General features: G+C 46.5%; 2 protein-coding genes and 1 long non-coding RNA gene across 3 annotated transcripts; 1 reads left to right on the top strand and 2 right to left on the bottom strand.

Moving 5' to 3' along the window:
- The first annotated feature begins 27,276 nt into the window (after window positions 1-27,276).
- Window positions 27,277-38,915, top strand: LOC120933670 (beta-1,3-galactosyltransferase 5-like). Its single transcript, XM_040347004.1, has 2 exons — window positions 27,277-30,113; window positions 37,935-38,915. The coding sequence occupies exons 1-2, from the start codon at window positions 29,558-29,560 to the stop codon at window positions 38,459-38,461; spliced, it is 1,083 nt and encodes a 360-aa protein (XP_040202938.1). The 5' UTR covers window positions 27,277-29,557; the 3' UTR covers window positions 38,462-38,915.
- A 5,426-nt stretch (window positions 38,916-44,341) lies between these two features.
- Window positions 44,342-45,652, bottom strand: LOC120931027. The gene is made up of 2 exons (XR_005747802.1): window positions 44,482-45,652; window positions 44,342-44,439 (listed from the first exon to the last, which is right to left on the bottom strand). It is a non-coding gene; the product is annotated as an uncharacterized LOC120931027 (long non-coding RNA).
- Window positions 45,653-49,199: 3,547 nt separating this feature from the next.
- On the bottom strand, window positions 49,200-53,790 carry LOC120931028 (beta-1,3-galactosyltransferase 5-like). The gene is made up of 2 exons (XM_040342151.1): window positions 53,205-53,790; window positions 49,200-50,574 (listed from the first exon to the last, which is right to left on the bottom strand). Exons 1-2 carry the CDS (start codon window positions 53,785-53,787, stop codon window positions 50,117-50,119), a joined length of 1,041 nt encoding a protein of 346 aa, XP_040198085.1. The 5' UTR covers window positions 53,788-53,790; the 3' UTR covers window positions 49,200-50,116.
- Window positions 53,791-72,089: the final 18,299 nt, after the last annotated feature.

Raw genomic sequence — 72,089 nt, forward strand, 5'->3', positions numbered from 1 at the left:
AGCCGCGCCGTCGTCCCGGATCGCTCCCCGCGGGAATCCCGATCGGACCCCCGACCCACGTCTAGGCAGGGACGTACAGGTACGCCAATGTGCCTGTACGTGCCATTCTGCCGACGTATATCTACATGCGGCGGTCTGGAAGTGGATAGGCACCGCTGTGTGTTGTATTTTGCACGTTGTACACCCTATTGTGTATCAGTACATTTGGTACCATTATATTTCAATTTATGACACTTGCACTGTCACTCTGTACTACTTCACAATTTGGCAGCTAGCCTTGGCTGCACTGTAGCCAGGGCCGGATTCCAGACAAGGCCAAACAAGGCCAGGCCTCGGGGCGGCACTGCGGCTGAGAGTAGAGGACACTTTCATATCAGAGTTCCCCCCTGTCATGTGGATGGTGAGAGGAAGAGGGAAGAGGAGGTGAGATAGTTCTTGGCACCAGCAGCCCCCCTCCCGGTTCTCAATGTAATTTTGTCATTTTCGGCAGTAGCATCCCCCCCCCCCGCTTCTCAGTGTCCTGCCGAAAAAGTCCTCCAGCATTGAAGGACCCGGCGGCCTTGGGGCGGCAAAGGGAGTAAATCCGGGCCTGACTGTAGCACATTTATTTTGATGATATTTACTTGTTATGGTATATTATTATCATTCTTTACTATTGTGATTACCAGTCAGACTATTTTTTCCATATTTAAGGATTTGCCATACTTTCTTTGCACTTTACCTCGTTCCCTATTCACAGCGCAGCACTACCTCTTTATTCTTTATTTGCTCTTGGTTTGATACACCACCCAGTGCAGCAGCTGTACCCCTCTCCCTTCCCTATCCCCCCACTCTTGTGGTAAGCGCGGTAATACTCACCCCATCAATTATAGAGACAGTGTTGGGGTAGACCAGTGGTCTCCAAACTGCGGCCCTTTGCTTGCCTTTATGTGGCCCTTGGTTATATGTCACCAACGAAGTGGCACAGTTCCTCCCTATAACACCGATCATGAGGCAAAATTCCTACCAGTGACACCAACAATGAGGCCCAATGACACCAACGTTGGGGCACAACTCCTCCCAATGACACCAACGATAGGGCCCAAATGCCACCAATGATGGGGCACAGTTCCTCCCAATGAAACCAACAATGGGAACCAATGACCTCAAGGGTGGGTCAATTCCTCCCAATGACACCAACGATAGGGCCCAATGCCACCAATGATGGGGCATAGTTTCTCCCAATGACACCAACGATGGGGCACAATTCCTTCCAATGACACCAACGATAGGGTTCAAATGCCACCAATGATGAGGCATAGTTCCCCCCAATGACACCAATGATGGGGCATAGTTCCTTCCAATAACACCAATGATAGGGCCCAAATGCCACCAATGATGGGGCACAGTTCCTCCCAATGACACCAACGATGGGAACCAATGACCTCAAGGGTGGGTCAATTCCTCCCAATGACACCAACGATGGGATCCAATGACCTCAAGGGTGGGTCAATTCCTCCCAATGACACCAACGATAGGGCCCAATGCCACCAATGATGGGGCATAGTTCCCCCCAATGACACCAATGATGGGGCATTGTTCCTTCCAATAACACCAATGATAGGGCCCAAATGCCACCAATGATGGGGCACAATTCCTCCCAATGACACCAACGATGGGATCCAATGACCTCAAGGGTGGGTCAATTCCTCCCAATGACACCAATGATAGGGCCCAATGCCACCAATGATGGGGCATAGTTTCTCCCAATGACACCAATGATGGGGCATAGTTCCTTCCAACGACACCAACGATAGGGCTCAAATGCCACCAATGATGAGGCACAATTCCTACCAATGACACCAATGATGGGATCCAATGACCCCAAGGGTGGGTTAATTCCTCCTAATGTCACCAATGATGGGGCACAATTCCTCCCAATGACACCAATAATTGGGCCCAATGATGAGGCATAATTCCTACCAAAGACATCAACTATGGGGTGCAATTATTCTCATTGACGCAAAAGAAGGGGCATTGTTTACTCCAACTGATGCTGGAAATTTTTCTACTCCCGATGGCCACAGTCCGGCCCCCCTAAAACCTGAAGGACAGTAAACTGTCCCTTTGCTTAGAAAGTTTGGAGACCCCTGGGGTAGACCATTCGACACGAACGACGAAGATTCGACGCAGCAGAGAAAAACATACACAGTCGAATCTGTCATTGAAGGCTTTTGGTGTCTGTCGAAAGTTCAAAGAAGATTCGACAAGCAGCTAAACTGTACGATTGTTGTACGATGATACAAATTTTTGGTCAAATGCTCGGCCCATCGGCTATAGAAGAATTCTAATGTTAGTTGACTAGTAATAATAATTCATAAATATAATTATTACTGGTGTCATACAACATTAGAATTCTACTATAGCTTGTAGGCAGAACATTCGATCGGAAATGTATGATTTCGGCGTCCTACAGTTTAGCTGCTCCGTCGAATCTTCTTAGAACATTCGACAGACACCATAAGCCTTCAATGACAGATTCGACCTTAATTCATTCGGATTTTCGGATGAATGCATTTAACCACCTAAGGACCCCTTCACGCCGATATACGCTGGCAGAATGGCACGACTGGGCACAATCACATACCTGTACGTGTCTCTTTAAGGCCCAGCCGCGCCACGCTGATCACGGCCATTAGTAGTAAAAAAAAATATTAATAAAAATGCCATAAAACTATCTCCTATTTTGTAAACGCAATACATTTTGCGCAAACCAATCGATAAACGCTTATTGAGAAAAAAAATTTACCAAAAATATGTAGAAGAATACGTATCGGCCTAAACTGAGGAAAAAAAATTTTTTTTTATATATTTTTTGGGGATATTTATTATAGCAAAATGTAAAAAATATAGGCCCAGATTCAGGTAGCAATTGCGTCTGCGTAACCATAGTTACGCAGCGCAATTGCTTACTTGCGCCGGCGTTACGAATGTTCCTGATTCAGGAACCTCGTTACGCCGACGGCAGCCTAAGATCTGACTAGCATAAGGCTCTTATGCCCTCATATTTTAGGCTGCATTCTTACGATGGCCGCTAGGGGGCGTTCCCGTTGTGGTCAGCGTATAGTATGCAAATTGCATACTAACGCCGATTCACAACCCTACACGAGCCCTGCGTACGCAGTTTACGTCGTTTGCGTACGTCGGTTTTTGCGTAAGGCTGCCCATGCTATTAGCCAATGCTACCTATACCCGTCGTTCCTGCGTCGCGTTTTTGAAAAATTATGTCGTTTGCGTAAGTGAATCATGAATGGCGCTGGACGCCATTCACGTTCACTTTGAAGCAAATGACGTCCTTGCGACGTCATTTACCGCAATGCACGTCGGGAAAGTTTCCCGACGGAGCATGCGCACTACGCTCGGCGCGGGAACACGCCTAATTTAAATGATCCACGCCCCCTACGGGATCATTTAAATTACGCGCCCTTACGCCGGGCAGTTTTCCGGAGCGCACACGCAATTTACGGAGCTGCTGCCGTGAATCCAGCGTAGCGCAGGAAATTTACGGAGGCGCAGTGTTAAAACGGTACGCTGCGCCTCCGTAAGAAAGGGGCAAGTCGTACCTGAATCTGGGCCATAGAATTTTTTTCAAAATTGTCGCTCTATTTTTGTTTATAGCGCAAAAAATAAAAACCGCAGAGGTGATCAAATACCACCAAAAGAAAGCTCTATTTGTGGGAAAAAAAGGACGCCAATTTTGTTTGGGAGCCACGTCGCACGACCGCGCAATTGTCAGTTAAAGCGACGCAGTGCCGAATCGCAAAAAGGGGCAAGGTCCTTAACCTGCATAATGGTCCGGGGCTTAAGTGGTTAATAACGAAACGAAATAAAAAAATAATAATTTCGGGAGTAACTAAATGTATTTGTCGAACGAAAACAAAATTCTGAAACAACATATTTCAGTGTGCACATGTCTAATAACCAATGCCATGTCTAAACAAATGGAACGGAATGAGTTAATACGTAATAAATATAGAAAGTGCAGCGCTAAACACAGAAATATACATTACTTAAAGCACCCACTGATTGACTTACAAAGGACAAGAAAGACTTACACATACTAGGGCCGATTTAGACATTTAACCTACCAGCATGTCTTTGGAGTGTGGGAGGAGACCGGAATATCCAGAGGAAACCCACGCAGGCACGTGAACATGAGAACATTCAAACTGGGATTCGAACCAATGACTCTGGTATTTGTTAGACATGTGCAATTTGCTTTGTTCCGTTCTGAATTTGTTTTTTAACGAATTTCGACAAGCTCATTAAAGTGGAGGCCCAGCTGTAAAAAAATTTTTTAAAGTCAGCAGCTAAAAAACACTGTAGCTGCTGACTTTTAATAAGCACACTTACCCGTCCAGGGTGCTCGCGATGTCGGCCGCCCGAGACCGATCCATTCAGTGTGGATTTTTGGGGGAACTCCATGCCATTTTTTTTATACAAAATTGGGGTGGAGTTCCCCTTAAAATCCACACCAGACCTGAAGGGTCTGGAATGGATATTTAGGGGGAACCCTACGTAATTTTTTTTTAAAATTGACGGCGGAGTTCCCCTTAATATCCATTCCAGACCTAAAGGGCCTGGTAATGGAATTTGGGGGGACCCGCATGCTTTTTTTTAATTTTTTTTTATGAATGAATTCTCTCTGAATTGCCGGGAGCCGACAATTCATTATAGCCGCAAGTCCGGTTTTAAATGATTTTTTTTCTTTCAGAAATGACACTTTGTGCAGGGACAGTTCTATGTACAGGAACAATGCGCTATTTCACATGTATACTTTACACCCCCCCCTAGGTACGAAATTTAAAGGAATATTTTACTTTTATTGTTTCACTTTTAGCATTATTAAAGGGTTTGTAAAGGTAAAAGTTTTTTTTACCTTAATGCATCCTATGCATTAAGGTAAAAAAACATCTGACAGCACCGCCCCCCCCCCCCCCGAGCCCCCGTTTTACTTACCTCACCGTTCGAAAGTCCCGTGCGCGTGCTTGTCATCCTGCTCGGTTCCCAGCCTGGCCGTTGATTGGCTAGGCTGGGCGGATTGATAGCAGCGCAGCCATTGGCTGGCGCTGCTGTCAATCACAGCGGATGACGCGGCGCGCCGGGGCCGAGTGATACAGTCGGCGGCTATGGCCGCTGCTGTATCACGGGAGCGCGCTCGCAAAAGCTTTCCACCATGCGAGGGAGCTCGCATGAACGTGGAAAGCTTTTGCGAGGAGGAGCCGAGACAGCCGCCGAGGGACCCCAGAAGACACGGATCCGGGTCACTCTGTGCAAAACGATCTGCACAGTGGAGGTAAGTATAACATGTATGTTATTTAAAAAAAAAAAAAATTGTACCTTTAGTGTTCCTTTAAATTCATTGCTCCCGAAAAAACGACCGTTTTTAAAACTTTTTTTGCATTGATACATGTTTCCTGGGACAGGACCCCGGTCCCCAAACACTTTTTAGGACAATAACTTGCATATTAGCCTTTAAAATTAACACTTTAGATTTCAAATGTTCGAGTCCCATAGACTTTAACGGGGGTTCTAAAGTTCACACGAACATTTGGTGTGTTCGCAAGTTCTGGTGCGAACCAAACGGGGGGGTGTTCGGCTCATCCTTATTGAGGATGAGGTGTGTCAGTCTGGGAGGGGGTTCTTTAAGTAATGACACATCCCCCCCAGGCTTCTTTAGAAGGTGTTTTACATAACGTCTCTGTCTGTGAGTGTTGGCGGGCAGGACAGGTGCCATGGAGGGCGGTGTGTGTTTGTTGTGCCTGTCCTGACATGAGAGAACACTCCTCACACAGCAGCGCGTCTCACTCTTATCTGACTTACTGAAGTCCTGTAACTTACAGGAAATAAAATGACATATTCTTTGTCTGGCTTTACTTTCCTATATAATCTGGATTAGATTTTCCTTTTAGGACTATTTGTGTTTTATGATGCTTGTCAGGCTGCCATGGTGAGGGTGACCACAGTGTACCCGGCCTACAAACAGCATATATTGGTGATGAGTGATTGTTATAGGATTTCATTATTCATATAAAAGTGTAACGATGTCCCAGAACATGGCTCAGTGTCTTCTACAGAGCAGGACGGACAGGTAGGAACACACTTAGATTTCTTACAATGCTTTGTAGAATTTTTACTTTACTGATTGGTGGTCTTCAGGACACACCGTATTTATTGGCGTATAACGCGCACATTTTCCCCCTTAAAATCAGGGAAAAATCGTGGGTGCGCCTTATACGCCGATCCTCGCTGTCTCAGAGCGCCGCCGACAAAGACCGACAAAGACAGAGCCGAGTGTACTGGGCACTCGGCTAGGCTCGGCCACGCTCGGCTCCGCCCGCAGCCACGCAAGAGGAGCTGAGAGAAGCCGAACACACCGGAAATCCGGCACTGCACAGCTCGACCAAGGCGCCAAACTAAAACACACAACGTTGCAACCCCCGGCAGACGGACGCCGGACAAGGCCGCCGATGGACGCGACGCCGGGCAAGACAGCAGATGGGTAAAGAAAAAATATTGCGCTTATTTTGATATCAAGACAGCAGATGGACATCGACAAGGCTGGACGGACCCCGCGCAAGGCCGCAGACGGACGCCGGACAAGGCCGCCGATGGACGCCGGGCAAGACAGCAGACGGATACCGACAAGGCTGGACGGACCCCGCGCAAGGCCGCAGACGGACGCCAGACAAGGCTGCCGACGGACGCCGGGCAAGACATCCAAAATGTAAGTTTTTTCCTTAAACTTCCCTTCTAAGCTTGGGGTGCGCGTTATACGTCGGCGCGTGGTATACGGCGATAAATACCGTAATTCAGGAGAGATAAAAAGGAATTCATTATCATTACCATAGATCTTTTTGATTTTCCTGAAAGACAATTGTTGAAGAATGCATTCCAGCAGTGTTCCACCCAGGACAGATATTTTAAGGTTCCCCGGGTCTGTACACCTGCTGTGCCCATTATGAGGGGTTCCTACCATCCCTGTGCTGAGTTTCTGGGTCTCTACAACTGCTGTGCCCATTATGAGGAGCTCCAACCATCCCTGAGCTGGGTTCCCAGGTCAGTACTCCTGCTGTGTCCATTATGCGTGGTGGGTTCCCACTATCCCTGTGTAGAGTTACCCCCACAACATTACATAGAAACATTAGTCAGTGATTTCCAACGAGCAAAACATATAAAATTGTAAGCCTGTGTGGCTAAACTTTAACATAAAAAGGTTAATAAAAAAGAAAAAAAATGGCCTTTAAATAAGGCTGAGGGGTCATTGTCAGCATTCCAATAATACAAGGATTTCAACAATGAGTGTAAAAGCACAATCAGGGTAGTTTAACCGCTTTTGGTGGTCAAAGACCAGGCCACTTTTTGCGATTCGGCACTGCGTCACTTTAACTGACAATTGCGCAGCCGTGCGACGTGGCTCCCAAACAAAATGTACGTCCTTTTTTCCCCACAAATAGAGCTTTCTTTTGGTGGCATTCTAGCATACCTGGAGTAGATTCTAACATACCTGGAGGCTGTGCATGATAATCGGAAAACACTGGGTGACAGTACTGTAAAAATGGTCACCAACAGTACTGCTCCGAAAATTAGTGCAAGGATGCCCTGGATGCAGGGACACTTCATAAGCGATTTGAATCGTCATGGGTAATGTGCCGTCCATACGTTGGAGGAAAAAAATAGGCCCCATACCAGTCAGACAACTGCACCACACATGAGGTCTGGGTTTGGGGCTCCGGATATGTGACCCCTTAAAGAATGACATATATGTTCAGAGGGTGCAGTAGGGTGTATTCCTTTGGAAGGTACTTTTGATGTCTGGAGGTACGAGACCTCAGAATAAAAATACCTTGGAAGTAGTCCAGCTGTGGGTTCAGAAATCTGTAGGGTTGATGGATATGTAGTACAAGCTTTTGTGGTTAAAAATCTCATGCCTGTTTTTAATCTTTGTATGACTGGTCCATTGTCATGGTCTTACCTCTCTCCTGTCTCCTTCGTTTGACATGTGCTGGCGGCCATCTTGGTTTCTAGGTCTCTTGTAGCCTCCCACCCTGCGGCTCCTCCTTCCCACTGGGAGGAGCTGGATACCTGGCTCACATATATAGGAGGTCTGTGACTTCAGTTCCTTGCTTGGTCCCCCTGTGTGCACATGCTTCTAAGACTGCTGCTGCTTCTGGTTCTGATCCTGGCTTCGTCTGACTTCTCTGCTGGTTCCTGATCCTGGCCTCGTCTGACTTCCCTGCTGGTTCCTGATCCTGGCTTCGTCTGACTTCCCTGCTGGTTCCTGATCCTGGCTTCGTCTGACTACTCTTCTGGTTCCTGACCTCTGGTTTCACCATCCGTTGGACTTTTGCTTTACAGCTTGATTTTCAATAAAGCCTTCTTATTTTCACTTATCTCTTGTTGTACGTCTGGTTCATGGTTCCGTAACATTAGGACCAAGCCATGAATTTTGACGGTACAGAGCCATCCTCGCTACCCACGCTGGTTGCCAGACTTGATCAGCTGGAGTCCCTGTTGGGTCAGTTCGCCGTGGCGTTGCAAACCCTGCTTGAACGCACGGCTCATGTCGCTCCCGTTGCCGATGGGTCGGTTGTCGCTCCTGGGCCCGCTCCTACTGCCGCTCCGGTTGTTGCGCCAGAGTCTACCCCGACACCTGTTGTTGCGCCTGCGGTGTTTCGGGGTATGTCCGGTTCTGCCCCCCTTCCACAACGATTTGGGGGAGAGCCAACTCAGTGCCGAGGTTTCCTTAACCAAGTGGGCATTTATTTCGAGTTGCTGCCACATGCCTTTCCCACTGAGAGATCAAAGGTGGGGTTCTTGATCTCGCTGCTCTCTGACAAGGCCTTGGCCTGGGCCAGTCCTTTATGGGAGAACAACAATCCGGTGGTTGCCGAGTTTTCCGGTTTTGTTGCTTCTCTTCGGAAGGTATTCGATGTGCCGGCTCGCGCCGCCTCTGCTGCGAAGCTCCTTATGTCCGTCAGACAGGGTTCACGATCCGTAGCCGAATACGCCATTGAGTTTCGTACCCTGGCAGCAGAGGTAGGTTGGAATAATGAGGCCCTGGTCGCTGCTTTCTCTCATGGTCTCTCGGATGCCTTGAAGGATGAGGTTGCAGCTAAGGACCTACCAGTGGAGCTCGAGGCTCTTATTTCTTTCCTGATTTTGATTGACACCAGACTCAGGGAGAGACCTTCCTTTAAGGTGAGCCTGCGGAGGCCTCCTAACAGTTTGGCGCCTACGTTTGCTGTCCCACCCGTGCCTCCCTCTCCTCCCACGCCTCCTGGTGTTGACTTGTCTGGGGGTGAACCCTCGCAGCTGGGGTTTGCTCGCTTGTCCGAGGGGGAGAGGGTACTCCGGAGACGCGAGGGCCGATGCATGTACTGTGGTCTCGATGGGCATTTTCGGTTGGCATGTCCGAACCGTCCGGGAAACGCTCGCACCTGAGATCCTGTCGGGGGCAGATCTTGGGTGGAGTCTCCTCGTCCCCGGTTTCCCGTGTTGATAAACCACTGATCACTGTTGTCCTCTCCTGGGTCGGGGGCTCGGTGACGACCCAGGCGTTGGTGGACTCTGGTGCTGGTGGTTTTTTCATTGATAGTGAGTTCGCTGCCGCCAATTCCATTCCTCTACAGGCTCGAGGTTCCCCGCTGGCTCTAGAGGCGATAGACGGCAGACCCCTCCAACCGTCACACGTGACTCATGAGACCCTTCCAGTGGGGGTAGCCATTGGTGCCGCTCACAGAGAGTCGGTCTGCTTCCAAGTTATTTCGTCTCCACACTACTCGGTGGTCTTGGGGTACCCCTGGCTCCAGAAGCATAATCCGACTTTTGACTGGAGATCGGCCGAGATCCTCTCATGGTCACCACAGTGTGGGGCTAAGTGCATCCATGGGCCTGTCAAGTTGCTGTGTACTTCCTCGGACTCTCTGTTGCCTCCTGAATACGAGGAGTACCGGGATGTATTCGATAAGGTACGCGCAGTTGCCCTACCTCCGCACCGCCCATATGATTGTGCCATTGAGTTACAACCTGGTGCCGTTCCTCCTCGCGGCAAGGTCTATCCACTGTCGGTTGCGGAGAATGAGGCCATGGAGGAGTACGTGATGGAGGCGCTGTCCCGTGGTCACATTCGCAAATCCTCGTCCCCGGCAGGGGCTGGATTTTTCTTTGTGAAAAAGAAGGGCGGTGAGTTGAGGCCTTGCATCGATTACAGGGGTCTCAATCGCATCACGATCAAGAACGCTTACCCGATACCCTTGATTTCCGAGCTGTTCGATCGCCTTAAAGGGGCCACGGTCTTTACCAAACTCGACCTGAGGGCGGCATATAACCTGGTAAGGATCAAGGCGGGCGATGAGTGGAAGACCGCCTTTAACACCAGGACCGGTCATTATGAATCCTTGGTTATGCCCTTTGGGTTGTGCAATGCGCCCGCAGTCTTTCAGGAATTCATCAACGATGTTTTCCGTGACCTGTTGCAGCAGTGTGTGGTGGTCTATTTGGATGACATCTTGGTATATTCTGAATCCAGGGAGGCCCACATTCTGGATGTCAAACGAGTGTTGCAACGGTTACGAGAGAACAAGCTGTTCGGTAAGCTTGAGAAATGCGAATTTCACCGATCCCAGGTAACCTTCCTAGGTTACATCATTTCCGCTGAGGGGTTCTCCATGGATCCTGAGAAGGTTTCGGCTGTCTTACAGTGGCCTCAGCCCAGTGGTCTTCGTTCCTTGCAGCGTTTTTTGGGCTTCGCCAATTATTATCGGAAGTTCATCAGGGACTTCTCCATGCTGGCCAAGCCTCTCACGGATCTGACCAGGAAGGGCAGTAATTCCCAGGTCTGGCCGCTCGAGGCCATCCGGGCTTTTGAGGCCCTAAAATCCGCCTTTGTGTCAGCTCCGATTCTGTCTCATCCCAACCCTGGGTTGCCCTTTGTCCTCGAGGTGGACGCGTCCGAGACGGGAGTAGGCGCCCTTCTGTCTCAGCGTAGGACACCAGAGGGTCCGCTGCTTCCTTGTGGGTTTTACTCCCGAAAACTGTCATCCGCGGAGTGCAACTATCAGATTGGTGGACAGGGAGTTATTGGCCATAGTGCAGGCTCTCAAAGAGTGGAGGCACTTGCTCGAGGGCTCGGTGGTTCCGGTTCTCATCCTGACGGACCACAAGAATCTGACCTACCTTTCTGAGGCCAAGAGATTGACACCACGTCAGGCCAGATGGGCTCTGTTCTTGTCACATTTTAATTACGTGGTCTCCTACCTACCTGGTTCCAAGAACATCAGGGCGGATGCCTTATCACGGCAGTACTCCGAGCTGTCCAGGGAGGAATCTATACCGACTTCGGTCATACCTCCGAATCAGATCCTGGCCGCCATTCGCACCAGCCTGACCTCTCCCCTTGGTGAGCAGATTTTGGCGGCTCAGTCTGGTGCTCCCTCTGGGACACCCAACGGCAGATGTTTTGTGCCTGAGGAGTTGCGCACTCGGTTGTTGCGAACCTACCATAACTCCAAGACCGCGGGGCATCCTGGTAAGAATCAGCTGTCCTGGGCTGTTTCACGTCTGTTCTGGTGGCCTTCCCTACGTTCCGACATCGCCGCATATGTAGCGGCATGCTCCGTTTGTGCCCAAAGTAAGTCCCCTCGGCACCTTCCGTTGGGCCTGCTGCAACCTATAGCCACCGGGGAGCGCCCATGGTCACACCTGGGGATGGATTTCATTGTGGACCTCCCTGCATCCCGAGGCCATACGGTCATTCTCATGATTGTGGATCGGTTTTCCAAAATGTGCCACTGTGTTCCTCTCAAGAAGTTACCCTCTGCACAAGAGTTGGCCACGATTTTTGCCCGGGAGGTCTTCCGGTTGCACGGTTTGCCCAAAGAGATAGTGTCGGATCGGGGGAGTCAGTTTGTGTCCAGGTTCTGGCGCGCCTTTTGCTCCCAGTTGGGGATTCATCTCTCCTTCTCCTCGGCCTACCACCCTCAGTCCAATGGGGCCGCAGAACGATCCAATCAGGCCTTGGAGCAATTCCTTCGTTGCTATGTCTCCGATCACCAGGACAATTGGGTTGACCTCCTGCCTTGGGCTGAGTTTGCCAGGAACACGGCTGTGAACTCTTCCTCTGGGACGTCTCCCTTCATGGCCAATTATGGGTTCCAACCTGCCGTGTTACCGGAGGCATTCTCTCCCCAGGATATTCCGGCTGTGGAGGATCACCTTTCTGCTCTACGTGCTTCTTGGGTACAGATCCAGAGGTCCCTTGAGGTCTCTGCGCAGCGCCAGAAACTCCAGGCTGATCGCAGACGAGCGCCTGCTCCTTCCTACCAGGTCGGAGACCGTGTATGGTTGTCCACCCGCAACCTCAACCTTCGAGTGCCCACTCCCAAGCTGGCTCCTCGCTTTGTTGGTCCCTTCCGAGTGCTTCGCAGGGTAAACCCGGTAGCCTATGCCCTTGCGCTTCCACCTGGCATGCGGATCTCCAACGTGTTTCATGTCTCCCTGTTGAAGCCACTGGTGTGCAATCGCTTCACTTCCTCGGTTCCTCGGCCTCGTCCGGTCCAAGTGGGCAATCACGAGGAGTATGAGGTGAGCAATATCCTGGACTCACGCCTGGTTCGCGGTCGGGTGCAGTTTTTGGTCCACTGGCGTGGTTATGGTCCTGAGGAGCGTTCCTGGGTTCCCTCCGCAGATGTCCATGCTCCTGCCTTGCTCCGAGCCTTCCACGCACGCTTCCCTCAGAAACCGTTTTTTGCACCGCGGAGGAGGGGCCCTTGAGGGGGAGGTACTGTCATGGTCTTACCTCTCTCCTGTCTCCTTCGTTTGACATGTGCTGGCGGCCATCTTGGTTTCTAGGTCTCTTGTAGCCTCCCACCCTGCGGCTCCTCCTTCCCACTGGGAGGAGCTGGATACCTGGCTCACATATATAGGAGGTCTGTGACTTCAGTTCCTTGCTTGGTCCCCCTGTGTGCACATGCTTCTAAGACTGCTGCTGCTTCTGGTTCTGATCCTGGCTTCGTCTGACTTCTCTGCTGGTTCCTGATCCTGGCCTCGTCTGACTTCCCTGCTGGTTCCTGATCCTGGCTTCGTCTGACTTCCCTGCTGGTTCCTGATCCTGGCTTCGTCTGACTACTCTTCTGGTTCCTGACCTCTGGTTTCACCATCCGTTGGACTTTTGCTTTACAGCTTGATTTTCAATAAAGCCTTCTTATTTTCACTTATCTCTTGTTGTACGTCTGGTTCATGGTTCCGTAACATCCATGCAAGGTTTTCAAGATGCGCTCATGTTTTTCCCTATTGTATTTTTTTCTATTGCTAAAAGAATGAAGACAGCATTCTGGCTGTTTGTTTTGTTTTTTCATTTTTGTTTTGGAAGCTATGAAGTATCTCCCCCAGATTTGTATCTGAATGTTTGTATGTAGTAACATGATAATGTTCAAACTTACCGCAGCGACTCGCCTACGCGTTGCGACTGTTGTATTTTTGGAGAAACGGGAAAGTAAGGCCTCGTACACACGACAGAGATTCTCGGCAGAATTCGCCGAGAAACTCGGTCAAAACCCGGATTCTGCCGAGAATCTCTGTCGTCTGTACAGTTTTGGCTCGATGGAGCCGCCGAGGAGCTCGACGAGAAAATAGAGAACATGTTCTCTATTTTCTCGTTGGCCGCGTTGTTCTATAGGAGAAGGCGGCCCGCCGAGCTCTTCGGCGGCTTCATCCCAAAACGAGACGAGGAACTCGACGTGCCAAGCACGTCAAGTTTCTCTGTCGTGTGTACGAGGCCTCAGGGTTACAGAGGGTTTTCGTTGAATTTGTTTTGAAGAATGTCATTGACAATTTACCAATGTACAGGAATGTCATTGTTTGTCATTTGCCCTTCTTTGCAGGTCAAATATGAAGGATAGAGTAATCATTTTTGCAGGTCAAATATTTTTTCAGGTCCAAGGATTTTCTGAAAGTGTATGTACATAGAAAGCAGGTGTATGTAGACAGCTGTATGCATGAATAAATACACACGCCTAAGGAGGTAAAAGTATCATAAGCTATTTGGGTGTTTCCTTTTTTTCCTGCATCACTCCCTGCCATTCTTCCTTCAGTTTGTAATGAGGAAGAAAATTGTGGGATAAATGTAAGAATGACAGTTTTTCAAACTAATAATAATAATAACTAGAGTTGAGCGGACACCTGGATGTTCGGGTTCGGACCCGAACCTGGACTTTGAAAAAAAAGTTTGGGTTCGGGACTGAACCTGAACCCGGACTTTGACCCGGACCCAAACCCCATTGAAGTCAATGGGGACCCGGACTTTTGACTACAAAAATGTCTCTAAAAAACGAAGGGAAAGGGCTGGAGGGCTGCAATATGTCCGGAAGAGCATGGCAAGTACTCTGAAAACAAATGTGGATAGGGAAATAACTCAAAATAACATAAAAAAAAAACATTTTGCAAAATGTCGGGAACAGCATGGCAAGTACTCTTAAAATAAATGTGGATAGGGAAATAACTCAAAATAACATAAAATAAAACATAAAAAAAATTAAAATAAAAAATAAAATCATTTTGACCTAGGAGGACGAGGTCCATATGTATTAGGAGGTTGAGGTGGATGTGGCGGTGTAGGTGGAAGCAGCGGTGGAGGAGGAGGTAGCCAACACAGCAGGTTTTGGTTTTTAATATATGTATTTTTTAAATTAGGGTAAACCCCAAAAGAGTGAGAAAGATCTAGGGTTGCTACCTCATCCCTTTAAACCAGAACACAGAGTAATTACACAGGTTCTGGGGCTAATTTAATGTCGATAAGGCACCAAGTGAGTTTAATTAGCAGCAACTTAATCAGCCAGAGAACCTGTGTAATTAATATGTTTTTGCTTTTAAAGGGATGAGATGGCAACCCTAAAGATCAGAAAAAAAACAATGGCTGGGTAAGGCCGGCCCGGTGTCTATTCTGCACAAGGTACGGACAACTCCTCTGGGATCCATGCCTGGTTCATTTTAATGAATGTGAGCTTGTCCACATTGGCTCTGGACAGGCGGCTGCGCTTGTCTGTGATAACGCCCCCTGCCGTGCTAAATACACGTTCAGACAATACACTGGCCGCAGGGCAGGCCAGCACCTCCAAGGCGTAAAGGGCAAGCTCAGGCCATGTGCCCAATTTGGAGACCCAGAAGTTTAAGGGGGCATAGCTGTCATTCAGTACGTGTATGGGTGTGCTCACATACTGCTCCACCATGTTGCTGAAATGCTGCCTCCTGCTAAAACGTTCCATATCAGCTGGTGGTGCTGTTTGTTGTGGCGTGCTGACAAAGCTTTTCCACATTTCGGCCATGCTAACCCTGCCTTCTGAGGTGCTGGCGGTGCCCCTGCTGCGTTGGCGACCTCTTCCTCCTCCTCTGCCTTCGCCTTCTGCTTTCACTGTGCCCCCGCTGCCAGGTGGGAAATGCACCAGCAGCGCGTCTACCAGCGTGCGCTTGTACTCGCGCATCTTGCTTTCACGCTCCTGTGAGGGGATTAAGGATGGTACATTGTCCTTGTAACGGGGATCCAGCAGCGTGGCCACCCAGTAATCAGCACCTGTCATAATGTGCGAAACACGCCGGTTGTTGCGGAGACACTGCAGCATGTAATTGCTCATGTGTGCCAGGCTGCCCAGAGGCAACGAACAGCTGTCCTCTGTGGGAGGTGTATCATCTGTGTCCTCTGTATCCCCCCAGCCACGCACCAGTAATGGCCATGAGCTGGTCTGGATGCCATCCTGCTGTGAACATGGTTCCTCCTCCTCCTCCACGTCTTCCTCCTCCTCATCCTCCACCGCGTCATCCTCCAGAACTGTGCCCTTGCTGGACAATTGTGTACCTGACCTTTGTTGGTGCACGAACCCACCCTCGGAGCCACTTGTGAATGACTGCCTTGAAAGCCTTGCAAATGATCCCGATTCCTCCTCCTCCTGTGCCACATCCTCTTCCATCATCGCCCGTAGCGGTTTTTCAAGGAGGCATAGAACTGGGATAGTCACGCTGAGAGCGGCGTCATTGGCACTGGCCATGTTGGTGGAGTACTCAAAACAGCGCAACAAGGCACACAGGTCTCGCATGAGGCCCAGTTATTGGTGGTAAAGTGGTTCTGTTCCGCAGAGCGACTCACGCGTGCATGCTGCAGCTGGAACTCCACTATCGCCTGCTGCTGCTCGCACAGTCTGGCCAGCATGTGCAAGGTGGAGTTCCACCTTGTGGGCACATCACATATGAGGTGGTGAGCGGGAAGTCCGAAGTTACGCTGCAGCGCTGCCAGGCGAGCAGCAGCAGGGTGAGAACACCGAAAGTGCGCACAGACGGCCCACACTTTCTGCAGCAGCTGTGGCATATCGGGGTAAATTTTCAGGAAACTCTGCACCACCAAATTCAGCACATGTGCCAGGCAAGGGATGTGCGTCAAACCGGCTAGGCCCAGAGCTGCTACGAGATTTCGCCCGTTATCGCACACCACCAGGCCCGGCTTGAGGCTCACTGACGCCAACCACTCATCGGTCTGTTGTTCCATGTCCCTCCACAACTCCTGCGCGGTGTGTGGTTTTTCCCCCAAACAGGAAAGTTTTAAAACTGCCTGCTGGCGTTTACCCATGGCTGTGCTGAAGTTGGTGGTGAATTTGTTACGCTGACTGGATGAGGAGGCGGTAGAGGATGAGGAAGCGGAGTAGAAGGAGTTAGGAACAGGAGGCAAACTGAAGCGCCCTGCAATCCTCGGTGGTGGAAGGACATGCGCCAAACTGCTATCCGCCTCAGGCCCAGCCGCCACTACATTTACCCAGTGCGCTGTTAGGGAGATATAACGTCCCTGACCGTGCTTACTGGTCCACGTATCCGTAGTTAGGTGGACCTTGGCACAGATGGCGTTGCGCAGTGCACACCTGATTTTGTCCCCCACTTAGTTGTGCAGGGAAGGGATGGCTCGCCTGGAAAAGTAGTAGCGGTTGGGCACGACGTACTATGGGACAGCCAATGCCATCAGGCTTTTAAAACTCTGCGTCTCCACCGGAATGACAGCATTTCAAAGGCCAGTAATTTTGAAATGCTGGCATTCAGGGCCAGGGAACGCGGGTGGGTAGAGGGGTACTTCCTCTTACGCTCCAGTGTTTGGGAGATGGAGAGCTGAATGCTTCCATGGGACATTGTGGAGATGTTTGGTGACCCAGGTGGTAGTGTTGCTTGCCGGTCCTCTAATTGAGGGGTGTCAGGTGGCACGGTCACTACAGAGGTGGATGAAGAGGCAGAGAGGCCCGAGACTGATGCAGAAGAGGAAGCAGGAGGAGCTAGAGACCTTTCTTGGTTTTTGAGGTGTCTACTCCACTGCAGCTCGTGCCTTGCACTTAAATGCCTGGTCATGCAGGTTGTGCTCAGGTTGAGAACGTTTATGCCTCGCTTCAGGCCCTGATTGCACAACGTGCAAACCACGCGTGTCTTGTCATCAGCACATTGTGTGAAGAACTGCCACGCTAGGGAACTCCTTGGACCTGGCTTTGGTGTGCTCGGTCCCTTGCTGCTTTGGGCAGTAGCAGGCGTACTGTCTAGGGGACGGAAGCTCTGCTTTGGCACCCTGCTCCCTCTTCTGCTGTGCTGGTTGCTCTCTGTGACCCCCGCCTCTTCCTCCGAACTACATGGGTCACCTGCATGAGGTTGATTCCATGTCGGGTCGAGGACCTCATCGTCCTCCACATCATCTTCCACCCAGTCTTCACCACTGCCCTCCTTCTCGGTCTGCACAATTGCAAAAGCACCAGCACACTAAGATGGTGTTTCATCATCATGCAAGACGTGCTGTGATGGTCCCCCCATGAACTCATCCTGAAATATAAGTGGTTGGGCATTAGTGCACTCAATCTCTTCCCCTTCTGGGGCTGGGCTAGGTGGATGGCCCTGGGAACACATGCTAACAGACTCATCAAAAAGAAGAAGAGACTGCTGCATGCTTTGGGGCTCAGACTGCTTGGCTGATTTGCAAGGGGGTGAGGTGAAAGACTGATGGTGGACATCGGCTGCAGGCGCCAACTCTGAACTTTCAGCACAAGACTGGTTGGAAAACAATGTGAAGGAACTGGAGGCACTGTCAGCAACCCAATCTACTACCGCCTGTCCTGCTCCTGGCCTCAACATTTGTAGAGCTGGATTAGGCCGACCAAATACCGCTGCAGGCTCTGTCGGCTACTCGCACCTGAGAAAGGTGTTTCACTTGTGCTTGTAGCTGGCACAGATCGACCACGTCCTCTCCCTGTAACAGGAGCTCCACCAGCAGCACCACGACCGCGGCCACGTCCCTTATTTGACAGTTTCCTCATATTTCTCAAATTTAGGGTCTTGCCCTAATTTTGAGAAATTTTAAATACAAAAATAGTGTAATATTGTGAAATAGGCAGAGATTCACCTATATATTTCTCTACCTATAGCAAGAAGCAGGAACCCAGCTCTAAACAATGTACTGCACATACAGTATATCACAGGGGACAGGTAGAGTGCTGGTGAAATGGGCAGAGATTCACCTATATATTTCTCTACCTATAGCAATAAGCAGGAAGCCAGCCCTAAACAATGTACTGATGGAGTGCTGGTGAAATGGGCAGAGATTCACCTATATATTTCTCAAATTTAGGGTCTTGCCCTAATTTTGAGAAATTTTAAATACAAAAATAGTGTAAGCTGGTGAAATAGGCAGAGATTCACCTATATATTTCTCTACCTATAGCAATAAGCAGGAAGCCAGCCGTAAACAATGTACTGGAGGAGTGCTGGTGAAATGGGCAGAGATTCACCTATATATTTCTCTTACTATAGCAAGAAGCAGGTAACCCAGCCCTAAACAATTGTACTGCACAGACAGTATATGACAGGGGACAGGTAGAGTGTGCTGGTGAAATGGGTAGAGATTCACCTATGTATTTCTCTAACTATAGCAAGAAGCAGGTAACCCAGCCCTAAACAATTGTACTGCACAGACAGTATATGACAGGGGACAGGTAGAGTGTGCTGGTGAAATGGGCAGAGATTCACCTATATATTTCTCTACGTATAGCAAGAAGCAGGTAACCCAGCCCTAAACAATTGTCTTGCACAGACAGTATATGACAGGGGACAGGTACAGTGCTGGTGAAATGGGCAGAGATTCACCTATATGTTTCTCTACCTATAGCAATAAGCAGGAAGCCAGCCCTAAACAATGTACTGGAGGAGTGCTGGTGAAATGGGCAGAGATTCACCCATATATTTCTCTACCTATAGCAATAAGCAGGAAGCCAGCCCTAAACAATGTACTGGAGGATTGCTGGTGAAATGGGCAGAGATTCACCTATATATTTCTCAAATTTAGGGTCTTGCCCTAATTTTGAGAAATTTTAAATACAAAAATAGTGTAAGCTGGTAAAATAGGCAGAGATTCACCTATATATTTATCTACCTATAGCAAGAAGCAGGAAGCCAAACCTAAACAATTGTACTGCACAGACAGTATATGACAGGGGACAGGTAGAGTGTGCTGGTGAAATGGGCAGAGATTCACCTATATATTTCTCTAACTATAGCAAGAAGCAGGTAACCCAGCCCTAAACAATTGTACTGCACAGACAGTATATGACAGGGGACAGGTAGAGTGTGCTGGTGAAATGGGCAGAGATTCACCTATATATTTCTCTACCTAGAGCAAGAAGCAGGTAACCCAGCCCTAAACAATTGTACTGCACAGACAGTATATGACAGGGGACAGGTAGAGTGTGCTGGTTTAATGGGCAGAGATTCACCTATATATTTCTCTACCTATACCAAGAAGCAGGTAACCCAGCCCTAAACAATGTACTATATGAAGCAGATGTCACAGAAATCAAGAGTGCTGGTTTAGATTTCTGAAGCAGCATACACCTCACTGACACTGTCCCTCAAAATCCAGAGCCTGTCCCTACCATAGCTACACCAGACTGACAAGCGGCCCATAAACCATAAGATGATAATGATGTCAAAGAAATAAATAGTGCTTGGTTAGATTTCTGAAGCAGGATCAAGCCTCACTGACACTGTCCCTAAAAATCATTCAGCAGCCTCTCGCTGTCATAACTAGAGCAGAGTTCAATGAATAAAGAATGCTTGGTTAGATTTCTGAAGCAGGATCAAACCTCACTGACACTGTCCCTAAGAATCATTCAGCAGCCTCTCCCTGTCATAACTAGAGCGGAGTTCTATGAATAAAGAATGCTTGTTTAGATGTATGAAGCAGGATCAAACCTCACTGACATTGTCCATAAGAATTATTCAGCAGCCTCTCCCTGTCATAACTAGAGCGGAGTTCTATGAATAAAGAATGCTTGTTTAGATGTATGAAGCAGGATTAAACCTCACTGACACTGTCCCTAAGCAGCAGAATCAGCAGCCTTTCCCTATCATAACTAAAGCAGAGTGACGATCTGTGCTGTGTGCCTCTATCTAATATAGAGGCTGGTCACATGATGGGTCACATGCTGCACTGGCCAATCACAGCCATGCCATAAGTAGGCATGACTGTGATCAGTTCCCAGTCACAGTAGTAAAACGAATGGCGATTGGCTGCCGTGCAGCGCTCCAAAACAAACCCGAACTTCGATCCCGAACCCGGACTTTTTCCAATTATTCGGGTTCGGGAGCAAAAAAAACCCAAAGTCCATACCGAACCCGAACTTTACAGTTCTGGTTCGCTCAACCCTAATAATAACCTTTCTAATTCTAACCAAAGTTTGTGCCAAGACTGCCTTTCTTTGATGGAATTTAAATCAGCAAGCAGCAGTCTGGTGAAGGACGCTCCCATAAGATCCTTTTTGTCAATGGTTTCAGGTATTACACCCCATATGGTAAGATGTACTTTCCTCATTAGCTGTCACTTACATTCTCAGCTGATGGGGTGGGTGCAGTCACTCTAACATGAACTTCAAAAGGTCTACCACAGGGTTCACGAGTCCCTCCTGGACCCTGACACAATAACCAGTTTACATTCTTTCCAACCAGGTGACTGGGTCATTGTAAAGAAGCTTGAGGAGCGAGACCATGACCAGCCACTGCAAGAAGCTGCTCAACCACACCAAAGAATTGAGGAGTATCTTTGTTTATTTATATTTTTTGTTTAGTAAATTTTAGCAAGGGTAATGATGAATAGATTATTGTTTAAAGTGTATTCCCCCTCTAATGCAAGAGGTTCATGCGTGCTGGTGAAGCTGTCCCAGCATCTTATGTCGCGGCCAATCATGAGGATCTGATGGCGCGAGAGAAGGTAAGAATGGCAGGGACAGCTAGAAGGGAATTGTTCACCAACCCCGACCAGGTCTGCGCATGGTTTCCTGCATGTACAAGGTGGAGGCTTGAGCTTATGATACGATTGAACAATTTCTTATCTATTGTGGATGGGATGTTCATTTAAACTGTTGAAGCCAGAGCTATAGCTAGTGAAGGTTGGAATCCTTTTAAGGGTTTGAGAAACTTTGGGGATTTTTTATTTTCCATGGGATCGTGGTTGAAGGAAGTAGAAATATATATACTCATGTCATTTTGTTTCTATTCCTTCTATATGTCATGATGAGGTGCTCCTGTTGCCTGATTGGACACATGACCAGAGCCTGAGCAGATGGTCACATCTTCCTCGATGAGATGCCCCGACGCCCAACCCACATACAAGTGACAGAGGATCCCAGACCAACCGGCAATTACTACAGCTCACCATGTTATCTCTCCTGAAGAACAGAGTCTACATGTCAAGCGTGTGTTTTCATTTTTATGGACTCATATGGACTGTAAGGACTTATTCATTTCCAGGTGTAAGAAGAAGATCAAGATTCATTGAAGGACACATGGGAGCATATGACAAAGAGGAGGAACTGTTGTGGAAATGTTATGAAGATGTATTTAATATGTATTGTCATAGTGTCGCCCAGTGTTAGTACTCCAGCAGCCCACTCTAAAGAGCTGACTAGGGCAGACTGAGGCTGGTTGAGTCCCGTCTGGTAGTGGAAAACTTCTTGAAGTTGGAGAGAGGTGTTTGCAGAGTGGGGATATGTCCGCCAGCAGAAGAGCCCCTGTGCATTGCACAGACATTCGTCTGAGGGGATATGTTCGATCTGCAAGGACATTGTCGGTTATAGGCGGATGTACACTCTTGTCTCTGCTGTGTCTGATCAGCACATGTCGAGATTCGCACATGTCGAGATCCACAAGGAACGGTACTATAATCGGGGTATGCATTGTTCTCTGGAACAACGCAGAATAAGGATTCCTATCAGCGGAAATATGGGAGTCTTGGGGTTGTTATGGTCAGAGACGGAGTCCATGTTTGAAAGCCATGCAGCTTCTTTTGTTTGGCTTCCAGGTAGAGGTTCATTGGTTGTTTGTATTAACTCATCCTTTTGGAAGGATTTCCTGTGATGTCATTTCCCATTGAGGAAGCGATTCTCTGCTGGAGCCATCACTTCCTGTTTGTCAATGTTTTTCTGATGTTATGAATAAAAAGCCAGGCACACTGGTCGCTGGTCAAAATGTAAAAGGAAAAGAAGGGCGCACCGACCTAGTGCATTACCAATGGCTAGGTTTAATTAAAATTGTATAAAAAGTCATGAATACTCACAAACCAAGTTAAAAACAAGCATAAACATCACTCCATCAAAGGGATGGATGCCTCCGAAAGGTCTCCTACTGGAACCAAACAGCCGGAGAGTCCAAACTACATAGATTACAGCTACGGCTTACGTGTTGCGAGGACGAAGCCTCTTCCTCAGAGCCAAAAGTAATAGTCTGGGGCAGGCATGCTGATGGAGCTAAGACGTAAGCTATGGTGATGTCTGTTTACTTGGGGATATACGGCAAATAGAGTTGTAGGTAAGATGCATTATATCATTAGACAGAATGTGTACTTATTAGCACAGGAGATGTGGTGTGGGCATAGCGTACAGCCTTAGCTCCATGACACCCATGGTTTAAATAGATCCTAACCTTTCAAATTTTCTTTATCTAGGGCAGGGATATGCAATAAGCGGACCTCCAGCTGTTGCAAAACTACAAGTCCCATCATGCCTCTGCCTCTGGCTGTCAGAATCTTGCTATGCCCCATGGGACTTGTAGTTCTGCAACAGCTGGAGGTCCGCAAATTGCATATCCCTGATCTAGGGCTTCCATTTATGCATGCAACACATCCTGTGTTTGGTTTCTGCGAGTCATGAAATCAGGTTTTATATTTAAAGGGGCAATTTCTGGATCTGGCATTATTGTCATTTCAAACATTTCTGGAGCGAGTAAAAATACCTTTTTCCAGATTTTTCTTTATAATAGAACAATTCCACCGCATGTGTATATATGTTCCTTGTTCTGAACAGCCACAAAAGCAGAGACCTGCATAATCAGGCGCGGATTTAGCTATTGTAGCAGGAACCAAATACCAGCGCGAAAGTACCTTGTAGGTGGTTTCAATATCTATCACATTAGGAGAAAAAGATTCGATATTGGACCAAATCGCAGACCATTCTGCTTTATCTATAGTTCGATCAAGATCTTTTTCCCATTTAACTACATAAGATGGTAATTTAGTTTTTAGCTTCCTGCCGAGAAAACCGGTCGTCTGTATGCTTACCTGTCCGAAGGTAAACCCGTGCATGCTCGATAAGCCTTCGCCGCATGCGTGGTAGCATACAAGGCATGGTGTGAGGTGCAGCAAGATGGCAGTGACGGCATTGAATGTGACGAGCGCTGGCTTGTCGTAGTCGATGACGTCACCACGTTCTTGCCAATTTAAAAGATGGGCGGTTCTTTTAAATGGCCGTCTGTACACAGGGCTTGGCAAGGCAAGCTTGCCAGGAATCCCGTCAGGAAAACCAACGTTTTATTCCTGACGAGATTGCCAGCCATGTGTACAGGGCTTAAGCCTGAAAAGATCTGGGATAAGTCAATGCTGGATAGAAAGCTGGGTTTTTGAGAAAAGTGGATTATGTTTGGATTTCAGACCATGAGAGATTTTGAGTCTATCCCAAATAGATAAAGATAGCTCAATTGCCGCTACTGTGCCCATCAATTTCTGCCAGTGTGCTCATCAATTGCTGCCAGTGTGCTCATCAATTGCTGCCAGTGTGCTCATCAATTGGCGCTACTGTGTCCATCAATTGCTGCCATTGTGCCCATCAATTGCCGCTACTGTGCCCATCAACTGCCACTACTGTGCCCATCAACTGCTGACAGTGTGCCCATCAATTGCCACTACTGTGCCCATAAATTGCTGCCAGTGTCCCCATCAATTGCTGCCAGTGTGCCCATCAGTTGCTGCCAGTGTGCTCATCAATTGCCGCTACTGCACCCATCAATTGCTGACACTATGCCCATCAATTGCTGCCAGTGTGCTCATCAATTGCCACTACTGTGTCTATCAATTGCTGCCATTGTGCCCATCAATTGCCGCTACTGTGCCCATCAATTGCCGCTACTGTGCCCATCAACTGCCACTACTGTGCCCATCAACTGCTGACAGTGTGCCCATCAACTGCTGACAGTGTGCCCATTAATTGCTGTTACTGTGCCCATCAATTGCTGCCAGTGTGCCCATCAATTGCTGCCAGTGTGCCCATCAGTTGCCGCTACTGTGCCCATCAAATGCTACCAGTGTGCATCCCCCGCCCGCCCTTACCTTGTCTCGGTGGGGCAGTGGGTCACTGCGGTGTCCTTCATGCTCCTCGATGTCTTCTCCCGTCCTCTCTTCACGTCCTCTAGTATGATTGGATGCCTGATAGGCGTCCAATCACAGCACCTGTCTTCCAGTCAATCAGGTGAAAGGTAACAGACCTGAGCACCTGATTGGCTGAGAGGTGGTTCAGTGTTAGAAAAGCGAATATTCATTTGCTTTCTTATCACAACGCTGAGTGAACTGCCATGTTCACCATGGCGCCTACGGCTCTAATCAGGTTCTTCCAAAAAATACCACGCCGCTGTAATTCAGGCTCCCGGCGCCCGAAAATGGGGGCGGGTACCTGAATAGGGGGTGGCAGCGGCAACCATAGATAGATTCATGCAATGCATGAATCTGTCTATGGTGATAGAGAGATGGCGGGGGAGAGGGGACGGCGCCCATGCGCCACTGGTTGAGATAAAAAGTTCAGTCTCAGTGTGTACTGTCCATACAGAGTTAAGCAGAGTAATAACAGGTTATAGAAACTTTACAAGAAGGCCCCAAGAAAATAGAGAAGTGAGCAGCCATATCGCAGATGAGGTTTAAGATTTGAAAATGTTTAAGTAATGCACTTAGGAGATACACATTTGAATGTAAGCGGCTCTTTATCGGGAGACACTGTTCGAGAATCGAGGATGGAAAAGGATCTGGGGGTCCTGAAAGATGACAGACTCAGCAATAGCATTCAATTCCAGGCTGTAGCAATCAAAGCTAGTAGACTATTGGTATTCATTAAAAAGGTATTTATAAATAGAAAAACATTGGTGTATATCGTGCTGACATATATCTAATAGCAGCCAGCACAACACTAAGACAAGTGTAAATCAAGGAATAAGTAAAAAGTGAAATTATGTGCAGCACTCAAAACAAGGAAATACATATGTATACAAACTAATGTACACTGTGCAATGACCACAGAAACTAATAATAATGAAAATGAGATGTGAAATTCACACCCAAACTAAAGTCCAAACTAAAGTCCATGTGCCATCATACAAAAGTTGTTTTAAAACATAAACAGTCTTTAATCACTACAGATAGAAAGACGGCTACAGCACAGACCTGAATTGCCTGGGAGGGCATCCCTGGACGTCCTTCCGTGCTCGAGCAGCCTGTGTGCCCCCTGCAGGGCGCGCGCTGCGTGCTCTGTGATCAGCGAGTCTATGAGCCAATGACAGCTGATCATGTGATGTAAACAGAGCCGGTAATCGGCTGTTTTTCTCTCCTAACGCTGATAGCATGAGGAGAAAAAAATTGGGGACATCGGTCATGATGAAGAGAGCCACCTGCCAGTGACCACCAGCACCACCTATCAGTGCCCACAGTGCCACCCATCAGTACCCACAGTGCCGCCCATCAGTGCCCACAGTGCCACCCATCAGTACCCACAGTGACACCCATTAGTACCCACAGTGCCACCCGTCAGTGCCCACAGTGCCACCCATCAGTGCCCACAGTGACACCCCTCAGAGCCCACAGTGTCACCTATCAGTGTCACCTACCAGTGTCACCCATCAGTGTCCAATATCAGTGCTCATCAGTGTTACCTACCAGTGCCCATCAGTGCCACCTATCAGGGCCCCATTAGTGCCCCCATCAGTGCCACCCATCAGTGGCCATCAGTGCCACCTTATCTGTGCCTATCAGTGCCGCCTTATTTATCCCTATCAGTGCAGCCTTATCTGTGCCTATCAGTGCCACCTTATTTGTGCCTATCAGTGCTGCCTATCAGTGCCCACCAGTGCTGCCTCATCAGTGCATATCAATGAAGGAGAAAAATTACATGTTTGCAAACTTTTATAACAAACTATGAAACGTGATTTGTTTTTTAAAACTTTTCCATGCTTTTTTGTTTGTTTAGCAAAAAATTAAAACCCCAGCGGTGATTAAATACCACCAAAGGAAAGCTCTATTTGTGTGAAAAAAATGACAACAATTTCATTTGGGTAAAGTGTTGTCATTTAAAGTGTGTCAGCGCTGAAAGCTAAAACATTGGCCTGGGCAGGAGGGGGGTTTAAGTGCCCATGAAAGAAGTGGTTAAATAAACGGTGAAACCAAATTGTGTAACTAGAAGTGGGATTCAATGTTGAAGTGAGGGCCAATAAAAGTTAGTGAGGAGGCTTACCGGAGTGAGAGGACTCAAATGGGCATGTGCTACCAACCCCAGATGCTGTCTCTTTAGACTGTCAGAACCATTGATGTATCTCGGCATAGAGCATACATATACCGTCAGAATGTTTATACTGAACTAAAAATATTATTGTATGTATGGAAATATGTAAATCTGTGCTTTGGGAGATATACACTTTTCCTACAATACAAGATATCTAAAATTCTTTTATCCGTGCTATTTTGAGGACAAGCAACACAACTGAATATTTAAAATATATATATATTTATTAACTAAAGATATAGTGCAACAATTAAAATCAGGTACAATTCGTGATAAAACAAATAATTGATATGCTTCTACAATCAGAGATAAGCGATGGTTGAATGTTCAGATAATAATTACATTATATGACAAGGTATATTCATAGCTCTTATTTAAATCATCCTGGTATGTTTAAAACCTTCTTTTAGCTCATAGTGACATAACCTTGACATTGTGTTATTCTTCTCAATACCAAAAAGATCTCTTGTTACTACTTATTATATGTGTACAGAATAAATGTTATATTGTACACAAGCTTTGCAATGCAAACAAGCTTAATTTTAAACTTAGGAAGAATTTATTTTCACATACCTCATTCTAAAACCGATTTACCATCGTTGACACTTAGCTTTACAAAGACAAACGTAATGTGTATGTCTTTAATATTTGGAATACAATTATCTCATACTGCAGTTAGAAATAACCAACTCCCAAATTATTTTTGCCAAGTATATTTAAACGGTCTTAGTTGTGTGTATGTGAAAACCTCCAAATTACCAAAAGGTAAATAATCAAGATTATACATTACCAGTATGTAAGAGTTCTTTCTGTTTTGAGAAGTGAGAGCCCTAATGAAGGATTCTCTTTGAACTATTGTTACATGTTTGCGGTCAATGTCTGCCTTCCAGCTTCCTTCAGAGATCAGCTCCCATCAGCCTCGCGATCCCCTCAGCCTAGCCATCTTCTCCCAAAGATCCTCTAGTCATCACAGCATCTCCTACAGATCTCAGCTTCCCTCTCCCATCACAGCTCCCCTCCTGTCCTGTTTAATCACATTTTATCTCCCCAAAGAAGTGGGTGTGTATTTCACTATCACGTGACTGACAATGTCACATGATGCTATGTTATGTCAGCTGCCCTTAGCAACCAAGGATATGGCTATCTTGAACCATGCCAATATTAACCTGTAGGGGCAAGTGGTGTCTAAAGAATAATTCCTAATTTTAGGGTCATTCGTGGTCAGTAATGATTTACGGTCCCCTTTGACCCCTGGGCTTGGTATAACACCATAAATTGTTTTATATGTCAAACAATTGTCAGACATCTTGGCTATTCGATTGCATCTGTATTTTGATTGAGATAAGGTTTTTGGTCAGCACAGATGCTTCGGGAAGTTTCTTTGAATTAATGCCGGAATGTGATCAAAGCAGTCTCTAATACTTTTAAGCTATTATAGGATCTTATACCTGGGACCCTAGTAATGTCTATGTATTAAACAGGTTTATATATGAATTACTAATACACATATATTGTTAAGGCATTATAAAGAAACAATACTATTTAAGATATAATACGATAGCTTATTATTGGGATTGTGAATAAGCCTTTTTTTTTGTTCTCATAGTACAAAGACCCCCTACACAGCTTGTAACAGTTTGTGCTCATCAGACCCTTATCTACAGATGCCAAACCTTCAAATTTATGGTCTGGGATAAAGATACAGAAGAACAATGCCTTCTTGTAAGGCAGAAAACCGCTGTATAGATCCAAAAATGGCTTTAGTATTTTTCATCATATATATATGGATAGGAACACTACGAAAAATATACTTGTGCAACTTTATATGTATTCTTTTAACCCCAAATGTTCTGACAAGACGAAACGCGTCTGAGAGAGCCATGCTGATGTCATTGCGTTACCCACAAACTTCAATTTTAAGCGATTGATCCACTTTCTAAGCGTGAGTGTTTCCAATTTTCTTTTAATACATTTTACATTTATACGGATTCACACTATGTGGAGTATTTTCTTTTTTGGTCATGCTATTTTCGAACACTTGAGAGGATTTGGTCTGAAAAGTTGGCAGCTTCTGTAGACCGCTTCTTGGTGACATCTCTTGACCAATTGGATCGCCTTACAACTTCTTGATCTGGAACCCAGACGTGGAGGTCCCATGTTTTGGTGGTTGCACCATAAGCCTTGTTGACTCACTGAGCATATGCCCATTTGAGTCCTCTCATTCCGGTAAGCCTCCTCACTAACCGGTGGTGGTTCTATTGTCTGTGTCCTCACCTCAACATTGATGTCCCACTTCTAGTTACACAATTTGGTTTCACCGTTTTTTTAAAGACTGTTATGTTTTAAAACAACTTTTGTATGATGGCACATGGACTTTAGTTTGGGTGTGAACTTTTCATCTCATTTTCATTATTATTAGTTTTTGTGGTCACTGCACAGTGTACATTAGTTTGTATACATATGTATTTCCATGTTTTCAGCGCTGCACATAATTTCACTTATTAAAAAGGTATTTACTCACGAGATAAATCTATAATTCTACCACTTTACAAAACAAAAAATGTTTCAGAAAGTGAGATAAATCAATAAATCAAATTCGTTTGTTTAATTATGGTATTACAATTCTTGCTGTCTCTATCCAGGGCACAATGAGAAGTAAAGGAATCTTTATATGCGCCTCCTTATTCTGCACTGTGACTTTTCTGATGGTGAGATGGTTCATGTGCCTTGACCCAACACCAGCCGGAATGCTGCTCCCCATAATGAGGCAGTCAGTAACCCTGTTAAATGACACTCACACTTATCATCTCAACCTAGCCAGGTTTGAGGCGGAGTTCCCCTACCTACAGAGTTACCGTTGCACACTCATCCAGGAGCCAAACCAAGAGGAACAGGAAACAACCAACCAAAAACTGCTGATCTTGGCGGTTAAATCCCAACCCGGTGCTGGGACAATGAGGTCAGAATTGCGAAAGACTTGGGCTAAAGAGAGAGAGATAAACGGATACAGAATTGAACCGATATTCTTGTTGGGAAAGACAGATGTGGAAGAACATATGGAAATGTCCAAACGTGAGAGCCAAGAGTACGGTGACATTTTACAATGGGACATGACCGAAGGACACCATAACTTGTCCTTGAAAGAACGCTGCTTCTTGGAGTGGCTGTATCTGAAGTCACCACAAGTGGATCACATTTTTAAAGGTAAGAGAGGAGCGCCCAGACTAGGCACACTAAAATATTTACAAATTTCAAACAAGCACTTTAAAACAACTTCTCATTCACTTCTGTTATTATGGACATTGTGGAGTAATTCATCTTCAAAATTCTTAACAGAGGCACTGAAATCTTAGCTCTATTGCTTTTACTTTATATGGAAACAGAATGTTTTCAGCCTGCCAGTCCTGTACACTTCTACTCTACACAGTTGGTATTTTCATGCTGTTAGACACCAAATGAAACCAAATTTAGAATCTTTGTTACAACCTTTAAAGAACTTCACATTACAAGCAACCAGGGAGGTCAGTGACAGCTTGTTTTAAATATCTTTCACTGCTTATTAAAGCAGACATTAACTACACTGAGCATTGGCAACTTAAAGTGATATTAAAGTCTTGTTTTTCTCCTTTAAAAATAACAAACATGCTATACTTACACCCTCTGTGCAGTGGTTTTGTACAGAGCAGCCCCAATCCTCCTCTTCTTGGGTCCCTCGGCGGCACTCATGGCCCCTCCCTCCTGCCGAGTGCCTCTACAGCAAGCAGATTTCTATGGGGGCACCCAAGCTGAGCAGTTGTTCTGTGTGTCCATTTTGGCACATGGAGCCTCAGTTCAGCCCCGCCCCTTCTCTCTCCTCATTGGCTCACTGACTTTGAGTGACAGCAACGGGAGCCAATGGCACCTGCTGCTGTGTCTCAGCCAATCAGGAGGGAGAGTCCCAGACAGCTGAGACTCTCATGCAACATCGCATAGAATGCAATAAGATTAAAAACCTTCTGCCTTTAGAACCACTTCTCCCTGCCCCTCCCTCCCACAATATAAATTAACAATATATATATATATATATATATATATATAGCTCTTTTTTTATCTCCTGCTTGTCATGCCCCAAGCTGTCATTCTTAATGACAATGACTTTTCCTGCTCACTTAGCCTCTGTCAGGTCACCTGTGGCCAGGTGACACATGCACCCCGTTGGGGTCAGGGATGCACCACAGTATTGCCGACTGCTGCAATTAGAGAGGAAGCGTGAACCCAAGATCGCCCAGGGCGCAGAGTCTAAGACCCAGCTTTGTGTTCACCAGAGCCTCTAGTGGTGAGGATGGCCTTTGCCGCAGCTGGATCCAGGTTGCGACCCCTGGGATCCCCTAGGTCACGCTCCACAGGGACAGAGGGGAAGCAGCAAGCAGGACAAGCGGCAATGATGGGTAAGCCGAGGTCAGGGCAACAGGCAGACAAGGGTAACCGAGGACAGGCAAAAGGTCAGGATCACAGGCAAACAGGAGAAGTCAGGGACGAGCCAAAAACGGTACACAGGAAGATAATCATAGCACAGTGCAGACAGGAACTAAAGCTAACCACACGGTTGAACAGCAAAGCAGACTAGCAGTGCAGTGGTTAATATAGGCTTCCTGGGATGGCCTAGGGTAGAGCAATACAGGGAGGAAGGTGATAAAAGACAGCCAGAAGGAGGGTCAGGCCTCTAATGAACACATGGAGATCAGGTAAGCTGCCAGACTTTATTGCATATCCATGACAGCCTCCTTAGATTACCCCATTACATATCCCTGGAGAGATTGCGGGGTAGGACTCACAGCAGCCATAAGTGAAGCTACGTTGGGAGAACAGTTCCCATTCAACCCTGGCCGTGCTCGCCCCCCCCACTCAGAGGCATTCCATGCTGGCCAGAAACCATTTTCCACTCGCAAAAGGCAAATAGGCGAGTGGAAAATGTGAGGGCTGCTCTAGAGTTAAAACTATAATCCTGACATTTTATAAAACTCTGGTCTGGCCACATCTGGGGTATTCCATCCAGTTCTGGTCACCAGTCCTTTAGAAGGTGTTCTGCCCTCACTATATGTGGCTGAGGTATAATTAGACAGACAGCAAACTCTCCTCCCTTAACAACTCATTGAGGCAGGCGCAAGATCCTTTTTTCAAGTTTTATTGCAGAGTAAAACTAAAATAAAAGAAATAACATACAATCAGTATACACAACATACAGTCCTAACACACTAGTCTAACTAGTAAAGTAAAGAGATTATGAACATACCGGCGATGTTTCCATTAGGCTGACAGAATTTCAGCTGAATAGGTGTGGAGTTCTCTAGAGAAGGCGCATTGATGAAGAAGGAAGATGGCTACTGGGGGCTGTCTCCCAGACCTCATGGTATAGTCCACAGGAATTATGGGAAGCTACAGTGGCTTTTAAGCAACAATCTCTATCCACCTTCAGTAAATTATTCACAGATACTAAGTATGTAAAAGAGCCACTAGATGGAAATATTACCATTTACTTTACATCTACCGTGTTTCCCCAAAAATAAGCCTGGGTCTTATATTAATTTTGGCAACCAAAAACACACTAGGGCTTATTTTCGGGGTAGGGCTTATCATGCTATATGCTGTCTTTTCTCCCCCTGCCTGTCAGAAATACCCTGTGGAACTGTGTAAAAGTGCTTGTAAATTCCTAAAATTCACTGCACCACATATTGCAGAATGTGTATGTCTCCAATTCAATTTTGCCACATACTTCTTCTAGTGCTGGGTGCATCTGTAACCCTTTGAAGCTCTCTTCCCCTCTTCAAGCACTGCAGAGGGAGGGTGGGCCCGAGATCCCCCGCTGACAGCTTGCAGAAGAGCAGAGCAGCCTGACATCAGCTGAGCGCTGCTCGGCGATTCCGTTGCCCGTCGGAGGCCTTATCCCAGCTCTAAGGAATGCAGAGATCGAGATCCCCCACTGGGAGGAGAGGAGAAGAGGAGAGCAGCGTGAGATCAGCTGAGAGCAGTGGGAGGTCAGCGATATACCAAAACGTATTTGGCACAACTAGAACACACACACACAGTCTACACTATGTAACACTGTAATATAGTGGACTCTAGTATTTCACCTGCACTTTATACCAGGACTTATTTTAGGGGTAGGGCTTATATTGCAGCCCTTACCGAAAATCGGGGTAGGTCTTATTTTTCGGGGTAGGTCTTATTTTCAGGGAAACACGTATTAGCATATTCAACAATTAAACAAAAGCACAAAAGAAACACTTGCTGAAGGCTTAACAGACGGGATGTGCTGGAGCTTGAGAGATTCCAAAGAAGGGCAACTAAATTAATAAGGGGACTGGAGGACCTCAAATACGAGGAGCTACTACAAGAGCTATATTTATTCTCGCTGGAGAAAAGACACTTGAGAGGGGACATAACAGTGTTTACAAATTTCTCAATGGTGATCCCAGCATAGGAAAAAAGCTTTTCAGTCATAGGGGGTGTGACGAACCCAGGACTATGTCCGCCATCAATGCTTCCTCTGTCCAGAACCAGCACTATCCAAGACTCTTTAGCCCACCCAGTCACCATCCGCAACACAGTGTAGAGTGGCAAACAACAACTCATTTATTTTCACACATGGACACAACAGATAAAATAACTCAGAGACTCTTTACCCCCACCCTAGGAAAACCGGGTGGGTTAAACTGTCCGATAACAATAGACACACAGGTCAGGTGTGTTCAAACTTCTCATCAGTAAACACTGCTGGAAGAGCCCCCCTCCCTCTTTCCTCACAGCAAACACACTTACACATCCCATAATAGTTGAGGTAGACAGCCACAATAGAACAATAGAATACAGTCACACCCCAAACAATCACAGCAAAGAGTACACAACAGCATGAGACAACACACAATATATACATACTGTATATACTCGAGTATAAGCCAAGTTTTTCCAGCACATTTTTTTTGTGCTGAAAATGCCCCTCTCGGCTTATACTCGAGTCAACTTTTTGCGCCTGATCTCCCGGACTTTGGGGACCTGGTACAGGCCAACTTGGCACACATGTAGCCCCACTCTTTCTCTACAAGTGGGCAAAGTTTGTTGTCCGGGGGACCTACGGCCGGGGATCACCGTTTTTTCAAAGCCGGGCACCCCTTCCATAGACTCCCATGTTAAATGGTAATTTCTCCGGTGACTTTAGGGACCCGGTACCGGCCGGTAGGTTACCTGGCTCACATGTAGCCCCATTTCTCCTCTACAAGTGTGCAACGTTTGTTGTTTGGGGAACCTATGACTGGGGAGCATCGATTTTTCAAAGCCGGACACTCCTTCCTTAGACTCCCATGTTAAACGTCAGTCTAGTCATGGACACAGTGAGGCATGGGCATAGTGAGGCATGACCACAGTGAGGCATGGACACAGTGAGACATGGGCACAGTGAGGCATAGACACAGTGAGGCATGGACACAGTGAGACATGGGCACAGTGAAGCATGGACACAGTGAAGCATGGGCACAGTGAGGCATGGACACAGTGAGTCATGGACACAGTGAAGCATGGACACAGTGAGGCATGCACATGGACACAGTGAGGCAAAGTGAGGCACAGTGAGGCATGCAGATGGACACCCTAGGCTTATACTCCAGCTAATACGTTTTCCCATTTTTTTGTGGTAAAATTAGGTGTCTCGGTTTATATTCGGGTCGGCTTATACTCAAGTATATACGGTATATACAACATTGAGTCTGACTAGCACAGATCATAGTGGGGTTCTCATACACCCTGTGCCCCTAGAGACACAGGGTGATGTACACATAAGAGGGCCTGTGGAAGCTGGACACAGAGTTTCGAGAGCTCTCAAAGGTAAGCTGAGTTGCACAAACCCCCCACCCAATGTGACCCCTGTCACAGGGGGTATGAGAGGACACTGGGCCACACAATGAGATTGAAGGAGAAGCGGTTTAACCTTAAGAAGCACAGGAGTTTTTCACTGTCAGGGAGGTAAGAATGTGGAACTCTCTTCCACAAGTGGTGGTGGTAGCAATGATATTTTTAAAAAGACTCTTGGACGAGCATTTTAAAGAACACAATATACAGGGATATGGGAAATTATTATTGACACCGACTCATGTACACATACACAGGTTGAACTGGATGGACTGTTGTCTTGATTCAACCTTACCTAGTATAAGAGGCAGACAGCCACAATAGAACAATAGAATACAGTCACACCCCAAACAATCACAGCAAAGAGTACACAACAGCATGAGACAACACACAATATATACATATATACAACATCAAGTCTGACTAGCACAGATCATAGTGGGGTTCTCATTCACCCTGTGCCCCTATTAGAGACACAGGGTGATGTACACATAAGAGGGCCCGGGGAAGCTGAACACAGAGTTTCCAGAGCCCTCCAAGGTAAGCTGAGTTGCACAAACCCCCCACCCAAAGTGACCCCTGTCACAGGTTGAACTGGATGGACTGTTGTCTTGATTCAACCTTACCTACTATGTACAGTGGGGATCGAAAGTTTGGGCACCCCAGGTAAAAATTTGTATTATGGGCATAACGAAGCCAAGGAAAGATGGAAAAATCTCCAAAAGGCATCAAATTACAGATTAGACATTCTTATAATATGTCAAAAAAAGTTAGATTTTATTTCTATCATTTACACTTTCAAAATTACAAAAAACAAAAAAATGGCGTCTGCAAAAGTTTGGGCACCCTGCAGAATTTATAGCATGCACTGCCCCCTTTGCAAAGCTGAGACCTGTCAGTGTCATGGATTGTTCTCAATCATCGTCTGGGAAGACCAGGTGATGTCAACAAAAGGTTTTAAATGCCCAGACTCATCTGACCTTGCCCCAACAATCAGCACCATGGGTTCTTCTAAGCAGTTGTCTAGAAAACTGAAACTGAAAATAGTTGACGCTCACAAAGCTGGAGAAGGCTATAAGAAGGATAGCAAAGCGTTTTCAGATGTCAATATCCTCTGTTTGGAATGTAATTAAGAAATGGCAGTCATCAGGAACAGTGGAAGTTAAAGCAAGATCTGGAAGACCAAGAAAAATATCAGACAGAACAGCTCGCAGGATTGTGAGAAAAGCAATTCAAAACCCACGTTTGACTGCACGATCCCTCCAGAAAGATCTGGCAGACACTGGAGTTGTGGAACACTATTCCACTATAAAGAGATACTTGTACAAATATGGTCTTCATGGAAGAGTCATCAGAAGAAAACCTCTTCTACGTCCTCACCACAAAAATCAGCGTTTGAACTTTGCAAATGAACATATAGACAAGCCTGATGCATTTTGGAAACAAGTTCTGCGGATCGATGAGGTTAAAATAGAACTTTTTGGCCAGAATGAGCAAAGGTACGTTTGGAGAAGAAAGGGCACAGAATTTAATGAAAAGAACCTCTGTCCAACTGTGAAGCATGGGGGTGGATCAATCATGCTTTGGGGTTGTATTGCAGCCAGTGGCACAGGGAACATTTCACGAGTAGAAGGAAAAATGGATTCAATAAAATTTCAGCAAATTTTGGATGGTGACTTGATGCCATCTGTGAAAAAGCTGAAGTTAAAGAGAGGATGGCTTCTACAAATGGATAATGATCCTAAACACACCTCAAAATCCACGGGGGATTACATCAAGAGGCGTAAACTGAAGGTTTTGCCATGGCCTTCACAATCTCCTGACCTCAACATAATTGAAAATCTATGGATAGACCTTAAAGGAACAGTGCATGACAGACAGCCCAGAAATCTCAAAGAACTGGAAGACTTTTGTAAGGAAGAATGGGCAAAGATACCTCAAACGAGAATTGAAAGACTCTTGGCTGGCTACAAAAAGCGTTTACAAGCTGTGATACTTGCCAAAGGGGGCAGTACAAGATATTAACTCTGCAGGGTGCCCAAACTTTTGCAGACGCCATTTTTTTTGTTTTCTGTAATTTTGAAAGTGTAAATGATGGAAATAAAATCTAATAGCTGGATTCACGTAGGGTGTCCTAACTTTGCGGCGGCGTAGCTTAGCGTGTTTACACTACGCCGCCGTAAGTTAGCTAGGCAAGTACATGATTCACAAAGTACTTGCCTGCTAAGTTACGGGGGCATAGCGTAAATGCGGCCGGCGCAAGCGCGCCTAATTCAAATTCGGCTGAGGGGGCGTGTTTTATGATAATTAGGCTTGACCCGACGTGATTGACGTTTTTTTGGAACTGCGCATGCGCCGTGCGCCTACATTTCCCAGTGTGCATTGCGGCTAAGTCCGCCGCACGGGCCTATTGATTTCGACGTGGACGTAAACGACGTAAATCCCTATTCACGGACGACTTACGCAAACAACGTAAAATTTTCGAATTTCGAAGCGAGAACGGCGGCCATACTTTAACATTACTATTCCAACTCGTTGATGGAATAACTTTAGGCCTGATAAAGCGTTACGGAAACGGCGTATTTGTACTGCGTCGGCCGGGCGTACGTTCGTGAATCGGCGTATCTAGTGATTTACATGTTCTACGCCGACGCAATGGAAGCGCCACCTAGCGGCCAGCCTAAATATTGCACCCTAAGATAGGACGGCGTATCTAGTGATTTACATGTTCTACGCCGACGCAATGGAAGCGCCACCTAGCGGCCAGCCTAAATATTGCACCCTAAGATAGGACGGCGCAAGCCGTCCTATCTTAGATAGGTTTAGATAGGTTTAAGTGTATCTCTGTTTGAGAATACACCTAAACTTAGGTGGGCGCAAATTCCGAGTTAGGTCGGCATATCTACGCCGACCTAACTCTACCTGAATCCAGCTATAACTGTTTTTTGACATATTATAAGAATGTCTAATCTGTAATTTGATGCCTTTTGGAGATTTTTCCATCTTTCCTTGGCTTCGTTATGCACATTAATACAAATTTTTACCTGGAGTGCCCAAACTTTCGATCCCCACTGTAACTATTTAACTATAATATATATGGTCAGTGATCTTCAAACATAATAAGTAACTTTTTCCTCCCTACAGTTGACGAAGATGAATTTGTGAACCCAGACGTGATTGTACAGTATATTACAGAGTATGGATCCCCAGATACAATTCATGGTTTTTACCAACATAGGCCACTTGTCATGCGTGAGACCAAATACAGCATCACAAAGACTCTGTACCCTCAGAAACGTTATCCAGGTTTTGTCTCCGGTGGCGGTTTTCTGTTCCCAGGAGCCTCAGTGAATGGTCTCTACATGGCCTCCCTGCTTTTGCCTGTATTCCCATTGGACGACGTATATTTTGGATTTCTCACTGTGGCGGCTGATCTAAGCATTCGACATGACAGTCGCTTCTACGTGGACGGATTAGAGTACGATGTGTGTAGGTACAAAAAAGCACTGGTGGTCCATGGCATTGATGAAGAAAACATGGCGCGGATATGGCAGGAAGTACAGAGTGGCGAATGCCCCAAGGTCGAAAGTCACACCAAGCTGACAGACAGACGTACAGACATGGAACTGGCACAAACCGGGGAAATAAACATTCCTCAATACGAGGACTAAAACACATCTGACTGAACGTTGGAGGCTAAATAAAGGACATATTTTTTCTTTTTTATATTATTAATTAATTATGGAAAGGCAATTTTGGAAGGTCCTTATGAGCCCCATATTGTGACATTGTTATTGCACTTTTTTTTTAAAGGTGATAGTTGGCTGAGCAAGTATGGTGTCCGATGTTGGGGCACTTTGCTGGATAAGATCTCTAAATGACGTAGATACTGAATTTCCTCAGTGCCATTATATAGGACAACTATCATATTTTGTATTTATTTTATTTTATTATATATTAAAATGTATTAATCTATTTGTGTCGTTTAAAAAAAGAAACAAAATAGGTATGGAATACCCCATTGTTCAGTAAGGGATGCTTTGCTTGCTCATCTTTTGTGCAATGTGGTTGAATTATTTTTTGGGCTTCTTTCGATATCCATGTGAAGTAAAAATGTTGCAATACTATGCACTCTATTGTAACCTATATAGCTATTGCATATATGTATCAATTGTATATCCCTATAATTGCTAGACTATCAGAGTATGCTAGGCCTAATGATATAATGTTAGCTATGAAGACAGGCACCTTTGCTTAGTAATCAATGTTTCATTTATTTCCCAAGAAAATAGGAATATCACAAACTAAACAGCAGGGCCCAGATTCACAGAGAGCAAGCCGCCGTAGAGCAAACACCGTACGCCACGCCAACGTAGCGCGGAGAGGCAAGCATTGCATTCAGCAAGCCAGTGCTCCCAACGCTGCGCCAGCGTGGCGTAGGTTTCGAAGGCGCACGCCGGCGTAGGTGGAAGTGGGCGTGACCCCATGCAAATAATGGGCCGAGCGCCAGACAGGTACGTATCACAAACTGCGCATGCGCCATGACGTGGACGCATACACAGCACCCCCCTGCGCCTGCTCACAACCACGCCGGCACAACTGTCTAAGCTACGTCGGATCACCGCGTACACCGTGAACATAACGTACGCCCAGCCAGACACACGTCCAACGCACAATACGCCGGCTTGTGTTCCCTGGTGCAGACCTGTGCATGTCTGTTGCCGGGTTGCACCTCTTTTATGGGGAATAACTTTACGCCGGACGTACAAGTTACGCACATCTCGTGTAGCATGCGCCGGGCACACGCACGTTCGTGAATCGGCGTATTTTGATCATTTGCATGTTTGAATGGCTAATCAATGGGAGCAGCCCCATGCGTCCAGCCCATATGTGCGCCCACACTATGCCGGCGTGTGCAAGCTACGTCGTTGAGGTGTAGCCTGTTTTTAGGCGCATGTTGGTTCGTGGGTACGCCGGCGCACATTTACACTTACGTTGGTGCAACGTGCTATACGTCGGTGTAAGTGCTTGGTGAATCCGGGCCCAGATGTCTACAACATATAACAATCATCAAAAATATTTATGGCCTCCTCTAGATAAACTCCTTGCTGGCTGAGCTCAGATGTTAACCACTTAAGCCCCGGGCCATTTTGTTGCTAAATGACCAGGCCACTTTTTGCGATTCGGCACTGCGTTGCTTTAACTGACAATTGCGCGGTCGTTCGATGTGGCTCCCAAACAAAATTGACGTCCTTTTTTCCCCACAAATAGAGCTTTCTTTTGGTGGTATTTGATCACATCTGCGTTTTTATTTTTTGCGCTATAAACAAAAATAGAGCGATCATTTTGAAAAAAAACAATATTTTTTCATTTTTGCTATAATAAATATCCCCCAAAAATATATAAAAAAACATTTATTTTCCTCAGTTTAGGCCGATACGTATTCTTCTACCTATTTTTGGTAAAAAAAAATAGGGGATAGTTTTATAGCATTTTTATTAATAATTTTTTTTTACTAGTAATCAGTGATTTTTTTCGTGACTGCGACATTATGGCGGACCATCGGACATTTTTGACACATTTTCATTGTCATTTTTACAGTGATCAGTGCTATAAAAATGCATTGATTACTGTGAAAATTACACTGGCAGTGAATGGGGCTAACCACTAGGTGGCGCTGTAGGGGTTAAGTGTTCCCTAAGGAGTGATTCTTACTGTGGGGGGCGTGGCTTGCTGTGACATGGAACATGATCAGTGACAGTTTCACTAGGCAGAACGGGGAGATGTTGGGCTAGATTCAGGTACAGCGGCGTACCTTTTGCCCGGCGTAGCGCATCTCATATGCGCTACGCCAACGTAAATCAGGGAGCCCAGAACAGTATTCTCTAATATCTCGCGCCGTACGTTGCTCCGGCGTAGTATAAATAGGCCGGCGTAAGGCTGCCTAATTCAAAATAGGCGGGTAGGGGGCGTGCCTCATTTAAATTAGCCGTGACCCCATGTAAATGAATGGCCGTTCTTACGGCGCATGCACGCGCATGCTCAGAATCACATCGCAAATACTCCCTAAGAAACGTCGGCTCAATGTTTTTTTGACGTGAACGTAACCTACGCACAGCCCCATTCACGTAACACTTACGTAAACGACGTAAAATACAACGCTGTTCCGACGTTTCCGACGTCCATACCTTTGCATTACTTGCGCCTCATATAGCAGGGGTAACTTAACGCCGGACGTAAGCCTAACGTAAACGACGTAGCTAAATCCGACGGGTGCAAGTACGTTCGTGAATCGGCGTACCTAGGTCATTTGCATATTCGACGCGTAAATCGACGGAAGCGCCCCTTGCGGCCAGCGTAAATATGCACCCAAGATACGACGGCGTAGGAGACTTACGTCGGTCGTATCTTGGCAAATTTCAGGCGTATCTAGTTTTAAGAATACGCGTATAGAAACGACGGCGCACATTTTGACTTACGACGGCATATCTGGAGATACGCCGCCATAAGTCCTTTCTGAATCCGGCCCATATTTTTTTGTTTAACCACTTCCTGCCCGGCCTATAGCAGAATGACGACCGGCGTGGTTCAGTTATCCTGACTGGACGTCATATGACGTCCAGCAGGATAACAGCCGCCGCGTGGCTGTGGGGGCGCCCATCGCGGCGATCGCTGGTGCGGTGTGTCAGTCTGACATACCGCTACACCGATCTCGGTAAAGAGCCTCTGATGGAGACTCTTTACCACGTGATCAGCCGTGTCCAATCACGGCTGATCACAATGAAAACAGAAAGAGCCGTTGATCAGCTTTTCCTCACTCGTGTCTGACAGATGCAAATAGAGGAGAGCCGATCGGCTGCTCTCCAGAAAGGGGGGGTCTGCGCTGATTGTTTATCAGCACAGCCCCCTTCGGATGCCCACACTGGACCACCAGGGAAGCCACCAGGCCCACCAGGGAAACCTCTAACATGTGGATGACCAGGTACATCCCCCATGGCCATCCACATGTGCCAACATATGCCCAACTTATGTCAATCAGTGCCCACAAATGTACACTGACTGGCACCATTATAGAAAAAATAAATGTGATGCCCAGCAATGCCACCCAGTGTTATCAGTGTCCGTCAGTGCCACCTATCAGTGCCCACCTATCAGTGACCATCAGTGCCCATCCGTGCCACCTATCAGTGCCACCCATAAGTACCCATCAGTGCCACCCATAAGTACCCATCAGTGCCGCCTATGAGTGCCCATCAGTGTCACCTATGAGTGCCTATCAGTGCCACATACCAGTGCCGCCTATCAGTGCCCATCAGTGCCACCTATCAGTGCCCATCATCAGTGCCACCTCATTGGTGCCACCTCATCGGTGCCCATCGGTGCTGCCTTATCAGTGCCCGTCATTAAAGAAGAAAAACACACTTATTTACAAAAAAATAACAGAAACAAAGAAAAACCTTTTATTTTTTTTAAATTGTTCTTTTTTTATTTGCGCAAAAAATAAAAATCGCAAGTGTGAATAAATATTACCAAAAGAAAGCTCTATTTGTGGGATCAAAATGATAAAACAATTTTTGGGTACAGTGTAGCATGACCGCGCAATTGTCATTCAAATTGCGACAGCGATCAAAGCTGAAAATTGGCCTGGGCAGGAAAGTGTATAAGTGTCCGGTATTAAAGTGGTTAAAACTTTCTATCTTTTTTTGTTTATAGCGCAAAAAATAAAAACTGCAGAGGTGATCAAATACCACCAAAAAAAGCTAAATTTGAGGGGAAAAAAGGCAAATTTTGTTTGGGTACAATGTTGCACGACCGCGCACTTGTCAGTTAACCACTTATGGACCGCCTCCTGCAGATATACGTCGGCAGAATGGCACGGCTGGGCACAAGCACGTACCTGTACGTCCTCTTTAAGTGCCCAGCCATGGGTCGCGCGCGCGCCCCGGTCCGAAGCTCCGTGACCACGGCCGCAGGACCCGCGAACCCGATCGCCGTAGAAGTCCCGCGATCGGTCCCCGGAGCTGAAGAACGGGGAGAGGTGTGTGTAAACACAGCTTCCTCGTTCTTCACTGTCATTGATCGTCTGTTCCCTGATATAGGGAAAGGCGATCAATGACGTCACATATCCAGCCCCGCCCCCCACAGTTAGAAACACAGATGAGGTCACACTTAACCCCTTCAGCGCCCCCTTGTGGTTAACTCCCAAACTGCAATTGTCATTTTCACAGTAATCAGTGCATTTTTAATGCATCTTTTGCTGTGTAAATGACAATGGTCCCAAAAATGTGTCAAAATTGTCCGAAGTGTCCGCCATAATGTCGCAGTCATGAAAAAAATCGCTGATCGCCCCCATTAGTAGTAAAACATTTTTTTTATAAAAATTCAATAAAACTATTCCCTATTTTGTAAACGCTATAAATTTTGCGCAAACCAATCGATAAACGCTTATTGCGATTTTTTTTTACCAAAAATATGTAGAAGAATGCGTATCGGCCTAAACTAAGGAAAAACATTTTTTTTTATATATTTTTTGGGGATATTTATTATAGCAAAAGGTTAAAAACATTGCATTTTTTTTAAATTGTCGCTCTATTTTTATTTATAGCGCAAAAAATAAAAACCGCAGAGGTGATCAAATACCACCAAAAGAAAGCTCTATTTGTGGGGAAAAAAGGACGCCAATTTTGTTTGGGAGCTACGTCGCACGACCACGCAATTGTCTGTTAAAGCGACGCAGTGCCGAATTGTAAAAACGCCTTTGGGCATTTAGCAGCATATTGGTCCGGGGCTTAAGTGGTTAAGTGGTTAAATAACAAAAAAAAAAGAGACTACTGTACTAACAAGAATACACAGAAACGTTTATGGAAAAATAGAATCTTTATTAAAATTCAGAACAGTTGACACAGTGTAATATTATAAAGTAACTAAAACATCTTTCCATAAATATTCACATTTTAGAGCAGAACAATAGTAGTACTAAAGAACATTAGAAATCAGTGCAGGAGTCAATATACCTTCTTTCCCCTGAAAATTCAATAGTTGGGAGCAGTGGCGTAGAGTGGGGGGTGCCAGGGGGGCCACCGCCCCGGGTGCAAAATTTTGAGGGGCGCTGTCACAAGTGTGGAGAGGAGGGAGCACCAACAACAGATGGAACATAGGGACATATGCATAATGTCACCACTCCAGGCTTTACCCGTCATTATCAAGCACACTCTCCTCTTCCCTACAGCCACCGCTGTCTCACACAGTGGATCATGTGACCAGATTGGAGCTAGCTGAAAATAGGTAAGTCCATGGGTCAGGGAGGCGCAAATGACTTGCCTCGCCCCAGGCACGGACAACCTACGCTACGCCACAGGTTGGGAGCTCTAGACATTGAAGATAAATATGGACAGTGGCGGCATCAATGCTGTTATGGTGAGTTCAAGTGATCTTGTTTTTGGGATAGATTTTTTTTAATAAAAAACTCTGCTAAGCACAATTTGTATGTAACTATCATTTTAGAAAAACCTAAAAAAAATAGAAAAAAATTATATTAGGGTCCTTTTTTCTTCCAGCAGGATTGTGCCCCTGTGCCCAAAGTCAGCTCTATAAAGACTTTGACCAATTTGGTGTGGAGGAAATGGAATATCCTGCACAGAGCCCTGACCTCAAAGACCTGACCTCAAAGACCTGACCTCAAAGACCTGACCTCAAAGTTACTGAACACATCACTTGCTCGCCAGGTCTTCTCTTCCAACATCACACTACCTGAACTCACAAATGTGCTTTAGGCTGAATGGACACAAATTCCCCCAGACACAGTAAAAAAATTGAGTGGGAAGCCTTCCCAGATGAGTGGAGCCAGCTCTGTAAGGACAAGGTTTGACCAGTTTGGTGTGGACGAACTTGGGTGGCCTACACAGAGCCCTGATCTCAACCCTACTGAGCACTGTTGGGATAAATTGGAACAAGGAATGTAAGTCAGGTCTTCTTATCCAATATCTGTACCTGACAAATGTTCCTTTGGCTGAATGGACACAAATTCCCCCAGACACACTTCAAAATTGTAGGGGAAGCCTTCTCAGATGAATAGAACCAGCTCCATAAAGACATGGTTTGACCAGTTTGGTGTGGAGGATCTTGAGTGGTCTGCATGGAGCCCCTCAACCCTACTGTACACCTTTGGGGATGATTCGGAATGTCAATTGTAAACCAAGTCTTCTCATTTAGCATTCGTATCTGACAAATGTTCCTTTGGCTGATTGGTCAAACCATGTCTTTATGGAGCTGATTGCATTCATCCAGTTTGGTGTGGAGGATCTTGAGTGGCCTGCATGGAGCCCTGACCACAACCCTACTGTACACCTTGGGGATGAATTGGAATGTCAATTGTAAACCAGGTCTTCTTATTTAGCATTCGTAGCTGACACATGTTCCATTGGCTGATTGGTCAAACCATGTCTTTATGGAGCTGATTGCATTCATCCAGTTTGGTGTGGAGGATCTTCAGTGGCCTTCATGGAGCCCTGACCACAACCCTACTGTACACCTTGGGGATGAATTGGAATGTAAATTTTAAACCTTCTTATTTAGCATTCGTATCTGACAAATGTTCCTTTGGCTGATTGCATGAATGCAATCAGCTCCATAAAGACATGGTTTGACCAGTTTGGTATGGAGGAACTTGAGAGGCCTGCATGGAGCCCTAACCTCAACCCTACTGAACACCTTTGGGGATGAATTGGAACATCAATTGTAAGCCAAGTTTTTTCATTTACCATTCGTACCTAACAAATGTTCATTTGGCTGAATGGACACACAGGGCCGGATTCAGATACATTGGTGTGTCTTTCCGCGGGGCGTAACGTATCTCAGATACGTTACGCCGCCGTAAATTAGGGCGCAAGTTCCGTATTCAGAAAGAACTTGCGCCCTTAGTTACGGCGGCGTAACGTCTGTGGTCCAGCGTAAGCCCGCCTAATTCAAATGTGGATGATGTGGGCATGTTTTATTTAAATTCACTGAGACTCCACGTATATGACGTATTTTACGAACGTGAAAAAATCCCAGTGCGCATGCTCGAAATTACACCGCAAATCGTCAATGCTTTAGACGTGAACGTAACTTACGTACAGCCCTATTCGCGAACGACTGACGCAAATGACGTAAAATTTCCAAAATTTGACGCGGGAACGACGTCCATACTTAACATAGTATATCACTCATATAGCAGTGGTAACTTTACGCCGGAAAAAGCCTAACGTAAACGACGTAACAAAATGCACTGGGCGGACGTACGTTTCTGAATTGGCGTAACTACCTAATTTCCATATTGCTCGCGGAAATATACGGAAGCGCCACCTAGCGGCCAGCGTAAATATGCAGCCTAAGGTACGACAGTGTAAGACACTTACGCCGGTCGGATCTCAGGGAAATTCTGGCGTATCTAGCTTTCTGAATACAGAAAGAAGATATACGCCGGCGCTTCGTAGCACTTACGCGGCGTATCAATAGATGCGTCGGCGTAAATGCTATCTGAATCCGGCCCAGATTCTCCCAGGCACACTTCAAAACTGTGTGCAAAGCCTTCTCAGATGAATGCAACTAGCTCCATAAAGACATGTAGGTGGATTCAGTAAGAGTTAGGTCGGCGTATCAGTAGATACGCCGACCTAACTCGGAATCTGCGCCAACCTAAGTTTAAGTGTATTCTCAAACAGAGATACACTTAAACCTATCTCAGATACGACGGCTTGCGCCGTCCTATCTTAGGGTGCAATAATTAGGCTGGCCGCTAGGTGGCGCTTCCCTTGCGGTCGGCGTAGAATATGTAAATCACTAGATACGCCTATTCACAAACGTACGTCTGCCCGTCGCAGTAAATTTTACGTCGTTTCCGTAAGAGATAGGCCGCCTAAAGATAAAGCTGCCCCTAGGAGGCGTAGGCAATGTTAAAGTATGGCCGGCGTTCCCGCTTTGAAATTCGAAAATTTAACGTTGTTTGCGTAAGTCGTCCGTGAATAGGGATTTACGTCATTTACGTCCATGTCAAAATCAATAGGCCCGTGCGGCGTACGTTGCCGCAATGCACACTGGAAAATGTAGGCGGACGGCGCATGCGCCGTTCCAAAAAAACGTCAATAACGTAAGGTCAACACAAATTAACATAGAACACGCCCCCTCAGCCTATTTTGAATTAGGCGCCCTTACGCCCGCCCGCTTTAGGCTACGTCGCCGTAACTTAGCAGGCAAGTACTATGCGAATCATGTACTTGCCTCGCTAACTTACGGCGGCGTAGCCTAAACACGCTAAGCTACGCCACCGCAAAGTTAGGACACCCTACGTGAATCTAGCTAATGGTTTGACCAGTTTGGTGTGGAGGATCTTTAGTGGCCTGCATGGAGCCCTGACCCCAACCCTACCGTACACCTTTGTGGATGAATTGGAATATCAATTGTAAACCAGGTCTTCTCATTTAGCATTCGTATCTGCCAAATGTTCCATTGGCTGATTGGTCAAACCATGTCTTTATGGAGCTGATTGCATTCATCCAGTTTGGTGTGGAGGATCTTGAGTGGTCTACATGGAGCCCTGACCTCAACCCTACTGAACACCTTTGGGAATGAACTGGAATGTCTTTTGTAAACCAAGTCTTGTCATTTAACATTCGTATCTGACAAATGTTCCTTTGGCTGGTTAGACACAAATTCTCCCAGAAACACTTCAAAATTATGTGATAAGCCTTCCCAGATGAATGGAACCAGCTCCATAAGGTCATGGTTTGACCAGTTTGGTGTGAAGGAATTCAAAATGTCCTACATAGAGCCCTGACCTGACCCCTACTGAACACCTTTAAATGAATTGGAGCATTATGCCGCGTACACAGGGTCGGAATTTCTGACAACAAATGTTCGATGTGAGCTTTTGGTTGGATATTCCGACCGTGTGTAGGCTCCATCGGACATTTCTGTCGGAATTTTCGACAACAAAAGTTTGAGAGCTGGTTCTCAATTTTTCCGACAACAAAAGTTATTGTTAAAAATTCAGATCGTCTGTAGCCAATTCCAACGCACAAAAATTCTACGCATGCTCAGAATCAATTCGACACATGCTCATAATCATTGAACTTCATTTTTCTCGGTTCGTCATACATCTTGTACGTCACCGCGTTCTTGACGTTCGGAATTTCCGACAACATTTGTGTGTTCGTGTGTATGCAACACGAGTTTGAGCCAACATTCCGACAGAAAAAAATCCACGGTTTTGTTGTCGGAATGTCCGATCTTGTGTATGCAGCTTTAGACTTATTCCAAAATCTTGTAGAAAGCCTTCCTAAAAGAGTAGAGGTTGTTAAATCTGCAAAAAGTGGGGAAACTCCCTATTAACGGCCTTGGTTTTGAAACTGGATGTCCAACAAGCTCCTACAGATGTGATGGCCTGGTGGCCACAAACTTTTATCTATTTAGTGAATTTGGTAGAGGGGCTCAGACTTGGAGTTAAAGTAACATCTGATTTTTATATCGGGATCTAAAAATTAGTAAAATAGTATTTATTACTGATCATTTTCTTCTGGGCATAAACAGACTACATTGAAACCTCGGATTACGAGTAACGGGGTTAAGGAGCATTTCGCAATTCGAGCACTGTTTTTTTTTTAATCCTGACTCGATTTGCGAGTGTTGTCTTGCAAAACAAGCAGGATTCAAGCCACAGCGGTGTGCAGTACCGCGTTTGGCCTGAGGTGGGGGTGGCACCAGAGCCGAGCGGAGCCGTTCGGAGCCCTTCGTAAATGCTTGGAAATACTCCATTCTGGAGCCTTTCCGAGTCTCTCCAGCCCCCCCCCCCCCACCTCTGGCCACATGCCATTGAAGTCAATGTGGAATGAATTATTTTCGTTTCCATTGACTTCTATGGGGAAGCTCGCTTTGATATGCGAGTGATTTGGATTACGAGCATTGTCCTGGAACGGATTATGTTCGTAATCCAAGATTCCACTGTATTGAGGTTTTTCAAAGCTCTTAATTGTTTCTATGGGAGAGTTGATGTGTGGCTAGATACAATTGTCGGCAGACTCGTCCCTAGTCACATCTCAAGCCTCTATGTCCTTCTACACACGATAGGATAGCCAGAGGACAACGGTCTGAAGGACCGTTGTCCTAAGTTAACATATGAAGCTGACTGATGGTCCGTCATGAGTACATACCATCAGTTAAAAAACGACGTGCTGGAAAAAACGAAGTTCAATGCTTCCAAGCATGCGTCGACTTGATTCTGAGCATGCGCAGGTTTTTAACCGATGCTTTTGCATACTAACGATCGTTTTTGACCTATCGGTTACCAGTCCATAGGTTCAATTTTAAAGCAAGTTCTCATTTTTTTTGACCGAAGGTTAAATAACCTATGGGGCCTACACACGATCGGTTTGGACTGATGAAAACGGTCCTTCAGACCGGTGTCCTCTGGCGATCCTATCATGTGTACAAGGCCTTAGGCTCTTCATGGCAGCTAGCTCAAAGCCTAGCTTCTACAGTACAGCAAATACTCAAAGCCTTCAAACCTTCTTTTTCTTTCTTTTTTGACTTACATTCATGACTTATTTTTTCCCTATTGTGATGCTGTGATTGGCCACAGCTATCAGATGGTACGGGGTACTGTGATTGGCCCAGGTGCAATGTGATCACTGGTGACCAATCACAGATCACACAGTAGTAAACATTGATCTCATGAATAGATTCCATTCATGAGTGTTTACTAAGTAACATGTGATCGCACAGTGATCACGTGGTATTGGGGCCGGTCACAGCGGCCCGAGACCGAGCACCACAACCTGCTGTGTCTAGTGGACACAGCAGTCCCAGATCATGCTTCTGCGTGCCCCAGGGGGGCTTGCACAGTGCGCATGAGCGGGGCGATGCACTGGTACATAGCGTGCCCAGTCAGCACTAAAATTACTGTTGGTCGGTCGGCAAGTGGTTAAATAACGTGAATAGACATTTGAACATATGATTAAAAATAAACAAAATTGTGATAATTGTCCTATAGAAATGTGAATGGCGCTCAGTACAGGCAGTAACCACATAATTTAGAGGTCTTATCAAAGAAAGGGCCTCAGGCATCGGACACCATACTTGCTCGGCCAACTATCGCCTTTATAATAATGCCACAATATGGGGCTCATAAGGACCTTCCACTCTGCCTTCCCATAAATAATGAATAATATTCTAAAAACATGGATCCATTATTTAGCCTCCACCATCCAGTCAGATGTGTTTTACTCCTTGTATTGAGCAATGAGTTTTTTCCCACCCCGTTTGTTGCAGTCCCTTGTCTGTACGTCTGTCCGTCAGCTTGACGTGACTTTGACCTTGTGGCATTCGCTGTTCTGTACTTCCTGCCATATCCGTGCCATGTTCTCTTCATTAATACCGTGGACCACCAGGGCTTCTTTGTACTTACACACATCGTACTTTAATCCTTTCACGTAGAAGCGACTGTCATGTCGAAAGGTTAGGTTGGCCGCCACGGTGAGAAATCCAAAATATACATCATCCAATGGGAATACAGGGAGTAGAAGGGAGGCGTTGTACAGGCCGGTCACTGAGGCTCCTGGGAACAGAAAACCGCCACCGGAGACAAAAGCTGGATAATGTTCCTGAGGGTACAGACTCTTTGTGATGCTGTATTTGGTCTGACGCATGACAGGTGGCCTATGATAGTGAAAACCATGAATTGTATCTGGGGATCCATATTCTGTAATATACTGTACAATCACGTCTGGGTTCACAAATTCATCATCGTCAACTGTAGGGAGAAAAGAGTCACTTATTATGTATGAAGATCATTAACCATATATTTTATCTATCTACAATATATATTTAGAATGCAAAGACATATTATTTTATTGATAAAAACTTCTCTCTCGTGTGTAACCACATCTTTGCAAGCTCTCCCCACCGGGCTGCAGAGACATAGACACACAGGAGAGGAGAGGGGTGAGAGGCTGCAGAGATATAGACACACAGGAGAGGAGAGGGGTGAGAGGCTGCAGAGACATAGACACACAGGAGAGGAGAGGGGTGAGAGGCTGCAGAGACATAGACACACAGGAGAGGAGAGGGTGAGAGGCTGCAGAGACATAGACACACAGGAGAGGAGAGGTGTGAGAGGCTGAAGAGACATAGACACACAGGATAGGAGAGGGGTGAGAGGTTGCAGAGACATAGACACACAGGAGAGGGGAGGTGTGAGAGGCTGCTGAGGTATAGATGCAAAGACAGGCAAGGCAGAAAGCAGCACACAAACAGCCATACACCAGAGGGGCACAGAAATAAGAAGCAGTTACATGCTGCATGGTTACAAGGGTTGCATATGCAACCAGGCCCTGGTGTTCCACCACCATGGGAGGGGGCCACAGATCTGGCATCCCCTTGCCTCTTTGGCCGGCTATTCACTATGCAGAGGGTTGATTGGCAGCTCTGTGGTGCCCGCTAGACATCTGCAAACTGAAATATTTTGTTTCGAATTTCGTTTTCGTCCAAAAAATACATTTATTTAGTTACTCCCGAAAACGCTGGAATCTTTAAAAAAAAAAAAAAAAAAAGATTTGATGGAGCAACAAAACTGTACAATGCCGCAATCATACATTTCCAGTCGAATGTTCCGCCTACAAGCTATAGAAGAGTTCTAATATTGTATGACACTAGTAATAATTATATTTATTAATTATTATTACTAGTCAACCAACATTAGAATAGTTCTATATCCTGTGGGCGGGGCATTTCACCATAAATGTCCGCTTGCTGCGATCGTATGTTTTTAGCTACTTCGTCAAATCTTCATGTCTCTCTGTGTCAAATCTTTTCTCTTTATGTCGACTTCTCTTCATGTCTCTATATCGAATCTTTTCTCTCTATGTCGACTCTTCTTCATGTCTATAATGTCGAATCTTTTCTCTCAATATCGAATCTTTTCTCTTTATGTAGAATAATATTAGACTAATAGAGTTAAGGTTAGGCACATTCCCCTGCAACGAAAACGAAAATAAACTATTTGTTTACGTCGGATCTTTCGGTTTTCGTTTTCTGTGCTTTCGTTATCGTTTGTTAAAACGATAACGAAAATACCTGAAATTTTTACGAAAATGCATTCGGACGAAAACGAATGCACACGTCTAGTGCCCGCATCATCTCTCTTTGCCCCCTTCGGCCAGTAATTAAGTCGTACAGTGGAGAGGGGAGGGGCCTTTGACTCGGGCAGGCACAGGCTTTAGTGCACAAGTGACTCAGATGCCCCTTCCCTCACCACTATATAGCTGAACTGTAAATGGAGATACTCAGAATTTAGGAGATATTCACAGTACCTATAGGTAGGCATACCTGTAGGTATAAGTGATAAAACAGAATTTACTACCACTTTATTGCCTAAGATTGGTTTCATTTGGTTACGAACAGCATGTAGCACTTTGTAGAGTAGAATTATACAGGACTGTCAGGCTGCCAACATCCCGCTTCCATAGAAAGTAATAGCAAAAGAGCTAAGCAGTGCCTCTTATGAATTTTGAGGATGAATTTCTCCACAATGTCCATGTAACAGGAGGGCCCGTGGAATCCAGAAGCTCTTACAAAGTATGAGCCAGGAAATAATGGACATATCTCGGATTGCTTTAACATGGGTCTGTTATCCACAATATATTCCAGGATATCATTAAAGAACTAATTACTGTTTGTTGATTCTGAACTCAACAGGTTAATTGAAAAAGTGACTCATTCAATGTGGGAACACATACTGTTAGGTGTTAATGTCGTCTGTTGTGATGTAAATGAATCTAGTATGGCTTCTAAGGGTCTTCCATTGTGTTGTGCTAATTGACCCTATATTGTGTGAAGGTCTATTGATGATAATGTGTGTATTGCAAGTTAACAGACAGCCTAAATGCCAGAATGTCTACTAAAAGAATGTGTATTGTATAGCAGGTGAGAGGAGCCAGGATGTCTACTTTGAAAGGTCATATCTCGGAGTCACCTTGTCTGGGTAAATGATTAGTTAATTAGCTAATGTAAATTATGACAGAGATGGTGCCAGAATGTCTACCAAAAAAGACGTGTATTGGGCTCATTGTGTGATGATGTGGGTGGAGTTGAGTCATTGTTCATTTTGTTTACTAACTGTATATAAGAGCCTGATTTTCTCAATAAAGAGTCTATTCGTTTTGAACCTCAAACAGAGCTGTGTCTCGTTACTGGGGAAATTCGTATGGGCCGTGTTCGCCGGATTGTGGAGTGTCGATAGCTGTCTTGGGTTCGGAATGGAATATCTTAAACAGCGTTAACCCCTGTCCCATTTGGGGTTCCGTTACAGTCCATAATTACAGAAGTGCTTGCTTTAAATTGCTTGTTTGGAAATACTTTAGTGCGCCTGGTCTGGGCACCTACCTTTAAAAATGTGGTCCACTTGTGGTAACTTGAGATACATCCACTTCAAGAAACACTGTTCTTTCAAGGACAAGTTATGGTGTCCTTCACTCATGTCCCATTGTAGAATGTCACCATGCTCTTGGCTCTCATATTTCACGATTTCCATATATCCTTTCACATCCGTCTTTCCCAACAAGAATATCGGTTTAATTCTGTATCCATTTATCTCTCTCTCCTTAGCCCATGTCTTCCGTAGTTCTGACCTCCTTGCCCCAGTACTGGGTTGGGATTTCACCGCCAGGATCAGAAGTTTTTGGTTGTTTGCTCCTTGTTCCTCTTGGGTTGGCTCCTGGATGAGTGTGCAATTGTAACTTTGTAGTTGTGGGAACTCCGCCTCAAACCTGGTTAGGTTCAGATGATAAGTGTAGGTGCCACTGGACAGGGTTACTGACTGCCTCTTTATAGGGAGCGGCGCTCTGGCTGGTGTTGGGGAAGGTTGCATCATTTGGGTGTTGCTCTTGGTGTTCACGATCCATCTCGTCATTAGAAAAGTCGTGATGGAAAACAAGGAGGCGCTTAGGAGGATACTCTTATGTCTCATTATGCCCTGGATGGAGACAGCAAGAAATTGAATACAATCATTCATTTTTTTAATCAATTTACATTTTGAAACATACATGTCCTGTTTTCCTTTTCTTTATTTTATTATTATTCTTAACAGCTGTTTAATCCTGAATTGAACATTCGGTTTCAATCAGCCAGTTGGTTTTCTTCATAATAGCCACAGCCTGAGTAGAAAGGCCTGTCCTCTGCCAGCAAACTTCAGAGAAGGACCCTTGCTCCCTGTGTGGAAGCAGTGGTCTCTCTGGAGAAGTCTGACACACCCCCTTCTGAGTCAGAGCTTGAGTTCTCCAATCAAGAGGGAGCATGAAAAGCTACATATTGCACAGCTATAGGTTGATCTCAGTAGGGCAGTGATGGCGAACCTTGGCACCCCAGATGTTTATATTTCCCACAATGCTCAACTACACTGCGGGGAATTGTAGTTCCAAAACATTTGGGGTGCCAGGTTTGCCATCACTGCAGTAGGGCGTGTGGTGGACCTCTGTAGAGAGACCAGAGCTTCCACACATCAAGCAAGAGTCCTTCTCTGCAGCATGTTGGCAGGGAACACGCTCTTCTACTGTGACTGCTTTCTGAAGATGTCTACTAAAAGACTGTGCTCACCTTTTGTTTTGATGCACCTGAAATGTAATGTTCCCACATGCCGAGGTTCTAGGTCAGTGGTTCTCAACCTTCCTAGTGCCGTGACCCCTTGATAACATTTCCCAAGTTGTGGGGACCCCTGACAGTAAAAAAAAATTCGTATCATGGGTTGTCAGCGCCCGGGGCAAGGCAAATAATTTTCACCCCTAACCCACAGACATTTAGCTCTCCCTGAGTCCCTTCCACTTGTACAGTATTAACCACTTGACCACTGGGCACGAAAACCCCCTTAATCACCAGACCAATTTTCAGCTTTCGGTGCTCTCACAATTTGAATGACAATTACTCAGTCATACAACATTGTACCCATCTGAAATTTTTGTCCTTTTTTTCCCACAAATAGAGCTTTCTTTTGGTGGTATTTGATCACCTCTGCGGTTTTTATTTTTTGCGCTATAAAAGAAAAAAGACTGAAAATTCTGTAAAAAAAAAAAAAAAATCTAGTTTCTGTCATATTAGCAGGTTATTTCTCACACACAGCATATGCATACTACAAATTACACCCCAAAACACATTCTGCTATTCCTCCCGAGTATAGCGATACCACATGTGTGCGACTTTTACACAGCGTGGCCACATACAGAGGCCCAACATGCAGGGAGCACCATCAGGCGTTCTGGAGCACCCAGACCAATTTTGACATTTCTCTCCTACATGTAAAAATCATCATTTATTTGCTAAAAAATTACATAGAAACCCAAAACATTATATATGCTTTTTTTTCAAAGACCCTAGAGAATACAATGGCGGTTGTTGCAACTTTTTATCTTGCACGGTATTTTCGCAGCAATTTTTTGAACGCGTGTTTTTAAAAAAAAAACAGTTTTGTGCTTAAAAAAAAACAAAACAGTAAAGTTAGCCCAATGTTTTTGCATAATATGAAAGGTGAAGTTACGCCGAGTAAATAGATACCCAACATGTCACCCTTCAAAATTGCACACGCTCGTGAAATTGTGCCAAACGTTGATACTTAAAAATCCCCATGGGCGACGTATTGCAAGGTATTGGAGTATTGAGGGTATTGCGGAGTATTGGGGGGGTATTGCAGAGTATGGGGGGGTATTGCAGAGTATGGGGGGTATTGCAGAGTATGGGGGGGGGGGTATTGCAGAGTATGGGGGGGTATTGCAGAGTATGGGGGGGGTATTGCAGAGTATGGGGGGGGATTGCAGAGTATGGGGGGGGTATTGCAGAGTATGGGGGGGGTATTGCAGAGTATGGGGGGGTATTGCAGAGTATGGGGGGGTATTGCAGAGTATGGGGGGGGGGTATTGCAGAGTATGGGTGGGTATTGCAGAGTATGGGGGGGTGGGTATTGCAGAGTATGGGGGGGTGGGTATTGCAGAGTATGGGGTGGGGTATTGCAGAGTATGGGGTGGGGTATTGCAGAGTATTGCACTCATCATTATTTTTATTTTGCAGAGTATTGCGCAGGGATGGCTGGATCTGTGACTGCAATTGTCACAGATCCAGCCCACAGTGCGGCAGCTGCTGCTGCCGCCCGATCCCCCCCCCCCTCCCTCTCCTCTCACACTGTACCGAACGGTACAGAGAGGAGAGGGAGGAACCGGCGTCATTACATGACGCCGGTTTGTTTACAAGTGATCGCGCCGTCATTGGACGGCGCGATCACGTGGTAAGGAGCCGCTTCCATTGGCTCCTTACCGCGATCCGTGTTGCTGCGGGTCCCGTGGACCCGCCGAGCGCCGGTGATCGCGTGTGCGCGCCCGCTCGGGCGCGCAATTGTGACTCTCTGGGAGGACGTATATTGACGCCCTCCTAGAGTTAGGGAACCGCCTTGTAGCCGTATTTCGGCTATAAGGCGGTTACCAAGTAGTTAAAACCCCTTATGGTACATGTTCAGATGTACTACTCTCTTTGATCTTCTTTCTTTGCCTTTTATCTGTCTCTATCCAAATTTCTTGTTTTTTTCCCCCATCCCTCTCTCTATCTGTCTTTCTCTCCCTTTTTTTTGTTCCACCCCTCTTTTCCTCTCCCTTCCATATATTCTTTATTTTTATTCTTTCTCTTACTTCTTTGTGGGATGGTGGGATAAGTGGATTAGGTGCTCTTGAACAAGGTCATCTGCTGATCTGGGAACTGTTGTGAGGACTTTTAATGGCAACTATAATCACAGGTAGTGTTACTCACTGTGCCCCCGACTTAGTGGCATCTCGTAGCAGTGGCACCTATGCCGGAATCAGGAGATAGGGTCTCCTCCAGCCCCTCCCACTTCACATTCCTCACTAGTCAGCTGACCTCTAGCCTCTTCCCCCCCACCCATGCCGTGAACTGAGTGGGCGGCTGCAAAGAGGCTGAGTGGGAGGCCACGGGGCTTCAGGGACAGCCCAGCTGGGCGGCCACAAAAAGGTAGGGAGAGTGGTGCGGGCTTCAAGAACAGCCCAGGTTTCGGGGACCCCTGGCAAATCATAATTTGACCCCCGAGGGGGTCCCGACCCCCAGGTTGAGAACCACTGTTCTAGGTGTTGTCCTGGACTCTGAACTCTCCTTTAAGCCCCACGTCCAATCATTGTCCAAATCTTGCCGCCTCAACCTCCACAACATCTCCAAAATACGCCCCTTTCTAACCAATGCTAGAGAATGATTGCTGTGCCCTTGGATGGCAATCAACATCCTTTGTAATTAAAGTGCCACATCCTAAATAATTGTATAGGGGATATGTGAAAAAAGAAAAATGGACTTTGTAGGCACTGGTTGCAAAAGTAAAAAATATTTTAATAATAATAAGAAAATACAGTTTCAAGACAAGATGCTAAACACAATAAAATACATCATATTAAAAATGTTGTAAGAATATGAAACCAGATAGGAGGACCACAGGTGGTGAATGTTGTTGTTGCTGTCACTAATGAGGACTAGTCTGGCCTGGGTCTACACTGTTCAATTCTTGACATACATGCAAAAAGTTCCAGGAGTTGCTCTACTAGTTTCGCGGGACGTGGCCGCTTCTTCGGGAGCTTTGGAACTATAATGTAGAAAATATCAAATAATGTTGAGAACAAGATGCTAAACAAACACTTTCCCTTCCGGGATCCTGATTTAGCATAGAAATATTTACTTCACAGCGCTTCACCACCACCTATCTATACATGCATATAAGACTTCGAAATGGGCACTTTTGATTTTTCAAGTTCTGGTCCCATAGACTTTAAAGGGGAGTTCCACCCACTTTTGCGAGGTGGTCTGAAACGAAAGACCACCTCTCCACCCCTCGTTTTTGGATAGTAAAAATATAATTTTTTTTCTTCTAACATAATAACTTTTTATGATGTACAGCCGCAAGGCTCCACTGCCGGTTTCCCTTAAAGGGGTTGTAAAGGCAAATGTTTTTTCACCTTAATGCACCCTATGCATTAAAGCGGTTCTCCACCCTAAAGTGGAGTCCTGCTGATCGGAACCCTCCCCCCCTCCGGTGTCACATTTGACACCTTTCAGGGGGAGGGGGGTGCAGATACCTGTCTAAAGACAGGTATTTGCACCCACTTCCGGCCCGGCATTCACGGGCAAAAGACGGGCATTCCGTCACTTCCCATCACCCCCCCCCCGTTGTGTGCTGGGAACACTCGGCTCCCAGCACACAGCGGGAGCCAATCGGCGGGTGCGGCGCGACTCGCGAATGCGCCGTAGGGAACCGGGCAGTGAAGCCGCAGCGCTTCACTTCCTGGTTCCCTCAGCGTGGATGGCGGGGGGAGCAGCAGGGTGACGAGCGATCGCTCGCTCTCTGCTGCGATCGGCGCTGGACTCCAGGACAGGTAATTGTCCTAATATTAAAAGTCAGCAGCTGCACTATTTGTAGCTGCTGGCTTTTAATATTTTTTTCCCCATGGCACATCCGCTTTAAGGTGAAAAAACATCCGACAATACCGCCCCCCCCCCCCCCATTTTACTTACCTGAGTCCTCGAAAGTCCCGCGCTCGCCCCCTTCATCCTCCTCGTTTCTGAGCCTGGCGCTGCTGTCAATCAAATCCAATGGCGCGGTGCGCCGGGGGCAGGGCCGAGTGATACAGTGAGCTGCAATAGCCACCGGCTGTATCACAGGAGTGCGCCCGCAGGAACTCAACACCATGCTCGCTCACTCGCATGAAGGTGTTGAGTTCTTGCGAGGAGGAGCCAAGACAGCCGCCGAGGGACCCCAGAAGACTAGGTTCGGGGCCACTCTGTGCAAAATGAGCTGCACAGTGGAGGTAAATATAACATGTTTGTTATTTAAAAAAAATAAAATAAAATTTCAACCCCTTTAATTAGAATGGCGGCGCCTGCACCCGATCCGATGGATGGATCGGCCTCGGGGGGCCTGCATCACGGGGCTCCCTGGACAGGTAAGTGTCCTTATTAAAAGTCAGCAGCTACAGTGTTTGTAGTTGCTGACTTTTAAAAATAAAAAATAAAATTGGCGGACGGAACACCGCTTTATGTAATAGGATTTGCGGTCCCGGTTCAAACGTTTGTGATGTTTGAGAGTTCTGGCGCAAACCAATCTGGGTGGGGGGGGCAGGGCTGTCTTAATGAGAGGGCACACCTGGGCACTGCCCAGGGGCCCAGTGGCATGGGGGGACCCTGCCCTTTCCCCAAAGCAGCTGATCCCTTCTACATCCCAGATATCCCCCCGCCCCTCTACACCCTAGATATCCCCTACCTCCTACCTACTTGATTTCTGTTTACCTGCACTGTCTCCATTGTAGGAGGCCCCAGAGCATTACTTTGCCCAGGGGCCCATGATGGTATGAAGACACCCCCCGTGTTTGGCCCAACTCTAGTCATAACCATTTATGTGGCCCTAATGTTGTATTTTTCATGAAGTACCTCAATGAGGAAAATTATCACATTTTGGCTAATAGATAGAGCTATCAATCATAGGAAAACCACGTATTACGCAACATACGGTCAGAATTTGTGATGGCTGGGTAAACGTTTGTGACATTCCCACAGATTATTTTTTTAACCTCCTTAGCGGTGATCCCGAGCGGGGTGTTTTTTTTATGCTACTATCGGTAACCCTTAGTCACGCTCGGGGTAGCTGTGCAGAGCCTGCAGCGGCGTTCATTACCTTCTCCTGGCGATCCAGCGATGATCTCCCATTGCTGTGATCGCCGGCGAGATCCCCGCCGCTCCGTCCGTCGGTCACCTAACTTCCTGGTTCCGTTCCCTGCAGCAGCAATGGTGCATGGGAGTGGAACTGAGAGGGACATTCAAATGTTGCACAAACACATAAAAAGGAGGTGATACAATGTAATCTGAGAGGATTAAACTGTATCACCTTGCAATCTAAAACAGTGCCCTTTCAGTGCCCCTTGCCATTGTCATGTGTGACCATAAAATCTTTTGAAAATGGCATAAAAAAAGCGCTGTCCTACAAAGGCGCTTTTGGATCAGCTGAGCGACAGCGGCAGCGACACGGAGTTGCTCGCAGAACAGAGCAATAGTGAGTCGTGGGGAGATTTGTCATCTGACTCTGACACTGACACTGGCCCGGATTCAGAGAGCAATTGCGCCTGCGTAACCATAGTTACGCAGCGCAATTGCTGACTTGCTCCGGCGTTACGAATGCTCCTGATTCAGGAACATCGTAACGCCGACTGCAGCCTAAAATCTGCGTGGCATAAGGCTCTTATGCCACGCAGATTTTAGGCTGCATTCTTGCGATGGCCGCTAGGGGGCGCTCCCATTGTGCTCAGTGTATAGTATGCAAATTGCATACTAACACCGATTCACAATGTTGCGCGGGCCCTGCGTACGCAAGTTACGGAGTTTCCGTATGGCGTCTTTAGCGTAAGGCTGCCCCTTCTAATAGTAGGGGCAGCCAATGCTAAAGTATATACGCTGTTCCCGCGTGGTGAAATTTGAATTTCACATCGTTTGCGTAAGTGATTCGTGAATGGCGCTGGACGCCATTCACGTTCACTTTGAAGCAAATTACGTCCTTGCGACGTCATTTGCCGCAATGCACGTCGGGAAAGTTTCCAGGCGGAGCATGCGCTCTACGCTCGACGTGGGAGCGCGCCTAATTTAAATGATTCCCGCCCCCTACGGGATCATTTACATTAGGCGCCCTTACGTAGGGCAAGTTTACACAGCGCCCCCGCAATTTACGGAGCTACTGCTCCGTGAATCGCGGGTAGCGCAGTAAATTTGCGGGGGCGCAGGGCAAAAACGCTGCCCTGTGCCTCCGTAAGAAAGGGGCAAATTCTACCTGAATCTGGGCCACTGATCCAGAAAGTGATAACGGCGATGATTCCGCACCTGACCTAAGCGATGTGCGCACATGGTGCCCTATAGACAGCGATATGGACCAGGTAGCGCCCCCGAGGTTCCGATTCACTGGATCACCTGGGATGAAGGTAGAAGTGGAGAGTGACAACCCTCTGGCGTACCTGCAATTATTTCTTACTGAGGAGGTAATTTTTTAAATTGTCACAGAGACCAACTGCTACCGAGAGCAGCAATCCGCTACGCTGCGTGCCAGGTTTTCCAGAACCAGAAAATGGGAACCGGTGACTAAAGAGGACATCTGGCAGTTTCTCTGAGGCCTCGTACACACAACCGAACATGTCTGCTGAAACTGGTCCGCTGACCAGTTTCAGCAGACATGTTCGGTCGTCTGTACGGCCGACTGGACAAATGTCCGGCGGATCGGACAGTTTCCAGCGGACAAATGTTTCTTAGCGTGCTAAGAAACATGTCCGCTGGAACCATGTCCGTCGGACATGTTCGGTCGTCTGTACAGACTCACCGGACATGTCCGATCGGCCGTCATCCCTCGCATGCGTCGAAGTGATTCGATGCATGCGTGGAAGCATTGACCTTCCAGGGTCGCGCACATCGCCGCGGCGACGGCGCGGCCACGTCACCGCGATGTCTGTCCGCGCGGATTTCGGTTTGATGGTGTGTACAACCATCAGACCGAAATCTCCGAGCGGACATGTCCGATGAAAACGGTCCGGCGGACCGTTTTCATCGGACTGTCCGCTGGTGTGTACGAGGCCTGACTCATCATCCTTCAGGCGGTGGTGGGGTAACCGCTCCAGAAATGGTACTGGACCACAAATAGGTTACTGGCCACCGTGATGTCCGAATACCGTTTTTCGCTCATCAGGAAGAATTTACACTTTACCAACAATGAAGAGTTTGATGAGGCCACGCACCCTGCGCCCAAACGAAAAAAAATCTGGGAGGTGTGCCAAATGATTGTCACCAACTTCCAGCGGACCTACGTGCCAGAAAGGGACGTCAGTGTGGATGAAAGTCTGATGGCCTACAAGGGATGCCTGAGCTGGATACAGTTTATTGCATCCAAAAGAGCGCGGTGTGGCGTAAAATTTTACATGCTCTGCGAGTCATCCACCGGATACATCTGGAATGCGGTCATTTACACCGGTAAAGGCACCAAGTTCAACCCCAGGTACAGACGCTATGAGATGGCCACATCATCTGTCCTTACACTGCTGGAGCCATTGCTGAACCAGGGGTATTGTGTGACAACGGACAATTTTTACACGTCTCCGGAACTGTATGAGGGTTTGCTCCTAAACAAACAACTGATGGGTATGGTACCGTTAGGCCAAACCGACGTGACATGCCATCTATGTTTGGCAAGAAAAAACTAAAAACCGGAGAAATGGTTGCCTTTTAGAAGGGTAAGATGATGGCAATGCGATGGCGAGACAAGAAGGACGTGTGTCTCATGAGCACCGTGCACAGCACCTCCACTGCCATGGTCCGCACAAAACACGGGAAAGATGTGCTGAAGCCGCAAGTCGTGATCGACTATAATAACACAATGGGAGGTGTCGACAGAGCCGATGGGGCAATGACATTTCACCCGGCGATGCGGAAACAGCAAAAGAAATATTACAAAAAGATTTTCAGGCATCTCCTGGAACAATGCCTTTGAAATGCCTATATCCTTTATAGAGCAAACACTGAAATACCTCTTGTTCATTCTGACTAGGGATGGCGCCGAACACCCCCACGTTCGGTTCGCACCAGAACCTTTGAACGGACCGAACGTTCGCGCGAACATTTAGAACCCCATTGACGTCTATGGGACTCGAACGTTCGAATTCAAAAGTGCTCATTTTAAAGCCCAATATGCAAGTTATTGTCATAAAACGTCTTTGAGAACCCGGGTCTTGCCCCAGGGAACATGTGTCAATGGAAAAAAGTTTTAAAAACGTAGTTTTTTTCATCATTGGTATCATTGGTATCATTGGTATCCACTTTAGGACACCTAAAAAAACGACAGTTTTAAAACTTTTTTTCCATTGATACATGTTCCCTCGGGCAAGACCCGGGTCCCCAAAGACGTTTTCACAGGCATACTACAGACAACCAGCAGGTACAATATTTAAAGGAATTTTTCATTTTTTTTTTATTTAAGCATCATTAAAATCACTGGCCCGGATTCAAAGAGATCTGCGCATTATTTACGGAGGCGCAGGGCAACGATTTTGCCCTGCGCCCCCGCAAATTTGCTCTGCTGCCCTTGATTCACGGAGCAGAAGCTACGTGAATTGCGCGGGCACGCCGGCAAAATTGCCCGGCGCTAGAGCACGCAATTTAAATGATCCCGTAGGGGGCTGGAATCATTTAAATTAGGCGCGCTCCCGCGCTGAGCGTAGAGCGCATGCTCCGTCGGGAAATTTTCCCGACGTGCATTGCGGCAAATGACGTCGCAAGGACGTCATTTGCTTCCAAGTGAACGTGAATGGCGTCCAGTGCCATTCACGAATCACTTACGCAAACGACGTGAAATTCAAATTTTGCGACGCAGGAACGACTATGGTTACACAGGCGCAATTGCTTCTTGAATCTGGGCCACTGCTCTTGAATCTTTAGGTGCAAACTACAGAGCACAAGTGAAGTACACACCAAGTAGGTTTAGGTGCAAACTAAAGAGCACACGGGCAATACAACACGTGGGAACAAGGAAGCTAGCAAAATCAACTGCCTGACAAATTAGGAAGAACTGATCTAGCTAAACTATACAGTGTATAAATATATGTACAACACCTGGGATGTATATATATCCTCTACACACTGTAAATTTAACTGACTAGCCTGCCTGCTCTATCTAGCTAGAAAAAAAAGACACTTAGCCAGATTCACAAAGAGTTATGTCGGCGTATCAGTAGATACGCCGTCGTAAGTCAGAATCTGCGCCGTCGTATATTTAAGCGTATTCTGGAAACCAGATACGCTTAAATTAGGCTAAGATACGAGCGGCGTAAGTCTCCTACGCCGTCGTATCTTAGGGTGCATATTTACGCTGGTTGCTAGGTGGCGCTTCCGTTGTTTTCCGTGTCGAATATGCAAATGAGCAAGATACGCCGATTCACGAAACGTACGTACGCCCGTCGCAATTAGTTACGCCGTTTACGTAAGACTCTAGGTGGCGCAGCCCATGCAAGGTATGGATGTCGGAACAAGCGTATCTTTTTACGTCGTTTGCGTAAGTCATACGCGAATAGGGCTGTGCGTAAGTTACGTTCACGTCGTAGGCAGTGTTCGACGTATCTTAGGCATTCTATCCAACGCATGCGCACTGGGATACGTCCACGGACGGCACATGCGCCGTACGTTAAAAAGTCAATTACGTGGGGTCATGCTTTATTAACATAAAACACGCCCACCTCTTCCCAATTTGAATTAGGCGCGCTTAAGCCGGCACATTTACGATACGCCGCCGTAACTTAGGACGCAAATGCTTTGTGAATACAGCACTTGCCTCTCTAACTTGCTCGAACATACGCCGCCCTACGTGAATCTAGGCCACTCTCTCTCTCTCTGACTGATCTATAACCAGCACTGCAACACACTACAGGAGGCCACCCTGCAGGCGGCCTTTTATAGTGTGGGGCGTGTACTAAAGCCCTGAGCCATAATTGGCCAAAGCCACCCTGGCTTTGGCCAATTACGGCTCTCTGTACTGACGGCGCTGTGATTGGCCAAGCATGCGGGTCAAACTGCATGCTTGGCCAATCATCAGCGCGCAAATACCGCAGTGAATTATGGGCCGTGGCGCGTCACTCGAATTTGGCGCGAATGACCCGTTTTGTTCGTATTTCGACGAACGATCGAACATACGATGTTCGAGTCGAACATACGTTCGACTCGAGCGCGAAGCTCATCCCTAGTTCTGACTTTATCTGGAAGGTGGCTGAGCAGATTTTTGTCAACCACCAGACGCCATCAGTATCTGCTAACAGACCCAGGCGACGCGCTGTTGACGTTGTCAACCAAGAACGCCTGAGAGGTTGTCATTTTATGGACTACATACCGCCAACCGCAAGAAAGGCAGCGCCTACCAAGATGTGCGTCGTTTGCTGTTCAAAGAGAGATGGCAACGGAAAAAAAGTCCGAAAAACAAACAAGGTACTATTGTCCTGATTGCGACGTCGGACTTTGTCCAGTTCCATGCTTCAAACATTTTCACACTCACAATGTCATTATTTTTCATTACATTATTGAATAAAATTATATTATTTATTAGATTATAATTCATGAGTTTGTGTTTCAAATTTATCACATCTGGAATGTCTACTAGAGTCTTGTTTGGTCAGGTTTAAGTAAGTAATTACTAAGAATTGCAGGCCTATAATACATATCACCAAATTTCCATGCAAATAATTGTACCGCTTTTGGTACACAGGGCCAGATTCACCAAAGAGATACGACGGCGTTTCTCCTGATACATTGTCGTATCTCTGTTTCTATCTATGCGACTGATTCATAGAATCAGTCACATAGATATCCAGAAGATCCGACAGGTGTAATTGTTTTACACTGTCGGATCTTAGGATGCAGTACCGCGGCCGCCGCTGGGGGGAGTTCGCGTCGTAAACCAGGTATGCAAATTAGGAGTTACGGCGGATCCACGACGGTTTTTCGCGTTCGCTACGTCGCCGCTAGTCTAGTTTCCCGTCGCAAAGTTACACTTTTTTTTTGGTACCTTAACTTTAGTCAGCAAGTGTATTGCTGTCTAAAGTATGGTCGTCGTTCCCGCGTCGAAATTTAAAAATCAACGTCGTTTGTGTAAACCGTCCGGGAATACGGAGGTACGCTACGCGCGTCGCCGTTCAAAAAAATGACGTCACGGCGCACAAAGCACGGCGGGAGTTAGGAAACGGAGCATGCGCAGTAGGTCCGGCGCGGGAGCGCGCCTAATTTAAATGGCACACGCCAATGGCGTAGTTTTCATCGCAAGTGCTTGGTGAATCAGGCACTTGCGATGAAAAATTGCGGCGGTGTAACGTATCTAGGATACGTTACGCCGCCGCGATTCTACGTGAATCTGGCCCAAAATTCCAGACATTGGCCCATATTCTCTCTAAAAATCCGCGGGCTGCGCTTAAGGCACTTACACTCCGCTGTCCCAACTTACAGGAGCAAGTGTTGTATTTCCCAAACACTTGCTCCATAAGTTGGGACGGCAGAGTGTAAATGCCCCGGCGTAGCCTGGCGGATCTCCAAGGGGGCGGCTTGTATTCAAATTAAGCGCGCCCCCGATTCTAATGAACTGCGCATGCGCCGGGCTTCAAAAAGCCCAGTGCACATGCTCCAGTTCTCTGCGGAAAACGTCAATGACGCTGACGTGTGCGTCATTGACGTAAAGTCGTATTCAAGAACGACTTACGAAAACGACGTACCCGACGAAAAAACATGACGCGGACCCGACGCCATCCGTAACATGGCCTACGTGGGACTTGCGGAAATTTACTCCTCATAATAGCGGGACTAAATTTCCGCTTACGCAAACGACGTTAGCGACGGTTACGCGACGCAAACTCGTTCGGGAATCGGCGTAGAAGGATCATTTGCATACGCAAATGAGTCCTTCACGTAAATGCCATCTAGCGGCGGCCGGCGTCATTACATTTAAGATCCGCCAGTGTAAGTGACTTACAGATGGCGGATCTTAAGTGTATCTATGCGAAAATGATTCTAAGAATCAGTCGCATAGATACACGGGCCAAAAAAGGGAGTTACGATGGAGTATCCTGAGATACTCCATCGTAACTTCTATGAGAATATGGCCCAGTATTATACCGCCAGGGAGGTTAAATAAACAGACCCCTTAGTAATTAATAAACATAAAGCGGAGTTAATTAGTGTCCTTTATATCTGCCTGTAATCCCCTATCAATTGCCAGTTGGTCCCACCTTCCCGTACTCGGGTTTCTTCTCTGCCGTGTTATAATTACACGTGTATTGTCACGTAATTAGGAGTGTGGAACCAAATAAAACTTTGGAAGGATTGAATTTCCAGGATTCCTTCTACCACCTCCGACTGGAAATTCCATCACAAAGCATCATTGTGGAACTGATCACCTTCATGAGATCAGGGCCTACTGCCAGCATCATTCATACCAGGCCCAGGCTGACGGGTAGGGCCCCTTCACTATATTCATTTTCAGTTAAAGTGGTTGTAAAGGCAGAAGGTTTTTTTTTTTTTTAATCGGGAGTCACTGTGCTCGCTGGTAAGCTGCTTTGTATGCCAGGGTTCTGCCTTGTCTCCTGTAGATGCCATCAGTTGGCTGTGTGTGGCCTGGAACAGGATGGAGGGCTGGAACACACGTGAACCTCAGTGGCGTGGGATGTGACGTCACAGGAGATGACCACAACCAGGGCCGATCCTAGGGTCACAGGCGCCTGGGTGCAGATGTATTTCTGGCGCCCCCACATGGGCGTGGTCATTTTACTAACTCCTCCCCTTTACAAATGCTTCTGTGGCAATGACTCAACCGCAGATATGCTCCCCCACAAAGTCTTCATTACCCTGGGATCCTTACATGATCTCATGAAACAAAATACAGGAAGAGAAGCAGAGTACTTTATTGGGACCGTGAGGGGCGGAATCTCTGATAGACACAGGGTGGGCTTAGAGTCTGTTAGAAAGAGCCCCCAGACATACTACAGACATGATACAGGAGGTGGTCAGAGACTGCAGACATGATACAGGAGACGGTGAGAGACCACAGACTTAGTACAGGAGACGGTCAGAGACTGCAGACATATACAGGAGATGGTCAGAGACTGCAGACATATACAGGAGATGGTCAGAGACTGCTGACGTAGTACAGGAGACGGTCAGAGACTGCAGACGTAGTACAGGCAGGTCCGTCGCTACAGGACAGTCAAAACAAACAATTGCTTGGGGCCCCCGAGCTGGCCTGGGGCCCCCAACTTCCCCTTCCCAGGCTGTAGCATCGCCGAGCTCCTCTTCCTTCCTCCTAGAGTCCTGTCAGTCCTGCCAGGTACCGTGCATGGTACAGGAGATTCAGTTTCCTTTTCCCAGCTGGACTGACAGGAAGTGCACACTGAGTGCTCACTTCCTTTCAGTCCAGCTGGGAACACAGGAAACTAGGTACCAGCACTCTTCTTTGTCTTTTAAAGGTGGGGCTATCTCAGCATGGTCATCCTCAAACATCTTACTCATGAATGAGAAGAAATGCCCTTTCATTTCTGGCTTTCTTTGAAGATTGCGTTTAAGGGAAGAAAAGCGCTTTAAAGCTTGTTCTCTGTTGTTAGCAAGGCAGGGTCTCTGTGCTTTGAAAGGCAGGGGTGCTACCCAGCTGTTTTCATTGTTTTTGTGGAATCCCTGTCTCATTATTTCCAAGAAGATATGATCTTCAATTGATGGGGCAAGTTTGTGATCTTCTTTAGTCCCTTGGAAAACTGAGCATCCTAAATGATCTCTGTCTTCATCACAAAGAAGATTAGCGGTGTAAGGGTTGGAATGAATTACACTGGCAGGCTTCTCTCTTACGAGGAATCTGTTGGTACAAGGCTGAAATAAGGATGGACGCCCACCCTCTAGTGTCTTTGTAAAGAGAGAGTTCACGCTGGTTGGTTTGTGAACACTCCCTAGGCATACGTTGCCTATGATGACCCATCCGAGATCTAGCTTCTGGGCATAGGGGGAGTTGTGGGGACCATTGATTTGTTTTCTCACCTTGTGAACTCTGATGATGTCCCTCCCAAGGAGAAGTGCTATCTCAGCCTGGGGATCCAGTTCAGGGATGAGGTGTGCTATGCCCTTCAGATGTCTGTGATGAAGTGCCACCTCTGGTGTAGGGATCTCCTCTCTTTCAGTTGGGAACTGATTGCACTCTATTAGAGTTGGCAGAGGCAGGGTTGTCTGACCATCAAAGGATTCGATTTGGTAACCGATGGCTCTTCTCCCAGTTTCTTCACTTACCCCTGTACAAGTCTTGAGTAAGTATGAAGAGTTTGCTTCCTTGATTTTGAAGGTGTCAAAGAAGGTTGAGCTGGCGAGTGATCTGTTGCTTTGATCGTCCAGGATCACGTATAGCTTCACTGCTTTTTCTCTGTGGCCTGTGGGGTAAACTGTAACAAGACAAATCTTGGAGCAGGATTTGTTAGACGAACCTTCTCCACATACTTGGGTGCACTGGGGTGTAACTACAGGAGGTCCTGTGTCTTGTTGCTCCTCGCCGTGCTCTTTCACCTGGAGTGAGGGGGTAAGAGTCCATGGCGCTGGCCCTGGATGTAGAGCTGTGTTGTGTTCTGTGCTGTTACACTCAGAGCAGTTGATGCTCACCTTACAGTCTTTACCGATGTGTGAAGTTGATGCGCAGCACCTGTAACAAATTCTGTTTTCTTTGAGGAAGGTTCTGCGATCTTGGAGAGTCTTTTCTCTAAAACCTCTGCACTTTGACAATGAATGAGGCTTCTTGTGAAGAGGGCACTCTCTGCTTGGATTCTCAGCTGGAGATACACTTGTTTTGCGTACTGCAACAGGTGTGACTTTGAAGTTGCGGGTTAGAGCAGGCTTACTTGGCCTAGGGAGAGCAGAGTCAGATGATGAGATGTCAAAACTAGGATCATTTTTAACCTTTGCTTGATGGCGAATAAAGTCCACAAAATAAGAGAATGGTGGGAAGGGAACGTTGTGCCTTTGCTTGTAGTTGGAGCCTCGTGTAATCCAGGCTTCTTGAAGGCTGTAAGGTAGCTTCTGCACTATAGGGTTAACACCACGGGCTGTGTCCAGAAAGGCAAGGCCTGGCAAGTCTCCTTCTGATTGGGCTATTTGGAGTTCTGTCACTAGGTCACTCAATTCTCTCAGCTTCTGGTAGCCTTTGTTAGAAATCTTGGGAAAGTCCTCTATTCTTTTAAAAAGAGAGTTTTCTAGAACTTCTGGGGAACCGTAACATTCGTCAATCCTCTCCCATATCATGCTCAGCCCTTTGGTTGGGTAATTAATGTTAATGTCTCTGATTCTCCTTGCATGCTCTGATGACTCATTCCCCAGTGATTGGACTAAGAGATCGGCTTCCTCACTTGCTTTAAAACCAAGATCCCTAATTGCATTTCTGAAGGACGAACGCCATGCTCTATAACTTTCAGGGCGATCGTTAAACTTTGCAAGTCCTTTTGCTAACAGTTCACGTCGTGCTAAGAGCTTGAAGAAATCTGACATACCTTGATCGTTGTGTGAGTAGCCAGGGGGCGCTTTGTTGTGCCAGGAACTTGTGGAGTAGATGCTGTCATCAGAGATGCTGTCGCTGGGTCTTTTAACTTGTTGTTCTTCATTTTCGACTTGGTCAACTGTGGCGTAGTGCTTTGATAGCCTGGATGCAGAATGTGCTGAAAACTGACTAAGTGCAGGTTTACTTTCTTGCTTGATATAAGGCGTGTGAATGGAGGGAGTTGATTCCGCTCTTGGCGCTGTAAGCGGGCAGTTGTCTGGTTTGGCGTGTCGCCGCACATATTCTGAGGTACGCTCTGTACTGTCATGAGGAACGGATTCTTCCCCTAGCACGTTGCTGTGCCGCTCACTGGTGGGCTTTGCAAGTTCTTCTAGGATGTCTGCCTCGGCTGCAGCAGCCGCTGACTCCTTCTCTGCAGCTAGTTTCTCTAATGCAGTTTCCATGCGTAACTTCTCTAATGCAGTTTCCATGCGTAACTTCTCAGATTCAGTTTCCATGCGTAACTTGTCTAATTTGATTTGCATCTCTTTTTCAGCAAACCTAGCCTTTACTTCGGCCTCTTTTGCTGCAAAGTCAGCTTTCACCTTGGCAGATTCTGCCTTTGCGCGGGCAATGGCGATTGTTTCGCTTTTCACTGACCTCCTTGAGCTTGTGGAGTAAACTTCTGACCTTGTCACGAGGTGCTCTGACTTTGTCTGCGACATGGTGTCTAGCTGTATATGGAAGCTGATAACTTTGATGTCTCTTTGGCGTTCTATGTGGTAGCTGTGCTTAGAAGCCTTGGTTTCTATGGCGTTCTGTATGCTGGCCGTGCTTAGAAACCTTAGTTTTGCTGGAAGTTCTGTATGCTAGCCATGTTTAGAAGCCTACGTTTTACTGTTATGCCCCTCACTACACGTGACTCATGTGTATTCGGGCACACTGATAACTCTTCTCATACTAATGCATTCCAGTAGGCGTGGAATCCTTATGAACTTTTATTAGCACAAGACAGAGTAAAACTGTAATAGATACAAACAGATTACAATTAATAAACAATAATACAATTAGAGCCTCCCTATCTATCTATCTAGAGAGACAAAGTTGCACGTACCGTAGATGCATCGATATGGCTGACGTGAGAAAGAACTCAGCAGACATGTGCTTGCTTGGAAGGAAAAATGGAAAAGAAGGCTGTGGAGGTGCTGCAAAGCCTCATGGGATAGAAATACGGAAGCTTGCATGGACCAAATTAATGAACTATTCTAGCTGACTATATTAACATAGAACAGGTGCAATTAAACAGAAAGTCCACTAGATGGCAGCATTGATTTAATTCAAACTAAAGTCAAAACTATGAAGACGATGAGCCTTATGAATGAAGGCATGACAGCAAAGCACCCTGCCTAGGATCGGCCCTGACCGCAACGCGTTTCTGAGCGTGAGCTTTTGGTACGGGAATTCCGACCATGTGTAGGCTCCATCTGACTTCTACTGTCCGAATTTCCGCCGGCAAAAGTTTGAGAGCTGGTTCTCTATTTTCCAGATGGAAAAAATTCCTAGCGGAAAAAACGTTCGTATGGAATTCCGACGCGCAAAAAAGCACGCAATGCTCAGAATGAAGCAGAAGAGCTGAACTCCCTATTGAACTTCATTGATCTTGGCTCGTCGTACCTGTTGTACGTCACCAAGGTTCTTGACGGGTGGAATTTGGTGTGACCGTGCGTATGCAACACAAGCTTGAGTGGAATTCCGACGGGAAAACCGATCGTGTGTACAGGGCATATAAGTTTGTCACAATTTTGAAGCGTGACATGTTGGGTATCAGTTTACTCGGTGTAACATTCTCTTTCACAATATAAAAAAATTGGACTAACTTGACTGTTGTCTTATTTTCTTTTTAACTAGGCCACGCGAGGACCAGCTTACACCTAAAGAGCCCTATTAGGTTCCCAAAAGGGGAACTTGAAACCGTCACTACTAATTTTATTAAGTCCTGCCGCTTTCCCATGAGAAAAGGGGGAATTGAAACCTTCTCCCCCTTTTCTATCATTATTCCATCAAGTTAAACCATGGAATTAAAGTGGTGGTGTGGTGGGTTAAAGGGGAAGGGGTGGTATTTTATAACTCAACTAGCTGAATACCCGGCGTTGCCCGGTCTTCCTATCTTAACCTTTTGGGTAGGAAAA

This window comes from Rana temporaria, chromosome 3 (genome assembly GCF_905171775.1).
Source record: "Rana temporaria chromosome 3, aRanTem1.1, whole genome shotgun sequence".
Lineage (NCBI taxonomy): Eukaryota > Metazoa > Chordata > Amphibia > Anura > Ranidae > Rana > Rana temporaria.

Bases quoted from the DNA above. Each gene is read 5' to 3' on its own strand.
- LOC120933670 (XM_040347004.1), top strand. From the start codon at position 29,558: ATGAGAAGTAAAGGAATCTTTATATGCGCCTCCTTATTCTGCACTGTG. The intron at 30,114-37,934 runs GTAAGAGAGGAG...TCCTCCCTACAG, and splicing joins AGTGGATCACATTTTTAAAG to TTGACGAAGATGAATTTGTG.
- LOC120931028 (XM_040342151.1), bottom strand. From the start codon at position 53,787: ATGAGACATAAGAGTATCCTCCTAAGCGCCTCCTTGTTTTCCATCACG. The intron at 50,575-53,204 runs GTAGGTGCCCAG...TTCTCCCTACAG, and splicing joins AGTGGACCACATTTTTAAAG to TTGACGATGATGAATTTGTG.